At 42.3% G+C, this 68,023-nt stretch overlaps 2 protein-coding genes and 1 pseudogene across 2 annotated transcripts in view; 2 read left to right on the top strand and 1 right to left on the bottom strand.

Annotated features, from left to right (window-relative positions):
• Positions 1-8,075: 8,075 nt before the first annotated feature.
• LOC149289464 (phospholipid hydroperoxide glutathione peroxidase-like) lies at positions 8,076-12,022 on the top strand (annotated as a pseudogene).
• Positions 12,023-21,301: 9,279 nt separating this feature from the next.
• LOC149289463 (protein strawberry notch homolog 2-like) lies at positions 21,302-43,323 on the bottom strand. The gene is made up of 32 exons (XM_089490530.1): positions 43,313-43,323; positions 42,559-42,658; positions 40,678-40,683; positions 39,899-40,002; positions 38,587-38,674; positions 32,588-32,749; positions 32,194-32,332; positions 31,938-32,098; positions 31,710-31,843; positions 31,524-31,614; positions 31,249-31,392; positions 30,641-30,758; positions 30,406-30,511; positions 30,018-30,171; positions 29,745-29,921; positions 28,938-29,035; positions 28,776-28,855; positions 28,312-28,533; positions 28,038-28,165; positions 27,827-27,958; positions 27,493-27,628; positions 27,184-27,296; positions 27,016-27,087; positions 26,653-26,761; positions 26,166-26,237; positions 25,897-26,040; positions 25,710-25,804; positions 24,586-24,678; positions 24,303-24,434; positions 23,659-23,735; positions 23,104-23,294; positions 21,302-21,693 (listed from the first exon to the last, which is right to left on the bottom strand). Exons 1-32 carry the CDS (start codon positions 43,321-43,323, stop codon positions 21,302-21,304), a joined length of 3,981 nt encoding a protein of 1,326 aa, XP_089346656.1.
• A 17,673-nt stretch (positions 43,324-60,996) lies between these two features.
• Positions 60,997-68,023, top strand: part of LOC149289462 (serine/threonine-protein kinase stk11) — an 18,202-nt gene continuing 11,175 nt past the window's right edge. Inside the window, exons 1-2 of the mRNA XM_089490631.1 lie at positions 60,997-61,277; positions 63,704-63,787. Of these exons, the coding sequence (XP_089346757.1) occupies positions 60,997-61,277; positions 63,704-63,787 (365 nt within the window). The remainder of the gene's footprint in view (positions 61,278-63,703; positions 63,788-68,023) is intronic.

Raw genomic sequence — 68,023 nt, 5'->3', positions numbered from 1 at the left:
ACAGCAATCTGCTAACAGCAATCACAGTCCCATCATCAGGTTCCAGCATTTACTGGTTGCCTGGGTATAAAAAGAGTGTGTTTGCTGTTAGCAATCACACTTCTATCATGCCAAGTCAGCCCGTACATGCTGAAACCTGGCTAGCTGCCCCCCTTGTGTATTGATGCTGCCAGCAGTATGGGGTCTGCACTTACAGCCACCCTGTACCAGCATGTACTGGCTGACTTGGCATGATAGGAGTGTGATTGCTAACAGCAATCAAAGTCCCATCATGCCTAGGTTCCAGCATTTACTGGTTGCCTGGGTATGAAAAGAGTGTGTTTGCTGTTAGCAATCCCACTCCTATCATGCCAAGTCATATTGCTGATTTATTTTTTTGTCCAATTGTGGTGTGTTACTTTTAATAAAAGTGTGGTTACACACTAAAATTGGACAAAAATTACTGGTACAATGCCCAGCCAACCAGTACATGCTGGAATCTGGGTATGCCTGAGATTGCTGTTAACAATCATAATATATAATTTTTTTTGTACAATTTTGGTGTGTAACTTACTTTTATTAAAAGTATGTGGGGGGGTGTCATTTTCAGTTTTGGCTAAGTGACACGGTTTTGGTCCAAAATTTTCATTTCGGTGCATCCCTAAAATAAATAGAACTATTTCATTTTTACTTATCCAGAATCCTGAATTTGTAGTCACAAAACTTTCTAGGCCCAGAAATCAGTGAGAGGAAAAGTAAAGGTTTTGTGTCATTTACTTTATTTTAATCTGCATATATTATTAAAGGCCATATTTTCACGCAGTGAAAAATGAGTGTGGCCCGCGCACGTATACAATTCTGATGAAGTGGCCCACTGCAGAAAAAACTTGGACACCCCTGACATAGAATCTTCATGATGGGCTATTAAATGGTTAATATTTCCATACTCTCAGGGTCAGCTGATTTACAAAGTTTACATGTATGATAACAGTATTAGCATAGTGTAAATAATGTATCTCTAAATATTTATAGTAATGTGGGTATTCTAAACCAGTCCACACACTATTTAGTGTTTAGTTTTTTATGTTGATTGTAGGAATAGAAACAAGGTGAAACTGTCTTGTCAGTGTTGATCCTCAAAATGCACAAATGCCACAGCACTCAAAAGGTTAATTGCAGGGTGAATCATTGGCATAAAGAAACTGGACTGTGTGGGTAACATGATGCCACTGAATTTACAGTATCATTTCTGGAAACAGTTAATTCCGGGGTAATCAGATCTAAAACACATGCATAAATGGATTCACAGTAAATAAAAATAACAAAAAATCTATGCAAATGTGCCATAATTGCTACATTAAGCACCTTTCTGTAAAATCTTTGCAAATAATATTTATGTTTATATATATATTATACATGCCACATTAGTCTACCCTCTTCTCAAACTTTTCCTGAGCAGACAAAGCAGAACAACGATGCCCATTACAGGCCGCCGGATGACAGTGCAGCACCAGAGAGTCTGAGCTCTGCTGTGACATTTGGAGTCTGCACAAAAGATCTACAGGAGGAAGAGCAAACTGGAGGCAGTGACACAGAGGTACTGTACACAAGGAACAGCGGATGTTCTTGTACCCAAATTGATTTCAATTTACCTTCACCTTTCCAGATGCTTAATGAAAGTACATTTCTCTAATAAAGATTCCTAAACATCAATAATACTTATTTGCTTCAGTTAGTTATGAATATATTTAAATGAACACACACTTCCTCAACTTTAGGTTAACATTCTTTAGGTTAACATTCAATATATTCTTATGTTATATCCAAAAGTAGTGTTGTGCTAACTGTTGAGATCAGGTAGATGGCTTAACTGCTGAGTATCTTTGTCCTTTTTAATAGCCCTTTTAGATGTGTGAAGTTTATATCTGCTTGCATTTGTGTTCCTGTCCAAATGAAACAAAGTGAGAGATATAATGGGGAGAATTATTATTATTATTATTCTGTAGTAAAAAAATAAATCTTATGGATTGGAACATCCTGTGGTTTAGGAGCTGGCCTCTGCATATGTATAACATCCGGCCTCCTATGGTTTTTATATGACGGCTTTTGGATAAAAAATAACCGTTCCAAATAAAAAATAAATTAAAAAAAAGAGCATTTTGTGGTATCAAGTGGCGGGTGCGGACCTCCATGCTATAAATAATCTGTGGCTGTACTAATGTGGTCTGCATATATGATGTGGTGGGGCATATTGAAAACCAGGGTAGCCTCTCTATATTAAAAACCATTTCAAACTGTTATATCAAACCTCTCTACAAACTGTCTTTTTTCACGAGTGCATTGGACAGTAACTACAAAAGTGCATTTTTTGTTGTCTATAGGAATCAACATGAAAAAATGGCTTTATTTGGTTAAAGAATGATTTATATAAATATTATTATTGTATACAAAGCTGTAAACTCATTCATCACACATAAGCAGAATGTACTAATCACAGCTTTCTATTTACACCCATAGAATGAATATTGTCCTGAGAAGAAAGACGTGCAGTTGACCTGTTCAGTGCCGGGTTGCAGTAACCAATTTTTCAAAACTAAAGGGAAACGCTTTTTCAGGTAATCAACATAGCTTTGAGCACTAAGGAGCTGCTCATTGGGGTTGGTAATAGCTTTTGTATCTTTCAGTCTTTTTGCTTTTCTTATTCTTTTTCCTTTCCTCCTGGCTCATACATACAGTATACAGAACTTCATATATTAATTTGAATTAAAAAACCCAACATGCGTAGTTTTTTTTTATATATGTTTTTGGAAGTTGTGTGGCACAAAATGGAACATGCCTGTTCTCTTTCCCAAACTTTGGAAGCTAGAATCTGTAAGCTATGTCCCCCAAAGCATGTACGTATGTACTGAACTGTATAGTAATTATAATAGATTATCCTGTGACTTTCGTAGCAGCGATACAGTGAAATCTTTTGCAGGTTTCCTATGAAAGATCCAGAGCGGCTTTCCAAATGGGTTGCTGCAATGAAAACGAAAAACTGGAATCCTTCAGTCTCCAGTAGAATCTGCAGCGATCACTTTACAGATGAGGATTACGTGCCACGCCCAGGAGCCATGATACCCCGATTACACCTGGCCGCTGTACCTTCTGTCTTTGATGGGTGTTCCAAACATTTAAAAGATCATGTTACGAAGAAAAAAATGACTAAGAAAAAAAAGAATGCCGCACCCGTGGAAGAGGCCAATGATACAGAGATTCAGGATAAAGATCAGGTAATAGTTTCAGTATACAGGTTCATCACATGTAATTTAATGAAAAACACTGTGTAATCTCAATATTATCTCAATATTATTTTTATTGTCCATCTTTCTCTTAAATAGTACTTTAATCTCATAAATAGTACTTTAAACCAATGATTTTGTTTTCAGTCTACCTCTGCAATAGGCATGAATGTGCAAATGCAGAAATATTTTGCTCAATTTTCAGTCACTGCCTGGTCAGACAGATCAAAGAGAGATGAGCGCCCCCTGCAGGCATTCTGGTGATAGCACAGCAGTTCAAGACTCCTCTGATGCACCTGCAGTTTCAGGGACAGAATTACAAAGAAAAACTGAAAAAAGAGTGAAAAGTCAAGAGGTAAGTGAGGGCGAGGCTTTTTTATGATATAGTTACTGCCCTTCATATCCTTTGTGTATTAGTATTTAGTTTAATTCAGTGTTCCCAAACTCTTGAAATTCCGCTCTACCCATACAATACAATATAATATATATATATATATATATATATATATATATATATATATATATATATATAAGTAACCACAGAGATGAAAGCAGAAGCAACATAAAGAATCAAAGCCAATCTGTTCCAGACCATGTGGAACAAAAAATTATATCTGGCACCAACTGGATTCAAATGACAAAGGTTTATTGTAAGAAGGGCTGCGTAAATTGTTGGTGCTAAATAAATAAAAAATAATAATCATAATTTTAATCCATTCTGTACCAGATCGAATATGTGGTTCCACATAGAGACGGCATTGATCCTTTTTAATAATCACTGCAACAGTGTGCACAACAGTACCTTTAAACTAATGCCCAATGCTTGCGTGCACTAGCATAAGCAAGACACATTATTGTTCTTTAAGATGTTCATTTACACCAGTATTTTCATTATATACTTTCTTCCCCATTTCACTAGATCAACTGTTTCCCAGAGAACAAGAGATTTTCAGTAATGTGTGCAGTGAAGGGCTGCAAAAATATATTCTACAAAGGAAGTGACAAACATTTTTTTAGGTAATTAATGTAACATATAATTGGTATTGTAATGTGAATATTAACTGATTCGATTTAACACTTTAAAAATGTGAGCATACTGCTTTTGCCAGAAATGAACAACACGCAACCTTGTGAGTATGCATGTATGTGTTCAAAGGAGCAAATACGGTGTGTGTGTGTATATATATATATATATATATATATATATATATATATACACCGTATTTGCTCAATTATAAGACGACCCCCCAAAATTTTAATATTAATTTAGGAAAAAAAGGGGAAAATCGGAAGGTCATAGAAGCCCCCAGAGGAAATTGGTTGTCTGCGCCCACCGGCTGCCAGAGAGAAGGATCTGGGTCCTCTGCGGCGCTGCGTGGGATCTGGATCTTAGTCTTGTAGTCAGACCTCTATTTTAAATAAGATTAAATAATCTTATTTTTTTACACTAAAATCCAATCCTTTTCTACTAAGCTAGAAGAATACCTTTAGTCCATCGACAGTATTGGTATTTTAACATTACTGCGTTATATTTGGCAGGTTTCCGAGGAACAACCCAGAACTGTGCACCAAATGGGTAGTGGCGATCCAGCGTAGAGACTGGACACCTTTGGTGAGAAGCAGAATCTGTATCGATCATTTTACATGCAAGGACTACACCCTGCAGCCAGGAGCATTAACTCCGCAACTCCACCCGCACGCTGTGCCATCAGTTTTTCATGTAAAAAGCAGGTGTAGGAATTCCATCCTGAAGGCAGCTTGCGAAGATCCAGGACCATTGAAGGAGAAGGTGCACGAGAACAAGGAAGTGCTCAGATTTGCTGACCACACATACTCTGCAGCATATCATGTGATTAAAAACCCCGCTCCTTGCTCAATTTCTTCTACTGTTATTCTGAGGAAAAGAATCAAAACTTTACAAAGACGCGTACAAAGACAGAGGCACAAAATCAAAAACCTGTCTGATATAATTGAACAGTTAAGGAACAGCAATATAGTTGATAATGGGACCTGCCAACTGACGTTGTCAGTCGTGCAGTGAAAGTAAGGAATACTTTGTGTAGTTTTGTTTACAAAAAAAAACAAAAACAAAAAACTTTCAAGTTTGCTGCTAATGTTATTTATTTTTTTAATTGTCTTTATCACAAAAAATACAATGTGGCCAACAAAAAGAGCAATTACATAAATTACCATAATGACTGTTAAAGAGGAGCTCCCACCAAATCTGTTTATTAGTAGCATCAGATTAAAAATAACATTTTCAAAATATTGTGCTGTTTACTTTTTTAAAAATGGTTCCAGTTTTTGCATTATATTTTCAGGCAGCTGTATAAACAGTGTTTTATGAAAGGAATATTTTTCCCCATAGGACTTCCTCTTTAATTTAACTTTTTCTTGCCACTGTATGTATGAATGTCTGGTTATGTTAGTGTGTTCCTGGGTGTGTTAGTGTGTGATTATGTGTCTAGGTATGTGTGACGGGAAAGACCTGTACCCCAACTGGGGACTCCTGTCAATCGTTGCTTCCTTCTCCCCATGGCCACCAGGATACCAGTGATTTAACCCATTCACCGCCAGACAGAACCAGCGTTGCCGAGAGAAGGGGGGATGCCGCTGCAACAGGGCTGCTTTACCACTGTGGCTAGCCGAAGCTGAGCTACATCGTGTGGCTATTGTCCTGAAAAGGACAATAAGGGATCATAACAGCCCACCCCAGGCATCAGACAGCACTCATGTAGAGGTGAAAACAGGACTCCCTTTATTTGGAAGCACACAGCCTTATATACAGTCCGCCAGTACAAGGGACATAAATCATAAGTTATGTTAGCGTGTGTGTCTTGGTATGAAAGCATGTGTGGTATGTTAGTGAAATTGTGTGTCTGGGTGTTTGCGTATCAGGTTAAGTTTGTGTCTGGGTGTGTGTTAGTGCTGAGTGCCTGTAATTGTGTTCCTTGACTGCTTTTGCTTCAGTGCCAAATTACCTCTTTATTAAACATGTATTACACTGCTAAAAGGCCATATTTTTTCTCAATGAAAAATGAGTGCGGCCCACTCACACATACATTTCTGATGACGTGTCCCACTACAGAAAAAAAAACTTGGACACCCCTGCTCTATGGCACACATTTCATGCCTCTTCTGTTGGACCTGTATAACGCATAAAGACGTCTTTAAATGCATAAATGTCAACTGGACTTCTGTTGCTTAAATCCTCCCTCGAGGACCAAAATTGACTAAAACTTCGATAAACAATCTATTGTCCCTGACACCCCCTCTAAAAAAGAATGCGTATCAATGTACTCTGTTGATGCTTTAACTCCTTCAGACAATAGAGTTTTCATATTCTTGTAATTTTTACCGTATGTATGCATGATTTCCCTTTTTCCATATTATACAAATTATACATTGTTTTGTTTAGGAGAAGTAGGCTTTCTGTGTATGATGGTATGCTGCTATTACACACAATTGGTTGGCAGGAAGCCAGCGATGCTGATCTCCTGTGCAGCGATACGTGAATGTCCCTGCCGCTGCAACAAAGTCAGGACGTACAGACAGTGGGGTACCTACAGGGGTTGCAACTACCACAAGAGCTGTCCTTCTAGGGACCACTTGTTTCTGTTTCCTCAAGCTGGTTCACAATTGTTCAGAAAGGGCCCTTCTGACGTGGAAGGGCCCTTTCTAAACAGGTTTGAACCGGCAATGGAGGACAGGAACGCAGGAGGGCCGAATTACTTGTGAGCAGCAGGACTAAAATCTGCAGGAGAGGTGGTATGGGTGTATGTATAAGTTTATGTAAGCTTGATATGTATAAGGGTATGTGAGCATGAATGTGCATGTATAAGTGTGTGTGAACATGTATGTGTAACTGAGATGGAGTGTGTGTTAGAATGAATGTGTGTTAATGAGTATGAGTGTGTGTTAGCATGTGTAAAGTTGTGTGCCAGAGAGTATGTTACACGTGGGAAGGGGTAATGATGGCACAGACAAGCTGTTTGGGGCAACGGTGGCACGTGTTGATTGGTTAGGCCCCGGGGCAATTTTCGAACCGGGGCCCTGTGTTTTCTAGTTACGCCCCTGCATTCAGGTCCCTCCTAAAGGGCTTTTTTTGGTGCAGGTTACATCCTAATGGGGACTGAACGGGTTAATAGGCATTCTTCCAAACCGAAAAAAACATTTGCCTGACACAGCAGTTGCACCCATTGGCTGCTTGACGCACTCCCATTGAAACCAATTTGAAGGTTTGCTGCGCATGCCCTCCCACCCGCAGCATTTGCCGAGCCAGCCTGCAGGGAGATGTTTGCAGCTGAATACATCTCTCGCTCTGTAAATAGCCATGGGGGCGTTGGAAGGGGCAAAGGCATATGGGAGGATCCTGCACAATTCCCAATGCATTTGCAAAATGGACAACAGGACAATTTAAAGAGGACAACTATACGATGCCAGTTATATATATATATATATATATAAAACTAGTGATTATAAACAGTTCATTATATGTATTAATATGGTTTGAAAAGCTGTAATGAAAAAAATTTCTAATTTATGTATTGCAGTAAAAACAGAATCATATGACAAACTTATGACAAAAACACTAAGAATCTTAGGGAATGAACCACCATTGGAGTTTTGAGGGGGGTTAATCATCTCCCAAAGAATCTTGCCTCTGTGAGAATAAAGGTTTAGGTCACTAAACCTCCCTGTGTGAATGCAGCAAAGTTAGCTCGTTTTTCCCTGACGCATTGTGACTCCGCCCTCAGTTTACGGCCGATCCTATTGGAGGAACGTTAGAAGGAGAGGGCGGGGCTCGGTGGTGACATGTTGAGATCGTTGAGTTGCGCGTCTGGGCGGTCAGTGTTGCACGCGGCTGTCACGGGAGTTTGCGGCATCCGAAGCAGAAACATGGTAAGGGCGAGGGTCACAGGGATCGGGTGCTCGATGGGTCAGCATTTAATCATGTGACAGATGGGGAGATTTGGGGTGTCCGCGGTTTGTAGGATGTCGTTCATTGTCCTTTCTGTCGCCCCGTGCGTTTTCTCACATACCACACCGTGACCTTCATCACCTGCTCCTATGCCTGTTTCCTGATGCAGGTGTACGCCAATCACTAGACACAAAGCGCAAGACGCTTCGTATGATAGCCCATGACGCTATTATATGTAACAAAGTACATATGGTGATTGGAGTGTCTCTTTAAGGCCATTGGATCAAGCACTCCCCTCTCATGGGTACTCTCTTGATCTTCTCTAGAAGGCTACAGGCATAGTTTATGGCCCTTATGCTCTGGGGCTACGACTGCCCTGAGCAGTGTCATGGAGGCAACCTATACTGCTAAAAGACTCTTAATGCTGACCAGTGATAAGTGAGACTCCTTACCGTTCAATGGTATATTGAATTTCTTATCTCTAGTTGCCTAATAATGTGATGCATTATGAAATGTCCTTTTCAGATGCATCCATAACCTATTACACAATTCCACTGATAAAAGATTGCCTAAGTCATTGGTTACCAGCAATGATTACTGTATCTTAGGTGAAATGGTCATCACGTCTGTAAAGTCCAAGGGCTGTGAACAACTTTATGGTATTTGACTACCAGAGTGCTGAAGATCTGTCTTTGCGGAGCAGTCCTGGCTGTTGCGTTTTGTAAACTGTCCATGCTAACACTGACAGTCTGCGATGTTCTTCTTGTTACATTGTAGGAAACGGCAAGATTGTAAGAATCTAGAGTTGCACGCCATCTTTCCATAGTGCCTTGAACTTTGAGAATAATGTGGCTTATTGGTAACTACTCTGCGGATAATCTCCTAGCAAGCAGATGGGGACTGCCGATGGGGTGGGGGAAGTGTAGTGTAATCTATAAACTGTCTGGATGGACCTTGATTTTTCAAGGCCTTTAGGTAATGCGCAATGCCACGCGACCATGGTGCCTGTCCACGCGACCATGGTGCCTGTCCACGCGACCATGGTGCCTGTCCACGCGACCATGGTGCCTGTCCACGCGACCATGGTGCCTGTCCACGCGACCATGGTGCCTGTCCACGCGACCATGGTGCCTGTCCACGCGACCATGGTGCCTGTCCACGCGACCATGGTGCCTGTCCACGCGACCATGGTGCCTGTCCACGCGACCATGGTGCCTGTCCACGCGACCATGGTGCCTGTCCACGCGACCATGGTGCCTGTCCACGCGACCATGGTGCCTGTCCACGCGACCATGGTGCCTGTCCACGCGACCATGGTGCCTGTCCACGCGACCATGGTGCCTGTCCACGCGACCATGGTGCCTGTCCACGCGACCATGGTGCCTGTCCACGCGACCATGGTGCCTGTCCACGCGACCATGGTGCCTGTCCACGCGACCATGGTGCCTGTCCAGTCTTTTGTCTCCCAAATGCAATAAGCTTAGCTTACGCGCAGTGCAATATCCTATGTAACACCAAGTTATTCTGTTTGTGCAGTGTGCGCAGGTGGACTGGAAAGCGGCCAAGACTATATATGATTTCTCAGCCAAAGATATTGACGGCAGTGAAGTGTCCCTAGAGAAATATAGGTGATTATTATTTTTTTGGTGTTTACATTCTGCTTCTTCTACATGACTTCTCACAAAAACACTCTGCTCCAAACAACTCAAAGCGAACGATGAATTAAAATGAAAGTCATGTCATAATGTAGTAGATCTGCAGTGAAAACTGTGCTTGCTACACACATCTTGTAAGAAGTAAGCAGCTTTTCCCTTCTAATTTAGATGTTTGTCTGCCTTGTGATTTTGGGCAACGCGTTCTGCTGGGTTCCTGCTTCCCAATGCATTGTTCTCTAGCAGATCACTTTGATACATGCTTTCAGTGCCTTGTATCTAGTCCATTATAGAACAGTGCTGCCCAATCAATTCCTTATCTGTATTGTTTCTTTCCACCTATCGTAACTTGTGTGAGACTATGGGCGCTACAGTATTCACAAACGTAATCTCCCGAGTAGTTCAGCTTTCAGGTGATGGTGGTCCTTGCCTAATGAAACCTTGTACTTGTCTTTCTCCCCCATAGGGGCCATGTCTGCATTATTGTCAATGTTGCTTCTAAATGAGGCAAAACACCTGTAAACTACACTCAGCTTGTTGATCTTCACGCCAGATACGCTGAGAAAGGTTTACGCATCCTTGGGTTCCCCTGTAACCAGTTTGGAAAACAGGTAAATGTAAATATGAGTGAGGCTTTACATAAGACCAGTTCAAAGGCAAGTTTGAGATATATTTCCAAAAAAAATGGGCAAATTAGATGGGATAATTGCACCCCCTACCTTCCACCTGCCTGGTTCTGTGTTTGCTTCTAGTGCTTTATTCATGACTTTTTTTTCTTTTCTGTTCTTTTCAGGAACCAGGGGATGAAGCTCAAATTAAAGATTTTGCTGCATCCTACAAGGTTCAGTTTGATATGTTCAGTAAGATTGAAGTGAACGGAGATGGTGCCCACCCCTTGTGGAAGTGGTTGAAGGATCAACCGAAAGGAAGAGGTACTCTTGGGAAGTAAGTACTAACTTTTGTTTAAACACTATGCAGTGTTTTTTGACCCATTAAACCCAGGGCAGGAATTCTGCCCCTTTTTTGGATGGGGGGGTGGCTTTCTAACTGGTGTTAAACACCCCTTTTCTAAAGGCATTTAAGTCTGATATGCTCTGGGTGTTACACAGCCCCTGGCTTCTCTCCTATACTGTATCACTTCTCATGGGTATCCTGCTGTTGGAATGAATGCAAGTTCCTTTGGTTATTGCATCAGAGAGAGTCTGATGTCCCAGAGATCCCCTCTAAAGAAGAACGTGTATTGGGGGGTCCGCACATACCTTTGCCCCCAGTGATCACTGAGCGAGTATACAGCGTGCTGTGATTTGTTCAGCAAATGCATCTCCTGCACTGCAAATAGCTGCGTGGCAGGGAAAAGGGCAAACGCATTTGCAAAATGGAAACCACAGAAGTGTAAAAGGGCCACGCAGCTAGCGTGTGCATTAAAGTCTATTTAATAAATAGCAGTCCTAACTACACATTTGTAGGAATTTTGCATGTTTTTCAGTTGGGCAAATAGCTTTCATTTTACTTATTTTTATCTTGTTGCTCTTTAGTGCCATCAAATGGAACTTCACTAAGGTGAGTCTTTGACCTATTCCCTCTGTTCCTCTTTTCCCTGTGCTACAAAGCTTTTAAATTTTTTTATATACATTATATATTATACATAAATTATTCTCCCTCACCCCCTCCCTCTTTCCACAGTTCCTTATTGATCGTCAGGGCCTTGTAGTAAAGAGATTCAGCCCTATGGATGATCCAATTGTAAGTGGCTTTTTTTCCCTGTTTATTTTACATATGGGGTCTGTGACCTTCTGCCAAACAATGACATTCATGCTGGCTTTGCTGTACTTGATGATCTGGATAGTGAGCAAAGCCTCCATTACATTGTTTATTGCAAATAAGAAAGATGTCATCTGTTCAGATTGACAATGTTTTGTGTGGTTTTACACATTGCATGTGACTTAAGGATTTAACAGTTCAACTTGCTTTCTCCTGGGTTATGATTAAAAATATTGCAAATATGGTTGCAATAGTAATGTGCAGAGGGGATTATGGGTGCATAGGTAACCTCTTCCAGTACCAACGTATGACCTGTAGTATAGTGAAAACAAAAGTTATAGCAGTGAGAATGTTTCTTTTTATTCAATCCAGATAATGTTTTACTCCTTCCGTAGGTCATCGAGAAGGATCTGCCCAACTACCTTTAGGATGACTCTTCCAACCCAGTGTCTGACAGCATTTGCTGCAGTTTTCAATCCTGGCAATGATGGTGTGTCTCAAAACCGAGAGGGAGGCAGACCGGATGGTGAACTGGCGTGCACCTACGGAGGGAAACTGCTATACTGTCAGAAACTGCTTTGTAGATAAAGGCATTACATTTCATTAATAAACCTTTTGAATACCTGGTTTGGTTTTTGTTTTTTTTGTCTTGTTTTGGCCTCGTATTTTCTGCTGGAGGCTGTATTAGAGGAATATGGGGTTGTCCTAGTAGAGCTGATCCACGTCGCTCCCAGAGTGTTCTAGGATAGTATTCATGTTTAGATACCACGGTCTGCAGAACAATGCAGGTGTAATAAGTGTGTATATATGTGTGTGTGTGTGTGTGTGTATGTATGTATATATATGTTCAGGGGCTGTTATGTAACAATAACACCTTATTGTTATTTTATCCTTTGTGAACCAACTGCTTCAGTGGCATAGGAATGTGGCTGGGTTCCTATTCTCAATTCCAACTTTTCTATTAGAGCTAGTTCTTACAGTTATTTGGCAATCTAAGTTATATTAATGATTTAAGAACTGCCGCTAACGATCTGAATGCAGGGATATAAATTTTATTTTGCTGCTTTAACATACGCTGAAGGTGATGTTGTACAAACGTAATCTCTGTGTAGCTCTAGGGCGTAGTTCTGCATAAAAAGTTTTCCCTGCCATCCCAGGTGACACTCAGGATAGACTCCTTCTCTGTACCTGAGATAGGGCAGGACTCAAAACTTTAAAAGCCCCTCCTACTATCCCCAGTTCCTTTCCTGCCCTACATTAGATAGGGAGGACTCGTCTCCCGTTTTTTTTTTTTTTTGTTTTTTTTTTTCCCCCCGGCTCTAGGTTAAGCCGATTTCCCTTGGCTAAGCCCCCTTGCTGGGGGATGCCTTTGCACCGTAGCCGGATGGTTGGTGCCACGCCACCCAGCGCACTTATCTTGCCGACAGGGTGCCCTCTCGGCTCCCGCTCCTCCTCGCGGAAGTCGTGGTCGGCTTGTTTGCTGCAGGTCGGCTTTGACACCACTGTTTGGGATCGCGTTGTCGTCCAACATGGCGTCTCGGTTAGGGCATTACGCACTTTCAAGTCTCGTTTTCAGACGGATTTGAAAATGTTGGCGCCAAATCTTTTTAAAGGAAAGGTGAGTCTGTACTTGGATATTTCTGTTCCTGCTCATTGCTGTTTATATTTGCTTGGGTGCTGTTGCATTTGAAGTGGTTATGTCGGCTCCTGATAATTCTGAGCCGCCCTTTGAGGACAAGCCGAAAAAGGCTTTGATGAAGACCAAATATACGCAGTGCTCTGTGTGTCACAAAGCTTTGCAGGATTCCAGGAAGAAGCTTTGCTGTGCTTACCTGAAATCAGTTTCGGATTCTGAGGAAATTGGAGGAAGAGAGTTTTTGGTCAGGCTTAAAGAGGAGATGTAGCCCACCTTCTCTGCCTTACATCAGGCTGTCCCTGTTCCTGCCTACCCCCACAGACTTAGTTTATCCTGAGGTGGAGTAGTGTTGTTCTGAGGAAGGTTAGATCCCGGAAGAAATTGAGACTCTTATCTCCGCGGTGAGGTCTATGATGTATTTAGAAGAGACCCCTTCTTTGCCAGTTTCTCCAAGTATTCAGCCTCCTTTCCTGTTCAGCCTGCGCTGTCTAAAATTATTAAGCAGGAATGGTATCGCCCATAAAAAAAGGTTAATCTGTCTAGGCGAGTGAAACATTTATTTCCCTTTGCCCAGTTTTGGGTCTACCCCTCTGGTGGATACCGCAGTTACGAGGCCTCTGCTGCTGTTTTCAAGCCAGGAATCGAATCTGCCTCAGTATCCAGAGCCGATTGAGAAGGATATTGTTGCCAAGACCTCTAGAGAGGCTATCCTCAAGAATGTCGCTGCTGTTAAACTGGCCGTGGACTTTCTCTGCGATGCTTCTATCGAGACCATCAGAATGACAGCCAGGGCTTCTGCGCTTTCCGACAGGCCTTAGGGCTGAAAGCCTGGGCTGTGGATATTGCCTCAAAGAATAGACTTCTTAATATCCCCTTTAAGAATAAGACTCTATTTGGTGAAGAGCTGGAGTCCCTTTTAGAAAAAAAGACTACAGGGGATAAACATTGGATGCCACAGCAGAGACCTGCTTCCTAGAGACGGCAGTCCTTTCGGCCTTACTTCCCGGGCCAGTCCAGAGGCTATGGTTCCAGATTTGCTTGCTCATCAAGGGATCAAGGCTTCAGGGGCAGATTTCCTCGGAAGAGGGGAAGAATTGACAGATTTTCCTTCCCAAAGGGTCTCAGGACCCAGAGAGCTCAGCATGACGCCTCCTCCATTCCGGCGGGAGGGAGTCTCCGATTTTTCAGAGACAATTGGTTCTCCGTCACTCGAGAACCCTGGGTAAGAACCATCATATCTCATGGTTATCAGCTTTAGTTTCTGATCAGGCCTTCGGAAGATTTTTTGAATTCCCACCTTCCTCAAGACCGGGCAAGGCAGGCGGTCCTGTTGTCTTCCATTCAACAGTTTTCAGACCTGAGGGTCCTGCTTCCCGTCTCGACCTAGCTCCAGCTGAGGAAGGTTTATTCTCCGGTCTTTCTGGTTCCCAAGGGGCCGGATTTTGTCTGATTATAGACTTACACTTCCTGAACGGTCACCTCCAGTTTCTCCGGTTCAAGATGGAAAACATAAGATCTACTCTAGACACCTTATGCCTTCACAACTTCATGGTCTCTATAGACCTCAAGGATGCTTATCTTCATGTTCCCAAACATCTGTCTCATCAGCAATTCCTGCGCATTGTTGTCCCTCGGGGTTCAAGTATCCAGCACTTCCAATTTCAAGCCCTTCCGTTTGGTCTGTCAGCAGCCCCCAGAGTCTTCACGAAACTCCTGGCAGTTGTGGTGGCCCATTTCAGACGTCAAGGAATTTCAGTTATTCCTTACCTGGACGACTGGCTTATCCATGCCCGTTCGGCTCCGGTTCTCCAGTCTCACCTTTCCAGAGTGGTCGACGCATTTCAAGAGCTGAGCTGGATTCTGAATTGGGACAAGTCCAGCACCATTGCGTCTCAAGAACTTGTGTTCCTGGGCCTACGCCTGGATTCTTGCTCCGGGAAAGCTTTTCTTCCACCTGACAGGATCAATGGGATTTGTTTGCTGGTACGCAGGGTTCTCTCTGCGCACAGAAGCTCTGGGCAAGATGGTCTCCACGAGGTACGCAGTTCCTTGGCCCTGGTCCACATGAGGATTCTTCAGAGATGTATTCATCATCTAGAGGGGAACCCGTTGGCTCTGGCCAGACTCATCTGTCTCCCTCCTCACTTCAGAGCATCCCTCACTTGGTGGATCCAACGAGAAACCCTAGTCGCAGGGAGAAGATGGTCCTTATCCGCCAAGGAGCTTCTCACCACCGACGCCAGCATCAGAGGATGGGGAGCCACATATCAAGACTGGTTTGCTCAAGGTCTGGTCTCCAGCTGTGCAACTCCTTCCTTCCAACTGCCTAGAGTTGCTTGCTGTGGAAAGAGTCCTGCATCACTGGGAACAGCTGCTAGCTGGCAAGAACATTCTGCTACGCTCCAACATCCAGGCAGTAGTAGCATATCAATAAGCAAGGAGGTACAAGAAGCCCCGTCTTCTACGTATATCTCTCAGGTTTTCCTTTTGAGCAGAGTCCATTGGATGACCCTGTCCGCAGTCCACCTCAAAGGGACATTGAATACTTTCTGAGCAGAACTGCTGTTCTGAGCAGCGAGTGGGCTCTGCATCCAGCGGCTTTCAGATTCATCGTCCGGCAGTGGGGTTTACCCGAAATCGATCTGATGGCATCCAGAGGCAGTTCTCAGGTTCCGGCCTTCTCCCTCAATCCTCAGGATCATCCTTTGGCGGTAGATGCCTTTGCCCAGATTTGGAATTTCCGTCTCGCCTACGTTTTCTCTGAGCTCCAAGGTTCTAGAGAAGATCAAGAATAACCGCGCCTCTGTTATCTTGATAGCTCCAGACTGGCCGAGAAGCATTTGGTATGCGGACTTGGTCACCCTCAGTTACACAACCCCCCCTGAGGCTCCCGGCTTGGAGAGAACTTCTTCGTGAGGGTCAGTTTCTTCACCCAAATCCTGCAATCTTCCAGCTGATGCCCTGGAGGTTGAACGTGAGATACCAACGGCCCAGGGTTTTTCCATTCCAGTAGCTGAGACACTACTTCGTAGTAGAAAGAAGGTTAACTCCCTCAGATATATTAAGATATGGAAGAAGTTTCGCAGTTGGTGTGGGAATTTTTCCTTCATCCTGTTCCCCAGGATCTATTCTGGACTTTTTACAAGATTGATTTGACAGTGGGCTTCAACCATCTACTATCAAGATACAGATTTCTGCCATTAGTGCCTTAATGGGATTCGATCTCATCTCACTACCAATTGTCAGACGGTTTTCCAAGGCCATCATCTGTATGCGTCCTCGTCCTGTCACCAAGATGGTTCCCTGGGACCTTAATCTCATCCTTGGTAGACTCACGTTGCCGCCTTTTGAGCCTCTTCAGTCTAATTCTCTATATTTGTTGTCTCTGAAGACAGCCTTTTTGGTGGCCATTACTTCCGTTAGGCGTATTAGTGAACTTAAGGCTCTATCTATGAAGGAGCCGTTTCTTCCCGGATAAATTCGTGCTCTCTCTACCTCCGAAATTTGCGCTCAAGGTACAGTCAGCCTTCCACAAGAAGCAGGAGATCGTGTTGCCTACCCCCCTCCCCCCTCAGCATATGAAGAAGCTCTACATACTCTAGACCTGAAGAGATGGCTCACCCTTTATTTGGAACAAACTCTGGCCCTGCGTAAGTCCTCTCGCTTATTTGTGGACTCTTCAGGCTCCAACAGGGGTCTCAGCATTTCCAAGAGCTCCATTGCTAAGTAGGTTGTTGCGGCCATCAGCTTGGCATATTCTGCAGCCGGACAGCCTTCACCTGCTGGGATCCGTGCCCACTCTACTAGAGCAGTCTCCACTTCCTGGGCTGAGCGATGTCGCATTTCTCCTGAACAGATCTGCAAGATGGCTACTTGGGGGACTCTCCATACTTTTGTCCAACATTACCGACTCTATAGATGGCACAGGAAGGCTTGCTTTTCAGACATAGGGTCCTTGAGGCTGTTTTTTCTTCTTGAATTTGCCCACCCTTCTTCTTTGGTATATCTATCCATAGTGTCACCTGGGATGGCAGGGAAACAGGAAGTTCTACTTACCGAGAGCTTCTTTTCCCTGCCAATCTCTGGTGGCACGTTTGTTCCCTCCCTTCCTTACTAAAATTTTTGTTGCATCATATTTATTTTCCTGTGTGGTCTTTGTTATTCACTGTGGATAGTAGAAGGGGAGGGGCTTTTTGAGTCCTGCCCTATCTCAGGTACGGAGGAGTCTATCCGTAGTGTCACCAGGGATTGGCAGGGAAAAGAAGCTCTCGGTAAGTTGAACCTCCTGTTTCCCCTACCCCAAAATCCCAATTACTACTATGATGCTTTTGTAGATAAAAACCTATTCGTTTTGATAAACACTTTAGTCTCTTTATAGCCTACCCCCATTCCCTCAAGAGTGTAAGCTTGCGAGCAGGCCTCTCTCCACCTAATGTATCGGTTTGTCTTAGTCTGTCAATTCTAGTCTTGTCATACCCCTTGAATATACTGAATGTATTGTATGAAGCCCTGCGTGAATTGTTGGGCTATATAAATAAAACATAATAAAAGGACACCCCCACCATCATATACACTTTAATACATATGCTAACTGCATGGTTTCTTTAGAGCTTATGGGTAGCGGGCTTTTCTGCCACGAATGAGCAGCAAGAATCGTTGGCTAACAACAGAGGCAGAATTTAAAAATGCATACAAGTATTAGTACTTTAATAGACATTCATCCTAGAGGGGTGTCAGGGGCATTAGACTCGTCCCATTAATGTTCAGCAGGTGTACTTCTTTAAAAATCAAGGAGTGTAAAGACCGACTTTCCGGCTACTACAGCTGACATGTTAGTATACCTGCTGGAAGCCTTTGAGAAGTTACCATCACCTTCAAAATAAAGATTGGATAACTGAACTGTAATTATTAAGCATTGAGTGGTGTAATTATTAAGCATCATCATTCTATACAGTCTACAGTTCTTACTGAACCTAGCAGGGAGCTTTTACAGCAGGCCTCCAGAGCAGGTGAACCAACAACGTTTCAGAGCTGTATTCTACACAATTTGAAGTCTATCAGCGCGCAGTACAGCAGAGCTATAAGCAACATGGCTAACAAGATGTATGTATGGGAAGGGTGTTACCATTTCATGTAACACAACAATTTGCGTGAACGTAACTGCTTAAGCATGCACAAAAACGGAGTGTGCCTTCTGTATCAAGCAGCATAAAGATTTTTAGTGGACGTATAAGCCGTGTGATGTCAGCAGGCTACCAAACATACAAACAACAGTATCAAACAAATACCGCCATTTAGATTGAAAATTTTACTTCGATAGGCTCCAAATTTACAAGTAGAAAAAGTAGGAATTGGTTGAAGGCACATATTCTAAATAAAACTGTATACATATATTCATTATTTATATATAATTATATCACAGACTCATAAATATTGTAGATGACGCTTGCGGGAGGGTACGCAGGATCAGTAGCACGCACGCGTGTCATAATAACTTACAGCAAAATAAATCTTTCAAAAGAGATCACAGGCACTGAGAAGAGATCTCATTTGGTACAAACTGGGTACACCTGATACAATGGGGGCAGCACTTCCTCTTAATCCCTTTTATATTTAGCAGGGCTTGAAATGGGTTCCAGAAAAATCTGATGCGCGTCCCCACATGTCCGAAAAGCTAAAATACCTGAGATACAGTTTAGATGAGGGAATACATAGAAAATACATTTTAATAAAACATGCAGCATCCAGCGTTGGAGCACACAGATGTGTGCAAGTAGAGTGTGCAAGGCACTGATCAGAGGACATTGCATAAAACTGCTAAAATTGGGAAATCTGCTGTGCACAGAGCAGACCACAACGGCAGCACAACGTATATGTTGTGCATGTATTTCTAGCTCCAGGATCTATTTACCAAAGGGTGACACTGCAGGAGAGGCATGATGTCAACTCCTTGGCTTAATTATGCAGTATGAAAGTTCCAACCACAGAGCGTGTCGACTGTAGAAAGTGCCTGGCTGCTCCTGTAAGATGTATAGTTAAATCAGTGAGACTCTTTCCAGATTTCCCCACCCAGTGAATTGTATAGGACCAGCTCTGCTTTTGCTACAGAAGAAACCTGCTACTGTTATTCCTTGTTGATGAATAGCAAAGGTAGAGAGTTGAAACTACAGCTCTCCCTTTAGTGAATACACCCCACTGCTATCTCTGGCCAATGTACCCCAAATATCACAACTGACAACAATGGCAGCCACTAGGTCTGCAGATAAAGGACTGGGACAAAATGAAAATAAACTCCCTTTTTTCCTATTGGGGCTTTAATCTTTGGGTGACTGCCCCATTAAAGTGTAAAGTGATTTCTATAAATAATGACATAAAAACTGGTATAGGTCAAGATTATGTAACACCCTTGGTTTTTCACAGCCAGGCAGTGCAAAGTTTAGAAGGGGAGGGTTAAATGTGCCGTCATATCTTATCATAGCAAATCAGCTATATGATGCGTATATACACACACTGCACCCTTTTCCTTAACTCCGCTGCTTTCAAAATGACTCACAGGCCGGAATCAATGCACTTAAAAAAAAAAAAAAAAGGAATAAAATAGGGCAGGACGGCGCAGGGTACAGACTACTCCACGTGTAAGGGTGATTTTTCCCCAAGGGCAGCGTCTGCCTCAAGGGGGGGCCGTTTCATATTGCACAGTATTTCCCATCCTCGATTCAGTAAAAGGGGTTAGAAATAAACAAAAAAAAATATATGCAAGCCTCGGAAAAGATTGAAAGTAACACGGGCTCCAACTGCAGTAGTTACATAAAGCAAAGGCTCTAACAGCGGCCAAATAACTACTCTGTTTGATCTTCAGATGAAGGGAGCTGGCATCTTTTGCATATTGTTACATCAGGGCTCCTACCTTGGTTGTTAAGCTATACATTACATATACACACTTATTGCAGTCCTATTTACAGAGATAGTTGGGTTTGATGTTCTCTCAATGTAAAATGTATCACCTCTCTTACTATAAGAGTCAGGCTTGCAATCTGCATTAGTATTTCAGAGCCATGTTAGTAAAACAATTGCGTACACTTAATGACATCCCTACATAGATGGCACTCCATCAGCTCACCTTTGTGCAGAACATTTGAGGAACAGAGAGTAGCATACTACTATGTGGATGGAAATTATTACAATGCAACAAACTTAAAAATTCTTTGGTGTAAAAATTAAACAGACTCTAAGTTTCTGGCAAAATATGTTGCCAGCCTGAGATATACAGATATGGATATATATATATATATATATATATATATATATATATATATATATATATATATATATATATATATATATTATATTCTATATATACCCTGAGCTGACACCCAGGTCACTACCATTCACACAGAGAAGGGCACGTGGGGGGGTAGTGCAAAGACTAGCAAGGTTGATGTTATGCAAAGATGAGCCCCCCCGTCTGTCTCTCCACCCATCCGTGAATTATCATACTACTAAATGCTGTATTGCTCTGTATGACTTCTGCCAGCAATGCGTAATGTTCGGCAGAGAAGAGGATAAAGTGCTGAGCGCTGTGAGAAGTCAACTCCTAGACACCAATAGAGCCAGTAACTGGAAAAAATGGAAACCAATCCTAATATCTGTCCTGCCGGTACTTAGTGGCTCATCAACATCTGAGGGCTAAAGAAAAGAGAAACACATGACCCCAGCAAAGGTGTGATGGCTCCACAGAATGCTTTGTACAGGTCCAATAAATGGGAAATTCATTTGTGTATGAGCACATAGGTAGGGTGTGTGTCAGTACCATTTGGAAAATGGAAAGCTGTATCTTCAGAGAGTAGGACACTGCTTGCTGCATTGTGAATCATACCCAAATGTCTACATTCATGCAGCCCATGTTGTGTTGAGGGTAAAAAAGGTTTTGGGGGCCCTTTTCAGTTTTTCTGATGTAAACTGGAAAGATCCAAACACTGGCATCGAGGCTTCTCCCACAAAGATATAGGACTGCTGAAGCCGACTTGGGGCCAGTTCTGCAGGTCTGCAATAACGAACACTGAATGATGCTTCAGCCCGTCTCCCAGAAGCTGCTCTGCTCACCCCCATACTGGATAACACTCTGCCGATCAGAGGCTGTCGGGTCAGGTGCTTTTAGTTTTTGTAGCATCTCCTCTATAATTTCCCTAACATTTAAGTGATTGTTTGAAGAAGAAAGAATGTTTCCTAGACCTTCAGAGTAAGAGGTACCTGCCCAAAACTCTTGCGTACTAGAGAGTAGGGAGCTTTGAGTATGGTTGTAAGGCAGGGAGAGGTCCAGGGGATTGGATGTGGGGAGTGAATATGGAGCAGACAAAAGCTCTGCGTTCTGACGGGATTCCTCATGCTTGCGCTTTACATTCAGATCCATCTGTTTCAGTTCCTCCTTTACCTTCTGCACACAGCTCTCTGGGATCTTAATGCCTACGGGACAAAAGTAAATGGCCAGTAATGGGACGAGCACAAAGCTAAGACCGATAGAACCTATGTATATGTAAACCAGAAATACAGAGGCAAAGACTAAATAAGGCAGTAACAATGTAAAAACAACAGTATCTCACAGAAGTGAGTACACCCCTCACATTTTTGTAAATATTTTATTATATCTTTTCATGTGACAACACTGAAGAAATGACCCTCTGCTACAATGTAAAGTAGTGAGTGTACAGCCTGTATAACAGTGTAAATTTGCTGTCCCCCTCAAAATAACACAGCCATTAACGTCCAAACCTTAAATGTCCAAATTGGTCCCAAAGTGTCAATATTTTGTGTGGCCACCATTATTTTCCAGCACTGCCTTAACCCTCTTGGGCATGGAGTTCACCAGAGTTTCACAGGTTGCCACTGGAGTCCTCTTCCACTCCTCCATGATGACATCACGTAGCTGGTAGATGTTAGAGACCTTGCTTTCCCTCGCCTTCCTTTTCAGGATGCCCCACAGATGCTCAATAGGGTTTAGGTCTGGAGACATGATTGGCCAGTCCATCACCTTTACCCTCAGCTTCTTAAGGCAGTACTTGGAGGTGTGTTTGGGGTTGTTATGTAGGAATACTGCCCTGCGGCCCAGTCTATGAAGGGAGGGGATCATGCTCCGCTTCAGTATGTCACTGTACATGTTGGCATTCATGATTCCCTCAATAAACTGTAGCTCCCCAGTGCCGGCAGCCCTCATGGAGGCCCAAACCATGACACTCCCACCACCAGGCAAGACACACTTGTCTTTGTACTCCTCACTTGGTTGCCGCCACACACTCTTGACACCATCTGAACAGCAAATTTACACTTATACAGTTATATAGGCTGTACCTCCACTACTTTACATTGTAGCAGAGCACCATTTCTTCAGTGTTGTCACATGAAAAGATATAATAAAATATTTACAAAAATGTAAGGGGTGTATTCACTTTCGTGAGATACTGTATTTTTACCACCACATCCTCAATTCAAGTTGCGGAGTTTTTACCCATCAGTTTAAGCAACAACTTGGAGAGTCAAAGAGATCCACATTTTAGCTTGGAAGCTATTTACCAACTGTTTACACCCTTTCAGTGCAGGGGTCAGGACACATTTTCCCCCCTGGGACGGTTACTCTTTGCCTAGGGGAAATTATGCTGAGAGGGGTATTATCTGTGCATGTATGGAACCTATCACCACCCAAATTTTCAGTGTGGCATATGCATAAGGAAGATCACTAAAATATGCATATTTCTATCAATAATGTGCCGTGTATTTATTAAGTGTTCTGCGCTACAAATATAGTATTTGGGAAATCAACATAATAGTTTTAATTTTAGTAAAGGAAAGCATTACTGATTACTGCTTTTGGATACTCACCAACTTGTTTGTGTTTGTCTTTGGTTTTTAAACGGACAATCTGTAGGTAGCTGCTGCTGGTGATGTCAGACATTACAGATGCCATGCGGCTCCACACTCGCAGCAGGGATCCACACAACATGTAGTAATGCCTAAGACGTAATCCCTGGACACACTCCTTCCCCTGCTGTACTCCTTTACAATTGCCATTCCTTTGCAGAGTAGGAGTGAAGTAGATGTTTAATGGAAAACAAGTAGGAAAAACAGCACAAAATTAAAGGGTTTTATTGATATTACTAAAGATCATCAAGTAGATTAGCATATATATATAAAATATATATATATATATATATAATATAATATATATATATGCTAATTTCTTACTTTCTGGGATCACTGAAATTAGAACAGCTTCACTCACAAATGCTGCTTGGTTCCCCAGTGTATAATATATATATATATATATATATATATATATATATATATATATATATATATATATATATATATATATATATATATATATATATATATATAATCAGACACACACAAAAAAGAGTAGTGTAGAGGTCTTACCACATAGTATGGCTGCAGTTGCTAAAGGAGAAAATGTATTGTCGTTCCCAATGCTGCTGTGCCTCCTCTGCAGAAATCTAAGAAAAAAAGTGCATGTTATATAGACCATTTATTAATAATCATAGATATTAACTATAATCCCCTGTGAGATTTTATCCCTGATTCAGGATGTTTACCATTTGTCTCATATATTCTGATCTCCAGCCCTACTGCACATATCTCCGATCGGGCGTGCCACCTACTTCGTACCATTGTGTATGAGCTCATCTCCTTTGGACTCCAGAGCAAGCATCTTTTCCCTCAGTCTGTTAGCAATCACACTCCTATCATGCCAAGTCAGTCAGTACATGCTGGAATCTGGGTATGCCTGGGCATGATATGAGTGTGATTGCTAACATAAATATATATATATATATATATATATATATATATATATATATATATATATATATATATAGAATTTTTTATGTCCAATTTTGGTGTGTTACTTTTTTTTTTTTTTTTAAGGTGGGGGGTCATTTTCATTTTTTGGCCAGGTGAATCCTGAATTTTTGGTTTCGGTACAGAATTTTTATTTCGGTGCATCCCTAGTTGTAACCATAAATGTCTGTTTACTAGACTATGCTACAAGCATATGTAGTTACCTTGTGGTACTTGCTGAGCAGACTGTCCAAAGTCTCAGGCTGGCTTTGTTTTCCGATGTTTGGTTTGTACAGGTTGAAGTGCTTCCCATGCCGCTGTTCTGCCAAAACTGCAGAGTACATATCACCACGGACCTGAAAGTCGAGGAAGAAGAAAATGAAAATGAAATACATATACATAAAAATAAATTCCATACATGCAGGATATTTCCAACATAATTTCCTAGAAAGTAAAAGATGTTCACAAAGTCAGGACCAAACAATAGCTAAGTAGACATGCTCCTACCTTATATGACATGTAGAATCCCTCATTAGGAGCTTGCAAATGGAGTGATTTATCTAGCGCTTTATCCCAACTCATGCCACGGTCCACACTTATCTGTGTATAAAGAAAATATATTTAAGTCGGTAACCATGATACAGAGTGGATGGAGGAAGGGCATTATATTATACTATATAATTATATACCGTATTTGCTCGATTATAAGACGACCCCCCAAAATCTAAATATTAATTTAGGAAAAAAACAAAAAGCCTGAATATAAGACTACCCTACAGGAAAAAAAGTTTTACTAGTAAATATTAATTCATGTAAACAATATTTTCATATTTAATAAAAGCTTTGATTGAGAAAAACATTTTTCTGTTTCCTTTTATTTGCCAACCTGCCCCCCCAGTTATCCACATCTGCCCCCAGAAATGCCTTATACCGTCCCTATTTGCCACTCTGCCCCATGATGTGCCTTTTAATCCCCTATATGCCAGAGTGGCATATAGGGGGTTAAAAGGCATATCATGGGGCAGAGTGGCATATAGGGGGTTAAAAGGCATTTTTGGAGATATATGTATATGTATATATATAACTGCTAACAGCAATCACACTACTATCAAGCCAAGGCAGCCAGTAAATGCTGGAACCTGGGGATGATAGGAGTCTGAGTACAGCCTCCCTATGCCATGCTACCACCACCACCCCCCTTACACATCCATACTAACACACACTCATTCACAAACATTTAAATACTCATTCATTCCATTAATCACACATACTTGCTCAAAAACCCTCCCCCACCCCCTTACCTGAACTGCAGATCTCCCACTCGCAGACTTCTGCAGGGGCCCGGCTGTGCGAGCAACTTCTCTGGCCCCGCCCCCAGAGGAAGGAGTGGGGAGGTAGAGTTATGGGAGGACTGTGCTAGCTTCCTGTTCTCCTGCTGCTCGCGACCAAAGCCCGGTAAGTAGCATGGCCCCAGAGGACATTTTGAGGTCCGATTAGAAGACGACCTCGATTATAAGACGAGGGGTATTTTTCAGAGCATTTGCTCTGAAAAAAACCTCGTCTTATAATCGAGCAAATACGGTATATATATTATATAATATATTTATTCATTAGTAGCTGAAGATTCTTACTCTGTAGAACACAACCTGACCATCCTGAGGGTGACCGGGAGTCATGAAAATCTCTTTGCTCTCTTGGTAGATCTCATCCACCCCAGGGGCCAAATCTGAAGAGAAAAAACACCAGGATTTAATCACAGCTCTATTGTTACCCTTCAATGTCTAAATGGTCTTTTGTCTTCTTGACGGTATATCTTACCTAAAATTCCCATATCATATTTCCCTTCTCTTTTGTCCTTTTGGATGAGAAAATCAAAGGTATCAGAGAAAAACTGGAAGAGGCTGTTTTGTTTATGAACTTCCAGGCCCAGCATCCGGTTTAGGAACTTGGTGACTGAACATTCTGGTAAGGAAAAAAAAAAAAAAAAAGGCACAATTTACGAATAGATAAAAAGAGTGGTGGAGATCGTGTGTTGCGCCATGGACATCACCCGTAGCAATGTAGATGTATGATGACATGGTTCTTACCTTTATCAACAACAACATTATACTTGGTCTCCTTGCAGCAAATGCCAACCGAGAGAAGCCCTTGTTTTAAATCTAAAGGAATGGAAGAGTGTATAAGAAAAACACAATCACAACGTGAGAGAAAGTGCAGAGCGATTGCGAGCAGTACGGTGAATGATTACCCACAAAAAAATAAATAGTAACAATGGGTCTAGAAGTACAACTGGTGGAAAAGGCTATGGAAATCACAGAGAGGATGCTAGGATACACATAGTAGACTATGCCTGAGCTCAGGGCATTTCTACCAGGAAAGAAGAGACAAAAAGTACAGAGGAGTGTTATTATGATGACCTAATACGGCATTTGCTCTCTTGAAGGAGTGAAGCAGACAATGGTGTTTTTTCCAATGCTGCAATGTTTTCATGGACAGGGGCCAAGACTTACTAGCTATTATGATGAGTAAAGTTGCAAAGCAATAAATACATGATCTCAACTATTTTCCACTGACCCTGGAAAAAGGTGGCAGGACCTCCTGGGTATCCCTGGGGAGGAACAACATCTCTCTGAGTCTGATTCAAGATGGCCGAAAGGATCTGCTCTAGAGCACGTGTCCCATACTGCAGAAATAAAATCACAATTGCTAATCAACAAAACGTAAGGCTGTGCATGTTTAAAACTATACAATCAAGACTTTTCCATATAAAATGTGACTGTAAGCTTTGATACAATTTCTAAATTTGCTTTGATGTCTAATACCGCAATACAACAGTATTTTTCTATGAAACAAAATGCATTTAATAAGAACTAAAACATTCAATCATGTGAAACAAGCGTACACACACACAGGTTTTTAGGAGGACGTGGCCCCTACCTTGTTCTCAAAGTTATATTTGCTGAGATCTCTACTTTCTGTTGCTCTGCGGTCCCCATGAGTCAGCGCACCCTAAGAAGCAGAAGGAAAAATAATTCATAGTTAATGCGGAATGCGTTTAGCCAAGTCAGAATGCTATCACAATATAATAGATCTCCCATTACTCACCAGGCTCTCCAATCGCTTTGCAACAATAGAAGCAAATCTCCTCTCTCCTGCAAGCTCTGAGATCAGGAAGACATACTCAGGAGCAGACACTTGGTTAGAGCGATGTGTGCGTCCTGAGGAGGTGGACAGGTGCAAATGTGAGGGAGAGCGCACATAAAAGGGAGACGGAATACATTCTCTCACTGACCGCACGCCAATCAAAACACTTCTTGTGTAAGTGTGTACATGCAAACTACCCATTTGGAGTCACAAAAACTAAAGTAGTTTGGATGGAGGCAGTTCACCAGAGGTGAAGAATATGTTGCTCACCAAATTGTTGAATAGCTCTGTCAGCACTCCATGGCAGCTCCAATGTCATGTGGACTCTCCGTCGCTGGTTTCGCACGCGGCGATCAGCCTGAAGAGAAATTCCGGAGCTTGATGCTTCAGAAATTATTGCCACCAGCTTGAAGAGAAACAAACAAAAAAAAGTGTACAATGCAGTATGTGAAAAAGGAGAAACAAAGATATGGGAATGATGTGAAAAAAAAAAAAAAAAAAAAAAAAGGTCAACGGTAATTTAAATGCTTCACAGATGAAAGCTAAAAATTACAATATTAATCAGGCGAGTAAGAAACAAAAGGACCTATCACATAGGAATCACCTTGTCTCCATTCATAAAGCGTTCCTTTTCCCGGAGATTGACATTATCGATGGATAGATTATGCTCAGCACGAGACTCATACCGCACAGACCCATCGGCTCGACGGACCACGCGTCCCTTTCTACCAGTCATCTGTGATAAAGAGGAGATGGTTAGTAACTGCATAAAAATACCTTCATCAGACTGCACGTCTAAGGGTCAACTACAATACCTCAGCCACGTTTTCTGGACCTCCAAATTGATCTATGAGCTCATCAAGTGTGTTGAGAGGCAACTCCTTCCCCAATGCCTGGACCTTGGCCAGTAAATCTTTTTTCATGAGTTCTACCTGCTCTGGTCCTAAGGAAAAGAGGGGGGAAATTAGTGAAAAGTCCAACTGTTGCCTACTACTAATTTTATCCTTCCATTCTAATAGATTAAAATAAAATTTGTCCCAGCAACCTATCTCCAACTCTGTCTATTTGGGCATGCTGTCCACCATATACCCCACATCGTAACCAGTCTTTGATTACCACGGTCAGGCATAACAAGGCCATTTAGAGTGTGCTCCACAAAGATGACATCGTCATTGTCCATTGACGACTCAGGAGATGAGTTGGAGTCACTGTCTAGTCCACCTTCAGAATCAGAACTACTCTCTTCACTGATCCGGATTACACCAAAAGGATCAGCACGGGACAATTTTCCGTTGCGTGGCTTTCCTTTTCCTGCAAGAGGGAAAGAACAGCTTATTAAGCCATATTAATAACAATGCCAGAGGAAGCAGGTGAAAATACACAGGTATTCAAAAAGCCTAAAGGTAATGAAGGAAAACAATCTTTACTGCGGGCCTAGGTGGTAGAAACAAAGGGAATACTGTAACTGTTTGGTGACCCAAAGCAGGAGACCAAAAAGCCAAGGTTTATTATAGAGTAAAGAGATTGTTACAGGAAGTCCGTTGCACCCTTACGTTTTCTCTTAAGCAGGCCTTTCTCTCGTTTCCTCTTGGTTGAAGGGAAATGTTTTTGGATCAAGGACTTGAAGACACCCCTGAAAGATGAAAAAGTGGATTACACACATGCCAAAAATACTTATCAATTGTCTATGAGCCGTACTTAATTCTAGCACTCACTCTGCTGCTGATACAAAGCAATCCAAGTGGCCATCATTTTCATCCATTACTTCTCTGGTACGTGCTTCTCCAGTGGACTGCAGGCCAATAACCACACACTGTTAGGGAATGAGGATGTGAGCATAATGTTATAATGATTTGTTCTCCTATGCAGTATGGGCATCATCATAGGTTTCACACTTTTTCTCTAGCTCATCTCACTACAATAAGATGCAGTCTTTTATAAGAGTTCAACACTAAGGGGAGCACAATAAACACGTTTTATGTTGTACATATGACTCTGTGGTATCACAAAAAGGTCTATTCACTTAAGTGGGAGTTTACAGGAGGGTAGTACATTTAAACTCTGCAATATCACTGTATTACCAAAGGAATGGTTTGATGAGCTTGGTGGGGCAGAATGAGTGAGTGACCTGCACAGGCCTAAGGAAAAGTAGTTAATGTACTCCAAGACACTTCTAGATTACCACATTACCACCAAGTTGCCCATTAAATGTGGATGTATCTAAAACTAAATGTTTGGCTTACAGTATGCTTGGTAAGTGGCACAGCAGTTTTATCATTGACAAATATGGGTGGATTCAGCCAAGTACGGTTAAAGGGGGAAAGAAAGGAGGTGCAAAGGATACAAGTTGTTGCTTCGCTATTTGCTTTAGGTATAGTTTTGTCCCAGGTACTAATTTTCCTACTAAATCACACACATTGGTCTTATCCAGTACATATTCTATTGTAATGTCACGTCCAAACACAAGTCCCCCCTCATTCCCAAGGTCCCCAACTTCTCTGATACGACAGCAATGCTCTCACCTTCTCTTTTGCCAGTTCCTGCTTGGCTAGCAGCACAAGACGACGCACTTTTGACGCTATACACAAATACTTGAAGAATCTCTGATGAGCAGACCAGAACTGCCCCCATAATGACTTCCTGGACTCCAACCCTAACCAGTCTGCTGCCGTTTGGAAAACTGTCAATGCCTCTGCCCACTTCGAGAGAAAGAGAAAAGAATACGATTATTGGGGTTCTCCTTGCGGTTTTTTTTCTTTTCACCTTGTAATTCCAAATTGTTATGTGACTCTCACCAGCTGGGCAGCCCTGTTGTACATTTGTTTGTATGGCTCATCCAGAGGAATCTCCTCAATCCGGAAGGTGACTCCAGAGAAGCTGAGTTGCCTTGCAATATACATCCCACTGACCTTCATGTCCATGGCAACAATCTCCATGGCACCCACACCCCTGTATGATATAAAGAAGAAGAAAACTAAATAAAAAAATAGAGAAATCTGTAATGAACTTATGCAAAGATCTAAAATGGTTGAGCATCCAAAGCAGCAGCAACATATTTACAATACATGTGCATATACAATATAAGCTGCAAGTCACAAAAAATCAACTATGGAATTAACAGAAAAAACAAAAGCTTTCTGTTCCTTGAACAAAGCATTACAGCCCATCTGTTTAGTAGGTCACCTCTTTTCAATGGCATGTAGGAACTCCTCAAAAGTGCTGAAAGATGTTCCTTCACCCCAGATGCCCAAACGGCTCATGTAAATCATGTTCTTGGGTTCAGATGCACCTGTGATGACAAGGAGCCTGGTTAAAGGCAGAGTGAAGCACAGCAAACACATATAGGTAAAGCAGGGAGGGCTGGTAGAAAAACATCTGGATCGTTGACAAAGACGGGAGCAAGTCTGCACAGACTAACCTGTGGCGCTTGCATACACTACACGTGCCAGAGGTAAGTTGTTTTGCAACTCCAGAACAGCGCGGCCCATCTTGGTGCAGGACGCATTCTTAGCTTTATGACATTCATCAAACACAATCTGCAAGCAACAATGTTAAGGAACAAAAGTATGCACACAATGTCACCGTATGCATTTGTTGTATATACTTGCTGATGCACAGAGCACCAGTCCCTAACCATGTCAGTGCAAACATTAATATAAAAAGGGACCTAATCACCTACACAGAGATTAATAAATATATATATATATTTATATACACACACACACACACACAGATTATACACTGTGAGCAAGGAGCACATACATTTTATACTACAGTAATAGAACTGCTAACAAATCTGTAGCACAGCCCATAAATAAAGCAGGAATAAAACCGTATGTTTGCTGGACATTTTCCTCATTTGTGTCATCACTGTATGGCCCTCTATGCTAACTATTCACCATTGCTTGTATATTGCAATTGATTGTATATTGCTCTATGCTAAGTATTCCCCATTGCTTGTGATAACCTTACATTCTCCAGACTTAGGTCTGGGTCTGCATAGTGTTTAGACCACAAAAAGGATACCACTCCATCAAAGTTCTCCCCACACCAGTCTCTGATTTGTTTAATGCGGGTGCGGTGTTGTCCCCCTGCTTGGCTTTCCCCAATAAGTGCTGAGTAAGTAGCAAACAGGACGCCCTCTGAAGCTGAAGTGTCTCCATATTTAATCTTGATAAATAAGAGAAGGCAGAAAGAATAAAGTAGGTCAATATAAATGCAACATAATAAAAATATAATTTTATACAATGATGCCAGTAATCAAAACCATAAAATACCAACTATAAAAGAGATGAGCTAACCTTGCTAAGTGCATGTACTGGAATACAAGTGGCATCGATGTCTCTGAGATCCCGTTCAGCATCACAGCGTAGGTCATTGGATACACTGAACCTTGGAGATATAATATAAGAGTGAGACACACTTAAGCACACAGTAGGCCATAAGCTGCATGCCAAAACACCAGACCAAAAAGCAACAGAGCTTACCATAAAGCTTTCTTTCTTCCTTTGAGGAAGTTTTCCAAAATGATCCCCGCAACTGTACGTCCTTTCCCTACTCCGGCCCCATCTCCAATTAAAAATCCAGCTCTTTGTCCACTTGGGAGTATTACCTCATGTTGCTGAACATGTTTATGAAGAGAAAAAAAAAAGGAATAAAGCATTGAGTATCACCTCAATGTTCTCCTTAGCGTTTCAATGGCTTCATCAACTCACCTGGCAAGCATATATAATGGCTTCCAGTTGCAAAGCAGACAGCAGACCTCTGTCAATAATAGAATTAGGAAGGGACGGCGAGTAAGTAATATTCGGTGGAGGAACACTGGACAATGTGCTGGTCTCCACCACACGGTCAGGATGCTGCCTACCAATTTTAGCTGAAACAAGACAAAACATAGGCATAAATCAGTCGGTAAGTCACCAAGTTCCCCGAGACCCTTACCATCATGTTAGATAGCAAATAGACACTCACATTTAGATGGCACATAATCCGCATAGGTTTCTGTGTGCCCCAGTTCCTCTGTGTCTTCGTCTTCCTCCTCTTCTTCTGCAGTCTCTTGAGTCTGAGGTAAAAAAAAAGGGGGGAAAAGGGGAGAGGAATCAGTTTTAAGCTTGTCAGGAATTAGTGGTTATCTAACCTTTCAAAAAAAAATAAAATCTGTGTGTAACCTGTGGTTGCACTGCAGGTGTGCTGATTATAGCCTGCAGGTCCTCCAAGCTGTCCAAACCAAGGAAGGGACGGTTTTGTGGGAAGAGCTGAAAGGGGACATGACAGAGGACAAGTCACATACCTGAGAGCATGAACTATAACACTAATAACCAACACACCAAAAAGCATAAAATGAACTCGGTTCTTGATCACACACCTGAGTGGAGATGGAGTCCTGAGAAGGAAAATCCCATATTGTTGGTACAAGGCTGAGGCTGTCAGCTGGCAGGAAATCTTGGGTGTCAGTGATGTCTGACAATGAATCAGGAGGGGAACCAAGGATGGGGTGACTGGATGGCTCATTGAGGTAACAGGAGTCCTGAAAAGGAGGATATTTAAGTTCAACTAAAGGGATACCAAATTCTTGATCAGCTCTCAGCTTTAATGGCATTGGATCCTGACGCAGATGTTAATGAGACTAAGCTCACTTGTGATCTCACCTTAACATTTGCCGGCTCTAATAAATAGTGTTCAAGATCTTTAATCAAAGTACAGAACAGACATTGGAAGGAGTCATATGGGTTTGGAACCTTAGCTCCTGGTCTTTTGCCACTAGCCAATTCATTCAAAGAAAACTGGAATTATATGAAACATGTCTCCAAATGACGGGCACTGCTACATGTGCACTGAAAAGGGAGCTATCAATGAGTTCTTATATAAAATTAGACAGCAAAAATAGTATGTACATCACCCTGCCAAAAAAGGGCTGCTTAAATAAAACTGCAAAAAAGGAAAAAAAACTTGGAGCGGTTTTAGCTTCAAATCTAGGATATCATATAGATTATACACTAAACGACCAAAAGTACGTGGACACCAGACCATCACACCGATATGAGCTTGTTGAACATTCCATTCCACAACCATGGGCTTTGCAGCTATAACAGCTTCTACGCTTCCGTGAAAGCTTTCCACAAGATTTTGAAGCATATCTGTCGGAATGCGTGCCCCATTCATTGAAAATCGCATTTGTGAGGTTAAGCCCTGATATTGAACCAACGCATACCGATTCATGCAAAAGGTGTTTAATAGCGTCAAAGTCAGGGCTCTGTGCAGGCCACTCAGGTTTCTCTACATAAAGCTCATCAAACTGTCTTTATGGACCTTGATTTGTGGAAAGGGGCACAACAATCATGGTCACAGGGGTCGCAACTGCAACCGGTCCTGCCACACTAGGGGGCCTGGGTGACTCCTGCAACCACTTGACACAACGATGGCATACAATGATGGGAAGCTGTTTGTGGGCAAAGGTGGCACATGTCACTTGGTGAAGTTGGGGGGCCTGTGGTTTCTAGTTACTTTCCTGGACAGAGTCATGCTGGAACAGGAAAGGGCCTTCCCCAAATTGGTGCCACAAAAGGTGGAAGCATACAATTGTCTAAAATATATCTGCATGCTGTAGCATTAACATTACCCTTCACTGGAACTAAGGAGTCTAGCGCAAACCGTCAAAACAGCCCCACACCATTATTCCTCCTCTTCCAAATGTTACAGTAGGCACTATGCATTGCGGTAGGTAGTGTTTTCCTGGGATCCACCAAACCCAGTTTCAGCCATCGGATTTCCAGACAGTGAAGCGCGATTCATCACTCCAGAGTTCAGTGGCAGTTCACAATATTAGCACTTACAATGCAACAGGGCAGAAATTTCCCAAATTGACTTGTGGTACAGTGCCATGTTTAGAGTCACTGAGCTCTTCAGCACTACCCGTTGAACTGCCAATCTTTTTCCTACGGAGATGGCATGCCTATGTTGTCAGATATTTCAGGCTGAATATATATAATTGTCTTTTGCGTGGCATGTAATTTGAATTACCTAAAATGATGTTGCATATAGCAATTATAATGGTATTTTTGAGTAATAACACTCAACAAAAATCGCGTAACCAAAAAGGAATTTTTACTAAGACAAACTGATTTAATGTTCAATACGTAAGAAAACAGTTAATCGGTACATAGCAATACCATAAGTTTCCCATCATTCAATTAAAGCATTTCTTAGACAAGTGATACATACTGAGAGCAACCATCCACAAATATGTTAAACATGTGATCAAGTTGCTAATTATGCTATGTAACACTTAAGAATCTGATCGCCAGATGCTAATCAAACAGGAGAGCTTTATGCTAAAACACATTGTCTTTAAAAGACAAAAGGTTTTTTTTTCCACTGGAAATTGATCCTCTATTTTATTTTTGTTTTACTTCAATAATATATTTACATTGTCCGCTGGCTATTCAAATAATTTTGAGAAAATAATGTTTCCAATTAATTTTCCTTCATCAACAGGACAGCAGCAACAATAAATGTTATTTTTATCTTAAATTGTGGAAAATGTTGTCTTCTCAACATAGCAGGATTTCATTCTGTTTTGGGATATATACAATATATTTCATCATTATGAGACTGCAGTTTATAACCCAGAAACGTGGCAAGGATGTGCAGGGTATTTACCGATAATTATAGTATATTCTTCTGAGGATATACAATATTTCCATCTATTAAAAAGATCACCAATAATCTGTAAAGATTGTCTAAGCACAGATCCAATTGAGTACCTGTCTTTATAAATTGTTATTAGTACCATTGCAACAGAGTAAGAGTGAGGTATGGTTATTTATTTTGCTACCGCCCTATTTATTGCATTTTGCCGTTTGGTTTGTTATTGCTGTGTGGAGTGGAACCAGTAACTGTTTGGGGAATATTGGATATTATTAACACATGCGGCTTATCTCTGGTAATATCAGATGTTTATACAATATAAGGTAACTCATCACTGTATGGGGTGCACTGTACCGATCATATACATATGTTGCAGTTTTTCACAATTAATTATATCTTGATTAACTACCGTGGTGATATAATATGTTGTTTGAATTATATATTTTTTGTGATCTGAAAGAATATAGGATCAGAGGTAAAATACAGGGCATCTCTTTGGATGAATATTGTGGGTGCGGTCCTAAAATAATTAATAGCGCCAGCAATTGCATGTGATACAATATTGGTTTCACCTACGTTATCCCTTAAATATCCCTAATAAGGTGCTTGATTTTATACATCTGTTAGCAGTGAGACTGAAACACCTAAAGTCAATTAGGAGGGGTGTCCACACTCACTAGATGACCAAAAGTGTATCTAGGCAGTGCCAATAAACCCGGCATGACAGCCTGCGCAACAACAAGAAATACCCCTTCAGCCTAGTTGCCCAGTATTTAAGAATACAGACAAGTCGGCGTGGATGATGCTGCGTGACATTCAACTGGCTGGTTCCACTTTTAATGAAGACATCCCTAAGCACGGTTCTTGTTTGTGATCATGTTGCTATATAATTTAGGGGTCGTACTTGAAAAGATAAAATGACACATGAAGTTATAGGAATTATACTAATACACATACTTCACCTCCATAATTTATCATGAACCCCAAAACGGTTTTCGATCAGACGAATGTCAGTTGAAACGCTGAACTTTGGGAACTTATATCCCTACAATAGCTTTGGAGAAAACCAGATGTTTCCTTTAAAGGATCCCTGGCAATCGTATACATTTCAGAAGGAGTGACCGTCCATATTATCGTATGGGTTCGCTAAATTATGACTGTTACTGTAGAAAAGGCAAGGCAGAAATATACTGAGATCAGCCTCAACCTTTCGTAATCCGGAACATGATGCATCTCTTTAAAAAGAAAAAAAAACAGTGATCCTTCAAACTATAAATTACTGTAAGAAGGGTCATGCACAGCTGGATATTACAGGAAGGCATCTCAACATTTGCACATTAAAATGACATCAAGCGATCTTCCACTAAAGAAAAAACAACCCTAAGAGTTACCAGTAATACAACATTCAAATATTATTTTTGCGAAATCTAAACGTAGAGCGGCTTTACAAAGGCTATTACCTTAGGAGAAATCGCTCAATCCTATACAACGCTATCCAGCCTACAACTTTCACATATGTTCCAATTCAAAACTGGTCAAAGCAGCCAAATACTCCAGATTCCTCATCTTGATGAGCTCATATAGTCCTGCTAGTAAGGGGTTCTTCATAAATTAACAAGCGTTAATACAGGACTATCAATTGGAATGGGATCCCACAATGAGATTATCATCGGACATTAAAAAAACGTTTCTAATACTACTGGTAATAACCCAAATATAAATATTACTGCCCGCAGCGTGAAACAAATTTCCCTTTCCAGTTGTCTACACAGACTGATCCCCCAATTTTAGGGCCCGAAACCCAATCATTAAGGGAGGATGCAAATCTAGAGCAATGCTAAACATGCCGCAGTAACAAACGCACCCGGGGCACTTTCACCAGCTCCAGATATTATTAATGTTTATTGATTTGTATTGTATTCCCACCAACTAGGAGCTAGGCGAAAATTTTAATATGATTACTTACATTTTCAGAAAATTAGGGGGGGAAAAAAAGAAACATTTTTAAATCAAATATTCCTCAATCATAAAAAAACTTAGATAAATTGTGTCTCTGATAAGCAGACGATCATGAGAACACAGAAAGAGAACAGTCCAACTACAATTCCAAGTGTCAAATATTCAAGAACCCCCTAAATGCATCACTGTTAGAAGTTAGAACAACCCCCGGTCCTGACATTTCGGTAAAAACAATAATTCTGACATTGCTGGGTGTTGTGGATGATTAAAACCATATGGGGGGGGGGGGGGGGGAATCAATATGTGTTGCCAAATATACAAAGGTTCTCCAATTCTATAAAGGGGAGAGATATAACATTATTATGTTTGAGACAGGCATATTATGATATTACTGGAAAACAGATCCATCAGTGTTGCCGTCTCTTTTAGAACCCCCCCCCCGGACTAGAATTACTGGAAAATGAGGTTGGCCAAACCCCTGGTGCCAGGTAAGCCTTGCCTCTCAAAACTTTACTGCTGGCGCCATGTCTCCTTTGGCGTACTTTAAACATCACCCTATGGGTAGAGCCCTCATTGGCCGCAAGAAATTCAAGCTTGAACCTAAATGAAACATAATTTTATCCTAACATACTAAAAAAGACCACCAAAGTCTTCCCTGAAAGAAATATCCTTATGGGTGAAATCAGAGACATTCTATATTGGGCCACAAAAAATATTTATATAATTAACCTTTTCATTCAAATATTTATATTGGGATTTTTTTCCCCAAACAGTTAATGAGAAGAAAAAAAAAAAAAAGAAATCAAACGCATGGTCAACAAAAATCAATATGTGGTCAGAAGTATGTGTAACAAAGTTTCAACATACATGCATTGGAGATATTCTGACTGGAGAATCTCTGTTTCCAAACAAAAGTGGAGAGTTTTTGTGAATAGTAGGCTACAGACATGGCAACCTACGTAACCAAATAATTTATTTTAATGTATCTATTGATAGAATGGCCTGGTTGTCTGATGCATGTAAACATGCCATTCTTTCTGTTGTGAGTGGAAGACACGGAAAGACCTGCCTAGGCTGCTTGAAGTGTAAAGAGAGGTGCAGTGTTTAACTCTTGCAAGAAATAGCCCCAACGGCCTAGGTGATGTTAAAAGGAAAAAAAACGTGAGCTACCCCCCCGAGCTTGGCAATATCTTTGTTCAATTTGTTCAACAAATTAGGAATCTGCTGTAATCTCCAGAGTGTCTCCAGAGTTCTACTGGAGTTTTATGAAGCTCAGAGTCTACAATGCTATATAAGCCATAACCCAAACATTACATGAAGCTACAGTCACATATTAACAAACCAGAATATCAAATAATATAAACTAGAACTGTATGATAGCTATGCCTCATCCTAAATTTGTTCTGAAATATACTATTTATCTATGCTGCTGGGAGATATGAAGCTATTGGACCATCCCAGACATTAATGCTAGAGTTCCCTTGCCAAGTCTGCTGCTCACGGAAGAGAGACCTACCAGTCACGCAGTTACTGGAAGAGGGCAGGGTAATAATGAGTATTCTGAAAGGTCCACAAATATAAATCTTGACTGGAGATATGTCAGATCAATTGTTCTGTTACAGAAAAGACCAACATCGGTAAAAGAAGACTCCTATACATTATCAAGACTGCCTACACCATAGCAAGACCGAGAATTTTGACACTACCCAAGCCAATCCTAAAACAGGCAATTTGAAAGGGTATTTTAGGAGACCTCACCTTCACAGCCTCGGTTAAAAACATTTGCCTATGGGTCTTTTTATTAGATGAGGGCAAAATTAGATAGTAGCCCTGATAACCTGATATACTGTTAAAAGAAAAAAAAAAAGGGAGAGAAAAAAGTAAACGAGAACCCTGGTGGGCCCTTTGTCAACCATATGTCTATTATCCTGTAATAGTTTCTATGAGATACTCTAATCACATATAGCTACTGTTGAGAAATGTAAATTAATATCTATTACCGAAACATCTATTACTGGATTAGTCACCTGATTTAATTATCACTGACTAAGCGTACTACACTAATATCAAGGAAAAGGGACTTCACAAAGCCATGAACATAACAAAAACAAGCCTTCTCCATTGCTACTGGAATCCAGAGCAGTCAAGAGCAAATTCATTTGTAAAAGATCCCCCCCAAACCTTCTGCTACAACAAATGACAAGAGCCCCTCAACTCATGTTATTAAGGAGACTTGTTAACCCAGCATTGCTGCAAGACAAGTGGCCAATATCGTTACAGGAAGAACGGATGTAATCTTAATATTACTAGGCTTAAATTACCAACATACCTCCCCATGTTAGTAAGGAATTGTAAAGTAAAAATAACAACATGGAGATCCAATACTGTATTTTATATTCCTGTGAAAAGACTGATCCTTTTAAGTATTGGAAATATATGAAAGGCCACCTCTTCTAATCCACTTTCTTTTGGAAAGAAAATATAAATATATCAGACAACACATTAACATTGGTATTATCTTCATATGAGACAAGATGCTATATTTTTATATAAGCGTATAGCCGCCATCTTGATACTACTGGCAGACTGGTTTTGGAAACGCAAAACAAACTTGATACTACATCTATATAGTATCTTGTCGTGGAATGGATGGATGGATGGATGGATACATAACCGTCTCTGAAATATGAATATGAACAGATAAAATCCCACCCAACAAGTATTTCGAATATTAAAGCATGTGTTCCTACTTGGCTCCCAATGTTATGGGGAGCAAACAGTTTACCTAATCCCCTTACCATTGGGTATTTAAGTAAAAAAAAAAAACCAACAATCCGGCAGATCATAAGAAAACAAGCCACATACATATTAAACTGGATAAATAACCACATCCTGCAAAGTAAGAACCTCAATTGTACTAAGAGATCAACAGTTCTAACCACATGTACGTACCCAAGCTGGACAGACATATCAAAATCATGTGACCTTGTCAGACATCTGTCACACAGTAGAGATACTCATTATCACACGTATATCTGGGTCTATAAGCACACACAGTACTACTCTATACCTGAAAGCCTCCTCAGTTGCGTTACCTGTTGAGTTGCTGCTGCGCTCATAGTCCTCCACAGTGTGAGGAACCTTCCCGACTGATACGGAAGAGGAAGAATGACTCTATAAAAGCATCTCAGCACTGGAACAAGAACTTGCCCAATGCAATTAATTACCAAGCACCCGAATTCTGTCCCATCCCTCGTACAAAAGCGAAACTAAAAACAATATGCTCCTGAAGCGATATCAGAGAGCGACCTCGTTTAGGAGAACGTTAAGATACGCACACAACTTTTACCAAAGGCAACACTTTTTAAATGTCCAAAAAAGCAGGAGAACACCGTAAGCGTTTGGACGGAACGAAAAACCGACAACACCCTCTAAGAAACTTAAATTAAAAGGGATGTACCTTGTTCACAGAGGACACCTTCAGCCAGAAATGCAGCTGTGACATGCCAAAAAAACAGAGGTGCTGGAGCAAGTGCAGATGGAGAGATTCAGCTTTACACATGACAGCAGGACATCACAACAGCTGGAAGCTCCTACCCCCCCTGCTTCTACTCACTCCTCCCTCGAATGAAACTGCAACCAGTGGCTCACTCTTTGCTTTTTTTTTTTTTCTCTCCACCCTATGACTCCCCTCCTCTTCTACCTCCCTCCCCCCAGGGCATACACAGCCGGCCCCTGATCCCACTTCCTCTCAGAGCAGTTCTGACTTTCAGGAAATGATTCTCGGCGAGGATTCCTGGCAGTCACAACACTTACTGAGCCTGGTAGCAAGCTCCGCCCACAACATACCTGTACCTGCAGGCACAGCCAATCAAAGAGCAAAACCACCAGCAACATAAACCTCCGGCGCCACACATTAACCTCTTTGCTGCCAAGTGCCAAGCTACGAACTATGCATTTAACCTCTTTATCGCCATAACAAGCCGCTATTGAACTCGCTTGTAAATGTTCCTTGCTTGTTAACTCTTTCTTTGCAATCACCCTTAATGCAAGTCTCTATGTGCGATGAAGAATTGATTATCCCCCCCCCTCCTGGGAGCAATTGGATTGAGGGGAATGTAGCAAATTCCAGGAAGTTTAATATTTACAGCAACTAATGCGGCCACATTATCATTAGTATCAGCTCCAGGAACCCAAGAAGAATACCACCCCCCTGACAGTGTCTAAAAATCATCAGCAGAGAGCCCCCTCCCTTTGCAGAAGAAAAAGAAACACAACAGAGCAATGGTCTGCCATTCTGCACAAGGACCCCTATTAAAAAGACATCGCTCCATCACCGCTGCCACAGAAAAGAAACCTGTCGAAGCAATCATCCCACGTAAAAACACCATAGGCGCCTAGCCAAGTGCCTCAAACGGCATTTGTAAAATATTTACAATAAACACAAGGTAAGGGGATTTAAATAAATGAGGGGGGTCATTTTCTGCCCCCACCCAACAATATGCAGTCACTACGGGGCAATACTTATCCTCTTTCAAGCCTAGAATGTGAGGGTTCCAACACTATTAAAAAAACTGTCTGTTAATGGGGACGCAGCCAGATGTTTTTACTGATTGCGGTGTCATTCTGATAAGTCTGGTTATGAAGGCAAACAATTCCTTCTGACCCTAACCTACAACTATGATGTAGCCAAATACCTTTTGAGGGAGGTGCAGAAGAGGTTAACAGAGAAGTGTTCGGGACTGGCAGTTTGTTCTCTTTTCTATAATTACCCTCCTTTCGTTCAACCCGCTTTTCCAGGGGTTTTCCAAAGCAAACTAGGTGGAATCTTAGTAAGCTTTTATACGCGTTCATCGGTACAAGCAAACTTTCATTTGGGGTGCAGCGACAAAGGCTGCAGCACGTCCATCCCTCCGAGGAAGCAGTTCGATCAGATCGCTTACACATACATTACTGGAAATATCCCTGCACATTACGCAACATACAGCACAGGTCACCACAGAACTGCAGCCAGACGGAGGGGAGGGGGCACCGAGACACCAGGGGCAGAGATGGTGGGGGCGGACACAATGAAGCAAGAACGGGCTCAAAACATGGGGGAATAGAACAGGACACTCGGAAATGGAAGAGGATAGCACCGTGAGACATTGCGTGGCACTGCAAGACAATGGATCTACAAACAGAAGGCAGGAGGTTACAGGGTCAAGTAGATGAGTCTATTCAGTAAAGGGAAGGTTGTGGTTTTAACTTATTTACTTCACTATACATTATGAAGTTCCAACCCCAGTGAGCCTCTGCTGCATAAAGAGATTGACTGGCCCTGTATAATGTATAGTCATATTGTTGAGATATCTTCAAAAGTCTCCTTACGCATTGAATGATGCATTCTACAGGGCAAGCTCAGCCCTTCTTGCGGGGGAAAAAAAAAAAAACTTGCTAGGCATGGCCCTTCGTAATGAATAGTGTGGCTCAAGGGAGCTGGAAACCACAACTCTCCTACAAACACTCCTGACAAATAAACTAAGAGTCTGATAAATGGAGACATTGATAGGTGGTTTTGTATGTGGCGTATGGAACAGCGTTAAAGGGGATACATCGGAGGTGTCAAATAGTAAAATAAGACATGTTGCACTGCCAGGGGTTAAATAAGTTAATCATGGCAGAAACAAGCAGGCAAAAACATGCACATAATAGACAACAATGGATGACAGACTGAGAAAGGACCCCCACCAGAAAGTCCGGGCTGTCTATTAAGCTGTCACCAAACGAAGACGAATTGTTCTGTGTGACTGGACCATTGTAATATTCTGCCTGGTTGTCGAAACCCAACCTGTAAGAAAAAAAAAAAGTTATTCGAAAAATGTATTTTCTTTGTTTTAATTAACAGTTAAAGTAAGACAAGAAAATCAGGAGCAGAAGGAGTAAATCAGTAGCCATGCGTAAAAACAAGAGAAGGAAGTGATGAGACAAATAAGATTGTAAAAGCAAGCTGGGAATTCGTTTGACAGTTTCAATTAGTAAATAAACTGGTATGACAGCATACAATGTGAAGTAAAAGCGCACCAAGCGGGTGGACCAGATGGAGGGTCCGCCAGCTCCACAAACATCAAATACAGCCAAGACATAATTTGGCACTCCATTAATGTGACCACTGCATGCTATGCTCCAGTTGTGTGGAGGCAATACCAAGCCTTTTCTTTGTATTTGGTTTGAAAAGGGGGTGAGATGCAAGTGGTGGTTACAGTAAGCGGTCTCAGTGGAATCTGCAGTGTACATAATGGCACAAACTGGGCATTTCACTAAAGTAGGCGTTTCCAGCAGAGTGGGGGTTTCAACTCAAGTTTCTCCTGTAAAAAGGGTTGAGGTGGCACTCCATAAAGCACTGTTTTAACTGCATTATTAAGACCAACCCTGTTCATCTGGCAAGGGAAGATCGACCCTGCATATGGCATAGTGATAATACTGAGCTGAAACTGTAACTTACCTGCAAACCATTTTAGTAATTAAACATCACAGAGTTCAATGAAACCAACAAAGATAAATCTTCCAAAGGAAAAAAGACGCAGAAAGGAACAGACTGGCAAGCATGCAAGAAAGTGCTTCAGGAACAAGAAGTGTATCCTCGAAGAATGACAGGCTGGAGTAACATTAAGCTTCAGGGAGACAGGTGGGAGAGAAAAATAACAGACAATACACTGCTCAGTTTGTACACAAAAGAGATTCAAGAGACAAAGGAAAGTCTGCAGAGAATCTTGATATCACAGAACACCAACAAGATACATGTGATAAACAGAGCATGGAAGACCCAGTGCAGCACAATCCCCCACGAGGGTTGAGGACCATCCACTGGGAGACATACTGCAAAGGGTTCTCAGCGGTGACAACCTGGGGTAACACAGGGGAGCAAGGCATACAACCGTGAGGAGAATGGCACAAGCAGTAGAAAAAGGGCAATAAAGAGACATAGGCGCAGATAGGGGTCATACAGATACACACACGTTAGATATATGAGGAAACAGGACACGGGGACAGAAGGGCACACAGGAGAGAGATAGAGAGGAGAAAGAGGTACCTCCCTCTCAATCTGCATAAGACCCAGAAGGAAAAGCAATAAATAAAGGACAATGGGGAAGCAGGGAAACACTACAGACAGTGAAGCAGCAGACATGCAGTGTGGCATGATTAAAAGGATACTTAATGCAATATAAAAGGCTGGGGAAAAGGCATATGGAGCAACACATCAACTACTACAGGTTAACAGAAGACTGCTCAAAATGGAGAGGAAAGGAGCAAGACAGAATGGCAGAATTGTGAAGAACAGGCAGAAAGATGTCCAGGGCCCATGAGTCCAGGGCCCATGAGTTTTGAATGCAAGAGGACCAGCAGGGAATATATGGTAAAACAGGAAATCTGGGTGGGGAGACAGGAGTAAAAGCACATGTACAGAAGAGACATGAAAGGGAAAAGGAAAAATCAAATACCTGTCAGGGCCTCAAACAGAATACTACCTGCTGTCAATAGATATGTTAGCCCAATAGCCATGGATTCAGCCTGTAAACCTTCAGGATGAAGCAACAAATGTGGGCAAGCAGAAGAGAGACAGTGTAGGGAGGGAGAGGAACTTACGGATTTGGGCTGGTGAGAGGAGCATGGGGCAAGCAATGAGCAGATGAAAATGTGCAATGTTTCCACAGGAAGCCAGCCAGCGCCGGGGTCTGAAATTACAGCAAATGCGTATCATAAATCCGCCATCCCTCCCTTTATTTATTTTTTGCTGTCTGAGACTTTAAATAAGTCCTTGACAGCTGACAAATTGGGTGACCAGATCTTACTCTAGATGACATACAGATAGGGCACATAAGCTTTCAGGAACTCAGAGGTCTTCTCTTTCAGTTTGTCCAAGTCTACATCGTTTTTTGTACTGGCCCTATAAAAAAGGTCCCACCTTGGACTAAGGGCACCAATATAACTCCATTTTAATATCCAGTAGGCAGAGGCCGCAGCACATAGTGCCTCTCTCCTTGTCATATCAGTGAAAGTTGTCGTCATTTGCAACTCATTACAGACTTTCATCATGTCATGAAGACTTGCACTAGATTATGGGTGATACCTCATAGCCACAGGTCAAAGCCAACAGAGCCTTGATCAAGCCCTCAAGGTTGTGCACTTCAATAATACCATATCCAATAGAAGTGTGCTACGGGGGCAAGAGTGCTAACAGAAGGGCCAGAAATACTTCTCAGAATTTCTCATCGTGTGCTCCAGGGGATAATCGTGACAGGTGACTCTTCAACATGTCAGTTATTGGTAATGCTACGTAGCAGCTGCTATTTGGAACACTTAAAAGACAAAAGGTGATCCATCAATATTTGAAGGCAAACAGTGGTACTTGGTTGGAGAATGCATTAGAATTTCTGCTGCAAAACAAGGAAATCTAGAGTGATCCAAGTAATAGTGCACTAAAGATTAACCCTGCCGTGAAGACACTACATTAATACCACTTAAAACAAGGCTGCTCCCTAATGCAACCCTGTGCAGGGCAAAATATTACCCAGTGCTTTCCCAACAATAAGAGCCTAACATTCTTGGTGGACTAAGTCTACCTTCCCTTCTCACCTCCGCATTCGATTGGGTTGGCTGGTATTGCACAGCTGCCGTAGAGCACATCCCACTAGCTCCGTGTAGCGGCTCAGGCTGTGGGTATCTGCCCCCCCTGTCCATCACAGGAAGTGTGTAACGCATCAGGGTCCCCACATCTTCATGGCAGCACGATGGCAGGGACAAGCTGAAAGAAACGAAATGCCTCCTCCTGGGGGCAGAAACAAAAAAGATAATTAGACACATTGACATGACTGTATATGACATTACTCAAAAGTTAGTATCAAACGCATGACACGTACAAAAACAAAGAATGGGGGAGGGGTGGTAGCATTCCACTTCTATTTAAGAAAAGCTGCGTTCTGCTGGCCTTGGGCAAGTATGTTGCCCACTGTGGCTATGCAGCATTGTCCTTAATAATGAGCTGTAACTCAATCTATGATCACAATTGGCCCGTGCTACTTTTAAGATTCGTGAGGGATAAATACAAAATATTTTTAAATAAACTTGCATTTAAACATATTTTAAATTGTTTTAACACACTCATCCCCTCACTACATGTGGATACTATTCCTGGCAGCTAGACAGCTGCCTCTCTCTACTTGGCCACGCTACCGGCAAGTTAAGCATCACTGTGCTGATCTAATCATTAGTCGTTTTGGTGACAGATGCACATAAACCGAATATTTGTCTGGAAAATTTTCCAATGCTACTTGTTATCTCACACACCGGGTGGTCAAAAGCAAAAACGCACTGGGAGCTTCTCTAGGGAAAAAAGCTCATTGTTGGTTCTATCAACGTGACTAAACAGAGAACGCCATCATCGTGCACCACTTACAGTCTTTGTGCATTCCCCACCGTACAAACACACCAAAGACAGCTCCAGCTATTTACAATCGATTACAGCCGTACGTCAGCTTACACAAGTTTTATTAATGTTCCCACTGACACCTTTCTGCTGACTTCTTATAACTAAATTCATAAAAAAAAATTTATTTATTTATTTATTTTAAAAGGAGCTCAATAATATTTTTATTTTAATTGCGAAATACTTTCACTTTCAATCTGAAGATTCCTCTTTTGATTATAATAAAACTTTACCTTGCTCTTGCTTTTTTATTTGATGCATGCATATTGCACGATATGCAGACATGGGAAGGTGTTGAATTGCAGCTGAACTTAACATTGTAACGTATTTGAGGGGTGTTGAGCAATTGAAATAAAAATCGCCCGGAGTGCTATTTTAGAGAACCCAATAGTCCAAGATGGTTTTGCATAAATAAAATAATTCAATAACCATAATCTATTGTTTCAATTTCCCTTTGTGTATAAATCGCAAGTTTATTTGTCAATATTTAAAGCCCTATGCATTGCATTTTAAATAATCAGGTCGCGACACATTATTCTCCAACAACCAAAAACTATTCACGTTATCTTTGTTAACAGACAACACCACTGGTGGGTTTTAAGGCACAGATAATGATGCAATATATAAAGCGCTGCTTGAAATTGAAACAGAATATCCATCAGTGGTAGGATTATGAGTATGCGCTGACCACATGCAGGTCACAAGTGGGTTTATATTACACCTTATAGCAGGGCTTGGCAAAGGTAAAGTACCCCGTTTCACACGGTGACCAAAATCGGCTCTGTTGCAAAATAAAGCAGCTGCACAGGAAAAGCTGCCTTGGGTAGCTATACATGTGCACTTGATGTCAAAACGTGCCAGATACTTAAGAGTTATATGCCTTCTTGTCACGTATTAAAATAATAATAAAAAAAAATCCTTGTGTTCAGGACTGGCTGCATTGTAACAAAAGGAGAAGTGGAGTAAACGATAAAAGGATTCACATCAATACACTGTGCATCAGCGCTCCATCCGAACCAAAGTCATGTTATCAAAGCCCTGCATGCATATAAAATAAACGTTCTAGATTTTCCATGCATACTTCCGGTGACGCTAATGCACAGCTGATCGGCGCTGTTACTGACATGAGTCCTGTCCACAGAGACTTTAATAGAAGCAAAAAACCCGCAGAAAAAAAAAGGTTTTAGTTGAACAATTCTACATTGATTATTATGCCCATGTGAGAGTGTCCGCTCCCGAGTACTGTTGGCGTGTTTACGTATATATGCGCCAACTGAATGAACATGGTATGTTAGGGATTGTAGTGTTAGCGTGTAGTGCGATAGCAGAGCCCCTCCTACAAGTGTGGTCGAGAAAGAAAAATCTTTCAAGTGAAAAGATGAACGTGTATATTTATATTACTGGTAGGATTTTAATAACAAACCAATTTTCATTTGTAAGGTTCCGGTGATAAACATTGCTAACACCTTATTACTGGCGTTTTACTTTAGCCATAGTTGGCAGGAGAGTTTCACTTTCATCTTCAAGTCTTTGAACGTGAGATTCTGCTCCAAGAATAGGTTGGATGGCCCTCAATAAAGTTGGTGAGATTTCAAGAAGGTCACCTCACTCGATGAACTATGCATTTTGCTATGCATTCTTCATATGGATGGCTCTATGATTCAAGGGAATAACAACATCCCTGCCAACTCCTACTTTAATAACCACACTCAGACAGAAGACAACTGTTACACTGCAGAACCAACTTATTAGCACCCCCCCAGGAGTCCTTGCCCACTTTTTAGGTGCTGGCCAGGCTTCAGATGGTACAGGAGTTGAACACAGTCACACCTGCAGGAAGTGAAGGTAAAAGAGACGCTTGGGATTTCCCCATGGCCCCCCCCCCATAACCTCTGCACTGGATGAATTAAAAATTAAACTGTTATAATTACTTGACGCCTCATAATGGTAGCAGTCCTCCCAGATTTCCCATAAGCGTGACCTTATTATGCCAGGGGCATATGGCATCCACACTAGAAACACAAAAAGAAAGGATCCTCCTAGAGGCTGCAGTAAAGATCCACGGATTAGGAGAGGAATATCAATGTCAACAAACAGAACAAGACAAGTTCTCCCAGGGCATTCCTGAGATGCTTGGACCATCAAATGTAGGAGGAATTCAGTATCCATATCTTCTTACCCAGTAGAGAATATTTCAGCATAGATTTTTAAACATTTCCTGTTGGTATTACCAGACAGCAGTACAAAGGGATTCCAATTAGGAACCCTTTTAAAGTCTTTAGAGATCTCAGGAATCTCCTTTGTAACCAGATCATGTCACAGTGATGTCATTAAGGACTAAATAATGATTCTTTATTGTTTTTACCATGTTCAGTCCCCTTTACGTGTGATCAGTGTATGTATTGGGGGGGGGGGGGGTCATCAGAAACATAATATACAGATCCATGGCCGAATCTACTGAGGTATATGCAGAGGTACAACATTCTGTATGTGTACTCAGCCCAGCTCTCCACAGTTCCATCACGTATAATTCCATACACGCACATATAGTAGCAACTACACTAGCAATAAGCATCATGTATATTAAGCTGACTAGGAGCCAGCAGGACAGAACATTTAATCTTGACTCAGACAAATGTATCTGGCCTCAGTGTCTGAGGTCCTGAAAAGAAAGCAAGATGCAGTCATTAGGAAATATTCTTATTAGGAGAAATGAAAAATCATGAATCGTAGCATGATCCATACATTAGAACCGACCAACATCAGTGAGTTTCTGTGCAAGACAGGCTGAGTTGGGACGGATTCATCTATTGTTTTTTTTATGTCACAGTTGAGTGGGTAAACCCAACAGAAATTGGTTTAAATAGGTCAGGGCAAAAGTGAGAAAGCAATGAAAGGCGGTGGGCGGTTTTCAGCCGTCATCTGGTCTCCAAGCATGAACATGTAGCTGTTCTGAAGGAAGTATTCAGTAAGTGATGGAGATATTGGCAGTATGACTGAGAACAGGAATTATTTTATGCAAGGAGGGTATGGTGCTGCAGCTTTTTTGTCTTTTAATCTGCAAACTTAACCACGCAACCAAGTAAATTCCAAGAATATAAGTCATCATCTTAAAAACATATTTGTGAAACAGAAAGCCGAAGCTGCCCTTTAAACTGGATCAGTCCCTTTTTCTTTATATTATACTTTACAATAAGTTTTAACTAAATTACAGATACAAATGACAAATTAACCCTACCTTATGTAAAAACCCACTTACATTTTCCACCATGGGAGAAACCATGTTAACTTCCTGAATCAGAATCCCATTTAATGATGTCTCATCTACAGTTTCCCATTTCATGATAGCCTTTTTGGGGTTGGGGGAGGTCATTTCAGTACATCACAAAAAACATCATACGATAGTTTTGCCACACATCTCACCTTCCCAAATGTAAAACCTGTGGCACTTCCCTTTTAAAGAGACGGATCAGTGCCCCGTGCAGCTCAACAAAGAATACATATTAAAGTACTGCAAGTATTTTAAATATGTATTCTTTAACCAGCAGAACAAATAAAAATGACTCTTTTAGGAGAAGATGCAGCTTAACACATCTTCCATTTTTGTGCCGCTGATTGGCCGCTTAAACCAGCCAATCAGCATCACGAAATCACTCCCACTGACATAAATAATAGTGCAGGCAGCAGATCTGACATGTAAGCCTAGCAGGGCCTTGCTGTAGGCTAAGAAATAGGCATACGCTATTGGTAAAGGCCTTTCCAAGTGAAGCTTGGGTAAGCTTAACAGAAGAGAAGTCATCAGTGAAACAAACACTGTATAAGTCACTGCACCCTATAGACAAAAAAGACACAGATAACGAGACTTCATAAAAAAATAAAAAAATAAAATAATAAAGGATGTTTTTCCGTATCTCCCGTACCAACTGAGCCAGTAAATGTCTTCTTTTTGGGTTTTTGGGGTTTGGATTGAAGGCAAAAATCTGATAGAACACTCACGTTCGTTATGAGCAAAACATTATGAAAACGTGATATCCTCGCCTTTATTGAGCTTAGACAAGTCACTTCATCTCCTGCGCCTCAGGCAACTTCATACATATCTTTGTGAGATTCACTATGCAAGCTCTGCTGCAATTAGGAAAGAGGTCTTTAATAAAACTATAACAAGTAAAACAAAGTCTGACACGCTAATGACGATGGTCCGGCCCTACAACCGACCATGGATCAAGCACAACTTGACAAAAGGGAGCATGGCTATATTTTGGGGCAACTGTACTAGTACAGCGAAACAAATGCAGGCTATTACAAGGGCCCGTACACCAGAACTGTAAAACAGTCGGTGAGGAGCAACAACCCGTCTTCTTGCCACCAGTAGCGATCTTGGACATATTTTTAGCAAAAAGCCTTGCTAAAACAACACTTTAGTGTCATCTTTGTGTAAAGGCAACCAAACTATTTAAATAACACAAAAAAAACCCTATATATCAGATGACGGTTCACACTAGTGTTTCCTTATATTTAGATGCAGGAATCTCGTATGGGATTGTCACATGATAGCATTTACAAAATCACAGCCAAACTTTAAAACCCCAAATTAGCTCGCCAGTGACTACCAACTTCACCCTTCTCCACTTTCCTGTTTCCAGATCCGTAGTCCCTTAATCCACTAATTTGTTATGATCATTTAGGGAGTAGGACTTTATCAGATCATATTTAGTTAAAACTTGCCTGTCCTGCCACAGACGTCCCTGTTGTTTCCGGTATCACGAACGTATGCAGTTTATTTCCGTCCTCACTTGCCACTTGAATCGATATAGAAAAGCAAAGGCCACATTCATAGGAACGTCCAGCTTTAAAACTACTTCTGTCCGATCGGGGGGGGGAACCGGCCCTTTTGCTGGATGTTTCCAGTTTCGTTACCCCCTCGCTCTACTCTCCCGGTGCTTCCGGTTTCCCGGTGTTTTATTAAGTAAATATCTCTCTCGTCTTCACTTCCGGCTTCCGGTCGCCATGATGGACTTCACACGAACTTCCTTGTGGTGACATCATGGGGTGTGACCCCTGTCACCATAGCAAAATAGATTGTGGGTCGTAACTACAGAGTTGTAAACACTGGGGCTGAAATTTGTTTCCGGTACGTCGCCAGTGCATTCGAAGACTCCATATTCGAAAACATTTTTGCCATTAATCAGGAGCATTCTCCACCAACAAAATGGGTGCTCTGATCGAGAAGACATTTTTTTTTCTCTACGAAGTCGATCTCGTTTGAGATTTAGTGAACTGACGGCATGAAGATGCATTCAGATGCGTCATAGCTTGAAATTCTTTAGTCGGGAGGGTTGGATTCATTTGGCCTGGGGGGGGCAAGCTAGGTGGCCCATTAACATGACATATCAGAACACATTTAGGATATAATGAACACGATGCCCACTCCTGTAAAAGAAAAGGTACCAAAAGGGGGCTTCATAAAATATGGGATCTCATAATTGGAGCACAGAAAAGATCAAGATATGTGAAAATGATCAAATTCTTGCCACTGTGGACATTTGTGTATTGAACTACAAGCAAAATGCCCCCCCCCCCCCAGATTAAATAGGTCTGGAATGTTCTAGATGCATTTTATCTCTTTATGCAGTGAAAAAATGTGCACTCCAAGCAACCATCTTATCTTCCTTGCACCCCGCTCCTCTTTGCTTCCCCACGCTGTGAAACCCTCCACTGGCTCCCAATTACCTTTAGAATTAAATTTAAAATCCTGGTACTATCGTATAAGCCCCTCCATAACACTGCTCCTCCATACATTTCTGCCCTCATAATCAAATACTCTCCTACTCGATCCTTACGTTCTTCCCATGGGCTAAGGCTCTCCTCCTCACTCATCACCTCTTCATTTTCTCTACAAGATTTCACTCGCGCTGCCCCATATCTCTGGAATCTACAGCCACCGAACCTTCAGCATTCACCCTCCCGCCCAATATTCAAGAAATATCTCAAAACTCACTTCTTCAGAGAAGCAAACCATCTTAGCTGCTAGAACTTCCTTGTCAACCACCACACTACCTCTCACCCTTTCTCTGTGCCTGATGTTTGTCACCCCATTCCCTCAAGATTGTAAGCTTGTGAGCAGGGCTCTCTCCACCTAATGTATCGGTTTGTCTTAGTCTGACGATTCTCATCTTGTCATACCCCTTGAATATATGTATTGTATTGAGCACTGCGCAGATTGTTGGCGCTATGCGCTATATAAATAAAAGATAATAATAATAACCATGAGCATAAAGACATCCACAGCAGGCACACATTTAAAACAAGTTACAAAGGGTTGATTAGAGTGGCACAAGTAGAAAATGAAGAAGAATTGGTCATAATGATGTGGTTGTAGCATTAAGCCCCATTCGCTGGAATTTGCAGGATCCTAATATAATGCACAATATCAGGCTCCAGAAAAAATAATGATGTAATATAACAATAAAAAAGCAGGAAAAGTGCAATCTGACTGTCAAGTAACAATGCTCTGGAAAGGATGCAAAAAGGGAAAAATTTGAGGAAAGAGACTTTAGGTAATATGGAGGCTCTAAACCTCTCGGGAATAGCAAAACAACGCCTTCCTGACCTTTTAGGTTCACTTTCTCCACTCATATCTCAAACACTGCAGCATTTCAAATTAAAAGGAAACAGTACTTATGGTTTCAATTATAACATGACAATCATGAGTTTAAATAATAAAATTTCAGGGAAATAAAGGGTAAAAAATAACGAGAAGCAAGACATCTTGTGTTCACATTTTTTATATAAATAAAGCTGTGTGGCATACAGTACTCTGGCAATGGAAGGGTAAAGCGTGCTGTGTGGTAGATTGAACCTCTCCTGCCAGCAATCAGTGTGATGTCATAATGGAAGTTATAACATTACACTGGCTCTCCACACACAGAGTGCCATTTTGAAGGGTCATACCAAGATAGCTAAGTTCCTGGCCAAGAGAACTGCAGAGTGTCAGCTACCCGGCAAAGAGATGGTTCCCCAGAGGTTTCCTCCTGAAAATGGGGGTTTACCTCTCCTGTGTGCTGAAGAATGACTCTTCGTGAGTCCAGAGGTAGCTCATTCTCTGTCCCCCTGCCCCATCTATATAGTGTTTTCTATTATATAATAAAGCTTTGATTCTCCCCATAACCACTTTGGTCTATGAGTAATTCTTTAAAAATCCTAAAAGGGATTAATGAACTTCAGCTAAAATATATTGTTTTCTACTGAGAGGGTGGTATATGCTTATACATTGAGGGGATTTAAACATGCATGGAATAGGCATACGGCTATCCTGAGTCACGATGAGAACAAACACTGGTTAAGGTTTAAATATTTACATCAGGAAAAAACAGGACGACAAAATGGACCAAATAAATGTTGTCCCAACATGGTGTGGAGGGCTGGATTTTGTTGGATCAACAAATTGCGGTGGAGCAGACCCAGTAATACTAGAACATACACACTCACATTAAATACCTTCACTGTGTCATCATGGCCTTACCTTGTCCAAAGGCTTTCCTCAGGGCCATCAATCAGTCTGAGTTCACAAAAAAAGGCAGGCTGGGGAACAGGAAGGGAAGGGGAACAGAGGGGTTTGGTTCCTAAAGTGCGTGTGTATGCTATTTCTTATTTAATTAATTAATTCTGTTAGTATTAATATTGCCCTGAGAAATCTTTTTCCCATTTCCCATTGCTTTTTTTATCTACCATCTCTGCTGTGCTTGTACCACACATGTAGATACTGTTTCACTAATGTGATACTCAGATGTAATGTTTTTTACCTAATTCAGAATTACAGTATTTAGAACTGGTTAATTATTGGTTAAACGTTATAACATCGCCCACATCCTTATTTTGTCCAGAGCCTTTCTTTAAAGCACAGCCATGACATTACCACTGGGTAACTCAGGCCAGCCCCTACCCCTTAACCTGCTGGTTGCCCCAGGACACAAATGAGGACATGGTATGCTGCATGAGTATAACCTGGAACTTTCTAAATCGGCTGAGCATCAGATTCTGGAAATATTATCCTTTAATAGCAAAGTGTGTTAACCAATACCAGTTCTCATGGTCCTTGATATTCCTGTTTAAATGCATGTCAATTAAGTGCATCCTATATAATATCTAGGATGAGAACAGATGATAGAGTTAGTTTGTTAACATATTTGATTCGCTACATAGAAACTGCATGATGGGTCGTTGCGTGGTCCGGGGACCAACGGAGCAGCACTGGTCCACAGCTTACCCCTTGATCTCGCACACTGTGTGTGGAAACTCTCTTTTGCTTCCCATGGGCAGTAAGAGAGAGTTTTCTGACACATTGTGTGGGCACCACAACAGTAAGCTAGGCGACTGTTGGGCCACATAGAAAATAATTAATCTGTTGAATATTCATCTACTGAAACATTTAAAATTTGCATCCCTAAACTGATTTATTGCAGCCTCAACAGACTCTTCATTGGACCATGGGCAGCTGAAGCTGAAAAGGTACAGATAGAGCAATTTTCAGAGCAGTCAGTACCAAAGCTGAAAGTGTGCTTGTAGGGGTAAGGTAAAAATTTTGTAGGCAAACAGAATTAGCCAATGTTAGTTTTAGCAATGAATAAACTGGTTAATAATGGTTAATAATGCTGCAATATATGTTTTTTTCTGTATTCCCTCCCCTATAATACATCTCTCTATTTTGCTTTTGCTCATTGTCCTGTTTGCTTCTCATACCTACTGTCTCTTGAAATCCTTGAACTGGACCTATCCTCCTAGGCTTACATTTGATGTATGCCGCCAATTAGCAATGCAAAATAGAAATAACAAATATCTGGCAGACAATATATATTACGAAATTGACTAGTTAAAGATGTAGATCCACTTAGGGAAGAAATTGAGCTAATAACAATAGGATATGTGCCGATGGCTGGAAGGGGATACCAGTCATGAAAGTGAACACTGAAATTTTAGTTTGTGCAAAGTATATTTACACACGTGTAATTTTCTATATTTGGTAGACGTGCTTCAGATGTGTTAGTTATGTTTATTATTGTGTGAGAAGGAATCTCTGTAAGCCTTTATTCTGTTAGACCTCTTGGTGCAAGAGCCAGCACCTCTGTAAGACTGATTGGGCTGCTTTGCGGCACTTTCTGGTTTCTGTTTTGGTACATAAAGGTTCTTCTGGAAAAAGGAACTGGCAATGATAACCAAAGGAGTGATCTATTGACTGTTCTACATTTAGCAATGTATGCTAGATTTGCTCTTTTAGTGACGTGGAGGACCTCGTTTACACATGTCAGAATCAATGGTTAAGGCACTCCCAATAAAATACAAGTACAAACATTCACAAAAGCAGTATTTAACTTCCTCTTAACTAAACTTGGATTTCCCCAAATCTTCCACTAGTTAAATTCCTCATTCTGTAAAAGGGCAAAATTGAAGCAATACTCGGTGTTGCCATTTATATTTATAGTATGTAAAGATACTGGACAGTCAACTAAAAAAAAACACTACAAAAAAGTGTCTATTGACCAAAGGTTTTTCTTTCTTTTAGTTGAAAAAGGAAAACTTCTGTTCACTGAGGATCTGGAGAAAGAAAAAGATTTCTGCGGAGCTTTGGCACACACCGCAAGCACAACTTCTATTCAGCCATGGTAGGTGACAAGGCTCCACCCTGATGCGGAAGTGCTCCAGGAGAGCAAGGTATAAAAAGAAGAATAAAGAAGAAGTGGAGAGCAAGAAGCAGACCTGTGGAGACACAGAGATGCTAGGGAGACAATGAGAGAGGGTGAGAAAGAGAAAGAGAGCGACAGAGAGGGAGTCACTGTGAATAATTTTTCCAAATAAAAGAAGCCCTCTGAATTGAAATATAATGAACCAAAACCGAAATGAAAAATTGGTCGGAATCGTTTTTGGTCCATGCAAACAAGTTGACAGTCTGCTACCCTAAAGGTCACCATAGGAGCGTCTATCCACTAGAATGTGGGGTCAAAGGTTAACTTAACAAACATATCTAGAAAAAAAGATACAGCACACCTCTTCAATGAAAGAGGTAATTCATCCCAGCATTAAGCAGGCTACCTTGCAGTCCTCATAGACCTTTATAAAGCTGTAAATGTGTTCACAAAACACCACATATATACATTCACATATCGATCATGTGACTATACAAATCAATTACCGTATTGGCTCGATTACAGGCCGCACCTGAGTATAGGCCGCACCCTAAAAGTTAGGTGCTTTTTTAAAGAAAAATTGTAATTCTAAGTGTAATAGATATGCTGCCACTATGTGTGTCCCCCCGAGATATGCTGCCACCAGGGCCGGCCCAAGGCAAAATGCCGCCTGGGGCGAATTTGAAAATGCGGCCCCCCCCTTATCTACCCTTTCTCTCCCTCCGTCCCTGCCGCCCCCCCCATTATCTACCCTTACCCCCCCCATTATTTACCCTTACCCCCCCCTGTACTTACCTTTCAGCAGTCCTGCGGCGAGTCTCCCTGTTCGGTTTCGGTGCCGGCTTGTAATGCTGAGTGCCGGAAATGAGGTAATCTTCCGGCACTCAGCATTACAAGCCGGCACCGAGACCGAACAGGGAGACTCGCCGCAGAGGAGAGAGAGAGGGGCGCCGAGCGGGTACTGACAGCTTGGGAAGCGAAAACCACTCGGCCCTTTCTCTCTCTTTCGCTTTAAAAAAAAAAAAAGGGCTTGCCGCCCCTTCAAAAGTGCCGCCTGTAGCGGTTGCCCCACTCAGCTCCATTGTCGGGCCGGCCCTGGCTGCCACTCTGTGTCCCCCCCAAGATATGCTGCCACTCTGTGTCCCCCCCGAGATGTGCTGCCACTCTGTGTTCCCCCTGAGATGTGCCCCCCTCCCCTAGACTTACTAGTGCAGAGTCCCGGGTGTCTTGCGGGGCCGGCAGGGGACATCTATTCTAGGCAATACGCGTATACAACTTCTGGTGCTGGCAATTCCGCCGTGGGAAGTGCCGGCAAGGAAGATTGTTAAAGCGCAACGCGCAGACGTTCACCGGCGAGCGGAAAAAACCTCCGCTGCCGGCACGTCTGCACAATGTGCTTTAACAATCTCCCTTGCCGGGACTCCCCCTGTGGGAATTCCCGGCAGCGGGGGTTTACGCGCATCGCCGCTGCCGGTGAACGTCTGCGCAATGCGCTTAGACAATCTCCCGTGCCGGCACTCCACCCGTGGAAAGTGCTGGCAGGGGAGGCTGTCTGAGCGTATCAGAGAGTAGAATGCAGGTCCCCTGCACTGCTGCGGGGGATCTGTATCCTAACCCTGCTGCCTGCCCGGCGCCCGGAACTGCATGTCCCAGGCGTTGGGCGATACGGATTGCGCATTCCTGCGCTAGACTTAAAGTGGGGAGAAAGACTTAAAGTGGGGGGGAGTGCGGCCTATATTTGGGCAAATACGGTATATATATTAACCCAAAGTTGTAAAAAAACAGAAAATAACCCAGAGCGTACCTAAGTCATTGTGCTGCTAGGGTTCAAGGATAAAATGCTGCCCCCACCAAAAATACACCCACATCCATTATGTTATGCCATGATTAACTAATTAACTCTCACGTGCTCTCTCACCCCCTCACTTCGCTCTTTTTCGGGGCTGTCATCAGAGGGTAAAACTATTACAGTTGTAAGGGCCTAGTTGTCCTGGGGGGCCCACTCAGGAGACACAGTCTCCCTCTGTTTTTTTGTTTAAGAAAAGAAAAAAAAAAGCTTGGTGTGTCATGCTACTGGACCACCGATTAGAGGGAGCTAGAGTCTATACCTGCAGAGGCGTCGCTAGTCTCTGTGACGTCTGCGTGCTGGAACAAACAGCTTGACTGTGCTATCTATGTTCCCAAACAACCTGCCTGTGCCATATTTGACAACAAAAGAAGATGCATTCTCGGTCCTAGTGGTGTGTGAGGCACCATCTGTAACAGGGCCCCAAAACTTCTGATGACATCCCTGCTCTCACTCTTTCTCACACTTTACGCCCTCTCATACTCTCATTGTTAAACTATTTTGAATCAGTATGAGGAGACAGGAACAAGGGGTCACAGGGGTCACCTCGGGCCCCTTACAGGCATGGGCCCTGTCGCAGCTTTGACCGCTGCACCCCTGTAGTTATGCCAGTGGACATTCATGGTCACATGCACTTTTACATAGACATTCATGCTCACACATATACATAGACGTTCACACTCACACGCACATATACATAGATATTCATGTATATAGAGACATTCATGCTCATATACCGTTATATAGAGACAATCGTGCTTGCATGCATACATAGAGACATTCATGATATATATACACATTAATGCTCACATACGTTAAAACATACATGCATTAAAAAAATACATACCCCCTCCCTCCCACCTGCACTTACCTCTTAATCTCCCTAATTTACAAGAGGAGGTGGGGGTAAAGCGGCAGCTCGCAGGGTGAGCTCGATCAAGCACAGAGTGAGGCTTTGCGGGGCAAGTGAGCTGCATGTATATGTTATGTAGATGTCTGTATATTTATGTTTCTGTCTGTCTGGGTATGTTAGTGTGTCTCTGCATGGGCATGCATGTTAGTGTGTGTCTGCCAGAATATGCATGTTAGTGTGTGCCTGCCTGGGTATGCACTCATGTCTGGGTATGTATGTTAGTGCCTGTTTGGGTATGTATGTTAGTGTATGCATGTATGTGAATGGGTGTCTTTGCCTGGGTATGTTAGTGTGTGTGGGGGGGTATTTTAGTGTGTGAACATTTGTCTTTGGTCCTTGTTACACTTACTGACTGGGTTTCTGCTACCACCTGCTGGTAAATTGTGATTGTGGCTGTTAGTATGTGTGTCTGGGTATGTTAGTGCGTGAACATGTCTCTTTTGGCATGTTAGTATATGTGTGACTGGTTGTGTAAGTTTGTGTGGGTGCCTGTGTGTGTTAGCGGTGAGGTTCTGAATGTGTGTGTTAGTACTGAGTGTCTAGTTGTGTTGATACGAGTGTCTGGGTGTGTGTTAGTGTGGGTGTCCCTTCCGAGGTCTGGCTCTGGATCCACACTTGGCTTTACATGCTCTGTAAAGCTACTTCATTTTAAAGGACACTGTAGCCAACCAATATAAAATAAGCAATGCAGACTGAATAGATACACTGTAATTCATGAAATTTATACACACCTGCAGAATTATAAAAACTTGTTAACGCTAAACAGTTGCTAGAATATGTTGTTATATATGAGGTCGGGTTTTAGGGCCGTAATGCCTCCACGTTGTAGTCAACCTCTCACTTCACTGTTCGTTATGAAGGACCGACAGTGGCAAGTCTCCAGCAAGAAGGGCTGAGCTGGCCCTATCATAAGGTATAATTAAATGTGTGAAGGGCCTGAGAAGATCTCACTGGTTGAAAAAGAAATTGAAATTTTATATGGAGCGATTCATGCATCTTAAACTCACTGGGATAGGCCCTCCATAATGTACAGACCCCAATGTTTGCCTGAAACTCTGTTCACTTAGTTTACCAGCGGCTGCAAAAAGCTACGCAACATTGTCCACACGCTTTGGTGACCACACAACCGCTTGCCGGGTGAAGCACTGCTTCTCCGGGTCAAGACCTGAATCCTCCGAGTCTTGACATGCCCCGCTCCCCGTCCATTTTCCTTTTAAAAGGGGGTATTTCCTGCTGCCGTCAGTGGGACCGCCCCCGACATCAGCAAAAACTCCCACTGACATCAGCAGGAACGCCCCCAGCGTCAGCGGGACCTCCCACTGACATCAGTGGGAACGTCGGTGGGCAGTCCTGGCCGCATCCCGCAAGGGAAGTCTCCGGGTAGCTGGAGACCAGAAGTTCCCAGGTATGCTTATTATTATTTATTCTTTTATACAGTGCCACCATATTCCACAGTGCTATACAATGGGTACACAGTACAGTATACTTTCCTGCAGGATGTGGGATATAACAGTATAACTGAGGTATTCCCATCCACAAGTGTATGCATCCCACATCTCAGGTCTGTACATTTAGTATGGTCACCATTCTACACGCAGTCGCCCAATGCGTTCTCCTCCTGCGTGAGGCAATACTGCGCTTTTTATTAAAAAAACTACTTGTATGCTGCAAGACGTATTGTAAATAATTAACATAATTTAGGCAAAGGGTGAATATAGGGAAATGCAACAAAGTTCAGCTTCGAGGCAGCACTGGTGGCGCATGCGCGGCTCTTTCGTCGACCCAAACGAAACGACGGAAACGAAGATGATTGGGCATGCGCCCGCCCTCTTCCCACCTCCACGCATGCGCCTGTCCCGATCGGCAAATTCTGTTGTGCATGCGCGTCCGGCAAAGGCTTGCGCTTGCGCAGACAACTTTATAACGCGGAGATGTTGGGTCAAGCGTCGGTACTGTGTGACAGCGGCATTGGGACTTGATAATCGGTACTGTCCCGGCTCGTTCGGGACAGTGGGCAAGCGGAGCAAACTGCGTGCTGTGGCGTTTCGGCGCAGGAAAGCCTCCGGTCTTTGCTGTAACTGCGTGACATCATCTATCTGTGACTGTATCCGAGACTCGCTGGGAGAGTGATTTGTACGGAGGCAGCCCTGCTCAGACTCGCCTATACATGCTGTGTGCGCGTTGCCGGGCTGTGAATACCGAGCGACATCATTGCTCTAAACTGTGACATTACCGTGAGGCGTCAGGCCTGCGCCCACCCGCCATGGATGAGGGGGCGTCTCAGGACATCGGCTTCCTGGGGGATCTGTCGGTGGGGATGGACACTTTCATCCACCGCATTGACTCCACCGAGGTCATCTACCAGCCCCGCCGCAAGCGTGCCAAACTAGTTGGCAAGTATTTAATGGGGGACCTGCTAGGGGAAGGCTCCTACGGCAAAGTGAAAGAGATGTTGGACTCTGACACCCTGTGCAGACGGGCTGTAAAAATTCTCAAGAAGAAGAAGCTGCGAAGGATCCCCAATGGAGAGGCCAACGTCAAGAAGTGAGTGGGTGCAGGTGGCATGAGCAAGCCAGGCCTGCCAAATGTATGGCCACAACTGTGCTGGGGCGAGGTAGTCCTTTATTTACAAAGCACCAGCCTTTTTGCAAGCACTGGGCTATTTATTATTGTTATTTATTGTTTTATATATATATATATATATATATATATATATATATATATATATATATATATATAGTGCCATCATGCAGAAAGCACAAGATTAAAAGGTGGTAGGGCCCACCTTTGCCGCAATGTGCGGATGTCGTGGTTGTAAAAGTAAAGTGCGTTAATGGCGCTGCCGTGGTGCACGGTTTGCTTAATAATGGTTGGAATATTACCTTGGTTGGCTTCGCTGAGCACCCTTCTGGCGTGCAAAAGGTTTGATGCACATGGGTTCGTCTGCTGAGCGTCACCTTAAGAACCATAGGACCTCTACTCTAGGGTGTAGGGGTTGAAACATATTTTTTATTGTTATATAGCTACACAGTCAACAGAGCTACACCGGTTGTAAGATCCAGTAATGTGTTCAGATTGACACTGCTATGTCGCATGTGAGTGCATTCACACACGCTACGCATTAAACTGGCGATGTGCTGTTCTGTAAAGCCCTGTCCTAGGAGGGTGGTTTTATTGCCAGTTTGAATACATGTTACTGGTAACCTCGGTGGCATCTTGCTCATCGCTCCTAGACTTCCATAAGATGCACTCTACCCTTTATATTGATCATCTACTCCAGGGGTGGGCAATTAATTTTCCCATGGGGCCACATGAGAAATTGGAATGGTTTTAGAGGGCCAGACCTCTACAAACTACAAACTCCGAAGCCTTGTCCATTTTGTTAACTTATGTGCTGTTTAATAAAGTTATTCAAGCCTACGTCATTGGTAGAGGTGCTTGAATAAGTAAGGCCTGAATAACTATTAGCACAGCACAGAAGTGAACAAAATGAACAAGGCTTCGGAGTGCATACCGTATTTTTCGCTCTATAAGACGCACCTGCTGATAAGACGCACCTAGATTTTAGAGGAGAAAAAAAAGGAAAAAATATTTTGAGCTAAAAAATGGGCTAAAATATTTATTACAATAACTGAATAAGCTATGAACACAGTAAGACACACGCAGTAAGACACACACAGACACAGTAAGACACACACAGACACAGTGAGACACACACAGACACAGTGAGACACACACAGACACAGTAAGACACACACAGACACAGTGAGACACACACAGACACAGTGAGACACACACAGACACAGTGAGACACACACAGACACAGTAAGACAGACACAGTGAGACACACACAGACACAGTGAGACACACACAGACACAGTGAGACACACACAGACACAGTGAGACACACACAGACACAGTGAGACACACACAGACACAGTAAGACACACACAGACACAGTGAGACACACACAGACACAGTGAGACACACACAGACACAGTGAGACACACACAGACACAGTGAGACACACACAGACACAGTGAGACACACACAGACACAGTGAGACACACACAGACACAGTGAGACACACACAGACACAGTGAGACACACACAGACACAGTGAGACACACACAGACACAGTAAGATACACACACACACAGTAAGACACACACACACAAACACAGTAAGACACACACACACAGTAAGACCTCCCTCCCTAACCCCCCTTCTCAGTATCTCCCCTCTAACTCCCTAACCCCCCCTTCTCAGTATCTCCCCTCTAACTCCCTAACCCCCCCCTTCTCAGGATCTCCCCCCCCGCCCCGGTCACTTACCTTAAACTCCTGTGTTGGAAGCGTGAGGCGTTTGTCTCGGGTGCCGGCGCTTCACTGCTGATCGCCGGCGTCTGACGTCATATGCCGGCGCCCAGCGTAAAGCGCCGGCACCCGAGACAAACGCTTCCAACACAGGAGTTTAAGGTAAGTGACCGGGGCGGGGGGGGACACCGGACTCATTGGTGAGTCACCAGGACACTCTTTGCGGGCCGGTCCGAGCTATTCAGCGGGCCGGATGTGGCCCGCGGGCCGTGCTTTGCCCAGGTCTGATCTACTCCATTCTTGCGTATCTGTTTGGTCACATTCCCATGGAAATATGGATTTGTGTTACTCCACTCCCTAGAGGAGTGGTCATTACAATTTTTGTGCAGTGACCACATTTTAAAGTTTATGCAAGAACAGAAGGCAACGTTGTTTTGTGTTAACAGGCTCTAAATAATACACAAAATAAAACGGACCAGGCAACACAGATATATGCATATTACTTGCCATTAGTGATGGGGCCGTGTGCCGCTCATTGGCATTGTATTGGAGACTACCGCTAAGATGACTGACTCCGTTCCCTCTCGAGTACTTCTCGCTTGCTGTTTTATTTCACACTTCCAGTTGTGTTTTTTTTTTTTTATCCTTTCTTAGGGAGATCCAGCTGCTACGCCGACTCCGACATCGAAATGTGATTCAGCTGGTGGATGTGTTGTACAATGAGGAAAAGCAAAAGATATATCCTTTCTGTCTTTGTGGAGATAAATCATAAAATGGGGTTGTTGGCGTTGATGGTCAGTAGATGAAAGTAGGATTGCCCATAAGACGGGTCAATAAATAGTGTTTGGCTCTAGGAGCCAGCTTATTTTCTTCCCAAATCATGTTTTTATTTGTGCTTAAAGGATAGGATGTTTATTGGGGAAATACAGCACAAAACACTCCTTTATTCATGACAAGGTTTTCATGACAAGCTTTTGCTAGTAAATATTATTTATTGGGGCATGTACCTGGAATTGTTTAAACTCCCTCACATGCTATTCAGCCAAACATGTTTGCTCTGCGTGTAACGTGCCTGCTGCTGCCCCTCTACCACCGCAGGGTCACATAACACAGGTGCCTGGATGCTGTGACCCTGTGGCACCCACCTCAGCAGCGTCGAGCCTTGCCTTACACCAATATACTGTATTTATCAGCGTATAACACGTGCCCTCCCCAGGACCGGAAGAGAGGGAGACGTGGCTGCAAATCGTGCCGCTCTAGGATTCATCGGCGTATAACACGCAGGTAGGGTTTCAGCTTCGTATTTTAGTTATAAAAGTGCGTGTTATACGCTGTCAAATACGGTACTTACACACTCATACCATACAGTAACAGACACACACGCTAACCTCTTATATTCACAAACTCTAGCACCTTACAGTAAGACACACGTGCCAACATTCTACACTCGTGTACACACATTCAAAAATAATACACTAATACTTAACACTATATGCTGACATACACTCATGCCAAGCCCATACTGTAACATAAGACACCATACACACTTACACCTCACTCTTATACATATGCACGCACTTACACCACACTCTTATACATATGCACCAATATCCAACAACATATGCTTACACGCACCCACTGACTAACACTGTACATATATCAAAATACACACTCTAACACTTTGTACCGTACATTAAATCTGGCACTACAAACAGTAGATATGCTGACTCTGGCACTATACATATATACACTGACTCTGACACTACAGTATACACAAACACACTAACTCCAGCACTATACATATACACTCTGACACCACAGTACTCACATATACTACTCCTTTCTCCTCATGTAGACCTGCCACGCTACTGTCAACCTTCTGCCATTGCGAATCTGCGGTGGGCATTGAAGTAGGTGCTGTGAGGCGGCAAGCTGGGTCACGTAACGTGTAGGCTGCCGGCAGAAGTGGTCAGTGTTTGCCCACAGGATTTGCTGAGCCCTGCTATAAGATGCATTTTTCAGCAGTTGCAATTACCCTATTGAATTATAAACGGATTTCTCATTGCTCCACCTTTTCTAAATGCTATATGACCCTCCCCTTACGTGGTCTTTGGTCTTGCTTATTTTGAAGATCGTCAATCCCTAACTCGTTATAATTCCTGCACAATTATCTGCCATAAGTTAAGACATGCTGTTTTAAATCACCTTTTAAACTTATGAAAGATGACTTCACCTGCAGAAAAAAGGGCAACGATGTCCAATATTATTATTTTACCAAACAATGTTTCCCTTGGTGATGCTTTTCATTCAACTAGACTACTGTTACTTCATCCAAGAACGTTGTTTGTTTAGCTTACCAGAGGCTGTAGTTGTGTTCTAGTTGCAGCGCTTCGGCCAGTGTGCTTTTAGGTTTAACCATGCATCTCTGCACAGTGGAGGATTGTCGGATGAGTTTTAATGCATCCGGTCTGTCTTGGCTTAAACATTATGGGGAAAAATACATAAGATTTGTAAAACTATAGAAACTCGGTTAAGAAGAAAGGATAGAGGCGTATGGATTCAAGACCGGTTGAAATCTGTGACTAAAGACTACAAAAATGATTATAAATAGATTTATAGGTCGCTGTATCATCCCAGCACAGAATAAATTAATAAACACAAGAAATAAAGATTACACTTTGACATTACAGAAAAAATAGTCAACAAGTCCGTTCCATCCATTCACAGCTTGGTAGAAGGATCTCATGCGGCATGAAACTATAAATGCATTTTTCTCTGCATCAGTCATCACCGGTATGTGGGCTGTATGGCACAATATTTTGTAGCATCGCTTTTTTCAGTCACTAGAGCTGGCGGTTAGGCATGCAAGAACCTGCTATGGTATTATATCCCATTTCTGTTCTATCATCACTGTTGTCTAGTAGGCGGAGAATAAGATCTATACCTTAATGGAGCTCGTTGGTCTTCTCTAATAAGCCACTCATGTTGTTAGAATATCCTCAAACATCCCTGTCATACTTGGTGCTGTCTCCAAGCTCTGTCTTGAATCTTATTTCATATACAGTATCTTCTTTAGATGGAGCTTTCCCCAAAGATGCTCGCTTCTGTGGTTTGGGTTCCACAATCGCAGCATCCATCTCCTACCCTTCCCTCCCCCACCCATCGGAGCTCCAGTTGTTCCTATGTCCGTAGAGTTTTGATCATGTTGTCTTCCTTCTGATACCAAACATGACTGCAGGCTGATCAGCTTACTAACACTAGTGCAGCTGCGATCGCTCTTCTATGGAAACTCTCTGGCAGCTTTGCATCTCCCTGCTGCCCCGTCCCATCCCCTTATTTGTGGATACCAATCCTCTCGAGAAGGTTTCACCGTCTTACTTTGTTTAAAAGCAATGCCTTCTGCAGAACGTTACTTGAGCACCCTCTTTATTAGACGTCATGGAGGTGGTTTGGATGGAAAAGTATAGCCAGCCATTATTTGGGTCGCTCTCCTTACTTTTTCCTGTTGTGTGTAGCATTGCGCTCACTGGCTGTCCTCTCAACTCGCGTGATCAGGTTTTTCTTGTTGATTTTTCAATAAACGTTTGTAGTGTGTAGGTGTATTGTTGACATCAATTTGAAAACTTGTGAACAGCTGTTTCCTTAAGCATTCAAGGGACTAAACCTACAGACCTTTCTCTTTTCTCAAATCCTACGTTATATGCACCATCGAGTTTATCTGGTGCGTTACAAACTAATTTAAATGTCTTGGAAACCCACCTTATGTGTATGCCAAGCAGCATTATTCCCCCCCACTGTTACCCTGCTTCTTGTTGATTTGTTCACGCAGTTCTATGTGAAGTTGTGATGGAGCGAGCTTTAGTACAGGGCTTGATTAGATTAGTGTATTTTTTTCCTCGGTTCTCATGCAACATGCCTAACCTTTGGAGGTTGTGTGTAAGATCACTAGAGGTGTAATTGATACGTCAGTTGTCAGTATTTAATAGCCAAAATATAAAAAACACTAATTTGAAACATTGGCAAATCACCACAGCAAGTAGTGATATATTTGATGCTGATTATATCGCCTCTTATTATGAAAAGGACATTCATCATAGAAACATAGAATGTGTCAGCAGAAAAGAACCATTCGTCCCATCCGGTCTGCCCACTTTTGGAATACATTACTTTTCCCGGGGCTCACCTATGCATGCTTAAACGCCTTCATTGTATTCACCTCTACCACATCTGCTGGAAGGCTATTCCATGCATCCACTACAGTCTCAGTAATATTTCCTGGTAATACTTTTAAACTTTTGTCCCTTTAAGACTATGCACTTATTGGGGTAGTTTAAATAAACTCTCTTCCTCTTGTTGATTCCCTTTAAGTATTAAAATGTTTCTATCATATTCCCCCTGTCACATTTTCCAGGCTATATATGTTAAGATCGTTTAACCTGTCCTAGTAAGTTTTATCCTGTAATCCATGAACCATTTTAGTAGCCCTTCTCTGCACTTTCTCCAACATTTCTATATCCTTCTGGAGATATGGTCTCCAGTACTGTACACAATACTCCAAGTGAGGTCTCACCAGTGATCTGTACAACGGCATGAGCACTTCCCTCTTTCTACTGCTAATACCTCTCGCTATACAACCAAGCATTCTGCTAGCATTACCTGCTGCTCTACTGCATTGTCTACCTACCTTTAAATCCTCAGAAATAATTACCCCTAAATCCCTTTCCTCGCACGTTGAGGTTAGGACAGAATCAAATATTCTATACTCTGTCCTTGGGTTTTTATGCCCCAAGTGCATTACTTTGCGTTTATCCACATTAAATGTCAGTTGCCACAGCTCTGACCATTCTTCCAGTTTACCTAGATCGTTTGCCATTTGGCTTCTTCCTCCAGGAACATCAACCCTGTTGCAAATCTTTGTGTCATCAGCAAAAAAACATACCTTTTCATGAAGACCTTCTGCGATATCGCTAATTA

Source organism: Sceloporus occidentalis, unplaced genomic scaffold (genome assembly GCF_023333645.1).
Source record: "Sceloporus occidentalis isolate IW3139 unplaced genomic scaffold, rSceOcc1.0.p SCAF_45, whole genome shotgun sequence".
NCBI classification, from domain to species: Eukaryota; Metazoa; Chordata; class Lepidosauria; order Squamata; family Phrynosomatidae; genus Sceloporus; species Sceloporus occidentalis.
This window is presented reverse-complemented; position numbering and strand designations above follow the sequence as displayed.

Bases quoted from the DNA above. Each gene is read 5' to 3' on its own strand.
- LOC149289463 (XM_089490530.1), bottom strand. The intron at 31,844-31,937 runs GTGAGTTGATGA...AAACATGTTCAG, and splicing joins CCATTATATATGCTTGCCAG to CAACATGAGGTAATACTCCC. The intron at 25,805-25,896 runs GTAAGATATACC...TTTTCTCTTCAG, and splicing joins ATATGATATGGGAATTTTAG to ATTTGGCCCCTGGGGTGGAT.